The 70604-nt window shown below is 45.6% G+C and overlaps 3 protein-coding genes across 4 annotated transcripts; 1 reads left to right on the top strand and 2 right to left on the bottom strand.

The window, feature by feature from the left end:
* The first annotated feature begins 11671 nt into the window (after nucleotides 1–11671).
* EPS8L3 (EPS8 signaling adaptor L3) lies at nucleotides 11672–34566 on the top strand. Of its 2 annotated transcripts, none has more exons than XM_081194181.1 (20): nucleotides 11672–11822; nucleotides 13914–13971; nucleotides 14993–15057; nucleotides 16185–16249; nucleotides 17498–17656; nucleotides 18017–18166; nucleotides 19043–19119; nucleotides 19565–19752; nucleotides 20569–20657; nucleotides 21661–21778; nucleotides 24545–24609; nucleotides 26056–26130; nucleotides 26617–26765; nucleotides 27194–27302; nucleotides 27530–27564; nucleotides 28096–28189; nucleotides 30037–30159; nucleotides 31142–31227; nucleotides 32800–32932; nucleotides 34073–34566. In XM_081194181.1, the coding sequence occupies exons 2-19, from the start codon at nucleotides 13931–13933 to the stop codon at nucleotides 32930–32932; spliced, it is 1821 nt and encodes a 606-aa protein (XP_081050307.1). In that variant the 5' UTR covers nucleotides 11672–11822; nucleotides 13914–13930; the 3' UTR covers nucleotides 34073–34566. The 2 variants fall into 2 exon arrangements, with proteins under 2 accessions (XP_081050307.1, XP_081050306.1); XM_081194180.1 differs by having other exon boundaries at nucleotides 20566–20657.
* Nucleotides 34567–34956: 390 nt separating this feature from the next.
* Nucleotides 34957–63646, bottom strand: LOC308587759 (uncharacterized protein). The gene is made up of 17 exons (XM_081195524.1): nucleotides 63395–63646; nucleotides 60954–61029; nucleotides 59938–60002; nucleotides 58388–58469; nucleotides 58154–58254; nucleotides 57745–57840; nucleotides 57508–57653; nucleotides 57105–57242; nucleotides 55723–55732; nucleotides 43553–43609; nucleotides 42328–42403; nucleotides 40113–40177; nucleotides 39782–39863; nucleotides 39581–39681; nucleotides 37967–38062; nucleotides 37779–37889; nucleotides 34957–35241 (listed from the first exon to the last, which is right to left on the bottom strand). Exons 1-17 carry the CDS (start codon nucleotides 63428–63430, stop codon nucleotides 35146–35148), a joined length of 1434 nt encoding a protein of 477 aa, XP_081051650.1. The 5' UTR covers nucleotides 63431–63646; the 3' UTR covers nucleotides 34957–35145.
* LOC308586985 (glutathione S-transferase Mu 1-like) lies at nucleotides 44769–53270 on the bottom strand. The gene is made up of 8 exons (XM_081194226.1): nucleotides 53114–53270; nucleotides 51247–51322; nucleotides 48738–48802; nucleotides 48019–48100; nucleotides 47786–47886; nucleotides 47406–47501; nucleotides 47204–47314; nucleotides 44769–45796 (listed from the first exon to the last, which is right to left on the bottom strand). The coding sequence occupies exons 1-8, from the start codon at nucleotides 53147–53149 to the stop codon at nucleotides 45704–45706; spliced, it is 660 nt and encodes a 219-aa protein (XP_081050352.1). The 5' UTR covers nucleotides 53150–53270; the 3' UTR covers nucleotides 44769–45703.
* Nucleotides 63647–70604: the final 6958 nt, after the last annotated feature.

Genomic DNA, 70604 nt, shown 5'->3' with positions numbered 1-70604 from the left:
TAAATGTACCTTTTGGGGTAGAGGGGCTTGTGGTAGGCGCTGTGGTGTAAACCACTTAGCCTTTGGCTTACCACTTGGAAGGTTGGCGATTCAAATCCCCACGACGGAGTGAGCTCCCGTTGCTCAGTCCCAGCTCCTGCCAACCTAGCAGTTCAAAAGCACGCCAAAAAGTGCAAGTAGATAAGTTGATACCGCTCCGGCGGGAAGGTAAATGGCATTTCCCTTCACTGCTCTGGTTTCGCCAGAAGCAGCTTAGTCATGCTGGCCACATGACCCGGAAAACTGTCTGCAGACAAACGCCGGCTCCCTCAGCCTGTAAAGTGAGGAGTGCCACAACCCCAGAGTCGTTCACGACTAGACTTAACTGTCAGGGGACCTTTACCTTTTTACCTTTGGAGATACTGATCTTCCTGGGGATCAGATATGGTGTCATTCAGCCTTCACCAGTCTGGGGCAATCCAGATGTTGCTGGACTACATTATTTCTGACCGTTGGCTGCAGTGCCTGGGGCTGATGGGAATTGGGTATTCAACAACGTCTGGGTGGCACCAGCTTAATGAAGGGCTAGCAGATCTGCTGCCTTTATGCTCTGCTTGTGTACTTGTAAATAAAGCAAATAATATGAGAGTTGGTTGGTGCATAATGGCCAAGAAACAGTCCTGTGAATCAGGAGATCCTCGGTTTAAACCTCACCTCTGGTCTGAATTCACTTGGCAGGCTTAGGCAAGCTACACCCTCTCAGCCTCTGATTCCCCCAGCACCACCACCACTACTACCAACAAGGAATAATAACAGTACAGATTTACTTTACAAGGCTGACACTGTTCTAAGGAGAAGTACACTGAACACTTGAAAACACTATGCAGATGCTTATCATGATGAGGATGATGTCAACATCATTACAAAAATGCCATAAAGTCTCCAGTGTCCTCTCATCCAGAGAAAGCCAGACATGTGTCCGGGAAACTTCTCCTAGTTTGAGGAATTGGAGGGGGGCATACAACCATATAAAGGCATCATAGCACTGACTGTTTCAGAATCAAGTTTAGTCACTTTTCCTAATAATCCCTAACATGCAATTTGCCTTCATTATTGCTGCTGAGCCCTGGACCTTGTGAAGGTGTCGGTCATCTATCTTCCTCCCTGCTGCTCCAGTAACCAGCTTCCTCTGTCATCCAGGAATCATCACTAAACAAACATACACTCTTTATCAAGAATGGCAAGCAGTTAGAAGTACGCAAGCCTTGCAACACTTCTCACCACTGATATTTGGCACCAATATCCTCAAAGCATGGCAGCGGCCCATTCGGAAAGCAAGTTAGGAAAGCAGAGCCCTCTGCTGGGTGGCTGTGAAAGGAAATACACTTTGACAGCTTATTTTGGTTCCACGCCCAGCTTCCTTTCCTGTTCTCAGTTTAATTAAAAGACCTACTTTCTGTTTCATTCTGTATCACTCTACAAAATAACAGGTATTTACATGTGTATGCCTGCTTGCCGGTTTAATCAAAAAGCACTGGCTCCCAGCCTTGACGGGATAGTTTAGGGAGTAAATAGGGCCTTGCAGAATAGACACCAGCAGTGACAGTGAAATACCTGGTCAGGGTGGCCATCCGGTGATCAGGATTTGCAACTCTTAGTATTTCAATTTGCCAGAGAGAGAGAGAGAGAGAGAGAGAGAGAGAGAGAGAGAGAGAGAGAGAGAGAGAGAGAGAATGGCTTTCTTTCATGTCAATGTTTTTATTAGAAACACACAGAATCGCATATATGTGGCTTTTTATTTGTATCAGTCTACTGTTGTTTTAGTGGGACGCGGGTGGCACTGTGGGTAAAACCTCAGCGCCTAGGACTTGCCGATCGCATGGTCAGTGGTTCGAATCCCCGTGGCGAGGTGCGCTCCCGTTGCTCGGTCCCAGCGCCTGCCAACCTAGCAGTTCGAAAGCACCCCCGGGTGCAAGTAGATAAATAGGGACCGCTTACTAGCGGGAAGGTAAACGGCGTTTCCATGTGCGGCTCTGGCTCGCCAGAGCAGCTTCGTCATGCTGGCCACGTGACCCGGAAGTGTCTGCGGACAGCGCTGGCTCCCGGCCTCTAGAGTGAGATGAGCGCACAACCCTAGAGTCTGTCAAGACTGGCCCATACAGGCAGGGGTACCTTTACCTTTACCATTACTGTTGTTTTAACTGTGTTTTAAATTATTTCTGTAATGTTTTAGTGATAATTTTATTGTTTTTTGTAAACTGCTTTGAGTTTTTTCTACAATGAAGAGGCATATAAATTTTATGAAACAATAATAATGATACATAAAGGTAAAGGGTAAAGGTACCCCTGACAGGTCCAGTTGCGGATGACTCTGTGGTTGCGGCACTCATCTCGCTCTATAGGCTGGCGTTTGTCCGCAGACATGTGGCTAGCATGACTAAGCCGCTTCTGGCAAACCAGAGCAGCACACAGAAAGGCCATTTACCTTCCCGCCAGAGCGGTACCTATTTATCTACTTGCACTTTGACATGCTTTCGAACTGCTAGGTTGGCAGGAGCAGGGACTGAACAATGGGAGCTCACCCCGTCACGGGGATTCAAACCGCCAACCTTCTGATTAGCAAGCCCTAGGCTCTGTGGTTTAGACCACAGTGCCCCCTGCATCCAATAATGATACATATTTATAATTACATGTTATTACAACATTTCCCCATTACTATCCCTATAAAAAGTCATAATAACAAGAAGGGAAAAATATATAAGTATATGACTTTATATTCACACATTCATTTGATTATAAATGAACCAACTAAGGCTTTAAATAGTTCCAAAATTTATTTCTGTTTCATGTAAGAAAAACTGGATTTTTTATAAGAAATTGCAACTTCTTGAAGAACATTTATGGGCAACATCAGGGAGGATCTTGCTCAGTTTATTTTATTCCATTACCCAAATGAAAAGCTGACCTGGGATGACTCTGCAAATTGGTGCTCATCACTTCATTACAATAAGTGATTGCTTTTCTGCATGAAATAGCCATTATGGATCATCAGTTGACCTTGGTTTTAGCAGTAGTTTTCAAAAGAGGTGGTTTACATGTTCAGCTGTGAATCACTAAGAGATAAACCACCACACAATTATCACACAATTGTCATGCACGTGTGAGTCAGTTCTTCATGTAAACGGGAGCAGCTTGTGGGAGGAATTTATGTCTCAGTCATCTCAGGATCACTGGCTTTGTAGGAGGACGCAAACTAGCTGAGGGTGGTCCAATGGGGCACTGTCCCACCAACCTCAGTCTGTCCTCACCAAGCCCCTACCTGTCTCCTTTCTTACATACTTACTTCCAGGAGGGGCATTACCTGTCAGCTTCTTCCTCCTTAGTCTAAATGTTGTCCTCTATAGAACTCAGCAGAGAGGAAGGTGGGGACTATGCTAGATGTTCCTGCACCCCAGTCTCTGAGCTGCAAGAGATTCCAGGAGTTTGAGCACTTACCCGGGATCCAGCTTCCTTGGAGTGAAGGTCAGTGGAGACTGTGGTGTCTCTAGGACACATGCTTTTATTTACAGAGATATGCAGCCTGAGCACAGAATGGAAGGACTCATAGCAGTTACACTTCAATAGATCTTGCCTCCCCATTAGAACGTCCCCAAAGGCCATAGCTCTGGGTTCAGCACAGCTGAGAGAGTCAAGTTTCTTTCTCCAGCTTCCAGCCAAGTCAAAAGAACACTCAGACAGTCACCCCTGAACTATTGTTCTTCTTTCTAGGTTGACATGGCACCCAGCCAGGCAAGGAAAGGCCCACCCCTCCTCCGCCTGGAAAGCTTGGTTGCTGCTAGAGCAACATGGCACACTTTTTAACATGCTGATGGGGTTTTAAAATAGGTCATTGTCTACTAGAATCTAAACCTCACAGATACAGAATCACAGAGCTGGAAGGTCTCCCCCCCCCCCAAATATATATATATTATACAGTCATACCTTGGGTTGCGTTTTTTTGGGTTATGGACACGTCAAATGTATCGGAATGGGTTACTTCCAGGTTTTGGAGGTTGTGCATGTGCAGAAGCACCAAATTGCAACCCGTGCGTGCGCAGAAACATCGCTGCAGGTTGCGAACGTGCATCCCGTACGAATCACGTTCACAACCTGAGCGTCCACTGTATAGTGCTAAAATTAATTGGCTCTGCCTCTGAATGGCTCTTATAAATTGCATGTCCACCTACCTTATGGGCTATGGAATTCATTGGTTGGCGTGGCACTCCTTTCCTCCCTATCTGTCTCTGGCTTTTTCCTAGGCAAAATGATTATTTCCAGCCTGTTGCTGGTTGCACTTGGGCTGCCAGTGAAATCACGGCCCTGTCTAGGTGAGCACAAACATATGTTGCTGCTTCCTTCCTATTCATGGAAGTACTGTGAATTCTTCCTGGGATTATTGCATTGTGTGTGGGAGTTGGTGTGGACTAGGGAGGGGACCGCTACTGCAGCACTTGTGCCTTGTGCGATGCTGATTGATGGCTTCCATGCACAGCCAATGTGGTAACATTACTGGAGCACAATGCTGTGATTAGTGGATGGTGGCAGAGTTGTCATGGGTGCTGGAAAACGTCTGCTGTCTTGTTTTCTGCTTTGCACGTGTGTTTTGCTAGGCACATGGATTTGTCACAGCAACCTTGGTCCTGGTGTGATGGTTGCTAGAGTAACAGTAGGCTCATTCTACCTGCCAGACAATTAATTTGCTACGTTAAATTCATTCCTGTCAGAGTGATCCTGTAAAAGTGCCTCCAAGATGTTCATTCAGTCAATTTAGTGTTTGTAAAACTACAGAGCACAAAAGACTCCCAAATCTGCCTCACTACAATAAGGATGTCTGGCACTGTAGGTAGACCAGGCACACACACCAACAAAGAAGAGATGTTATTATCATAACTAAATTACCAATCTCTTACGAATCATTGAAATCCCAAAGGAACCTCTGTGGGTATTTCTCAACCCAATAAACTGTTTTATTTAATTTGTGAAATGAGTTGACCACAGGGAGGAGAGGATGCCTATAGTAAATCACTGGCATGGACATTTCATACATAGCACAGATTAGTGGGATTCTTAGCATGGGATAAATTTTAAATTGATGCGTTACAGGAAAGTGGTATGTCAAAATAGAATTTGGAAATAACTGAATGTAACTATTCAGGAGTTTAGTTCCAAAATGAGATGATAAACATTTTGACATTTTTAGGAAATGGAAACCCAGACCAGTGTGCATCTGTATGGCAAAATGTTACAAAGAATAGTTACTACTTCTTTTTCTTTGGGCTTTTCTCCAAAATGGAGGCAAGTGCGTACAAGCGCTGTGCTGTGTCCATATCTAGCTTCATTAAAGCACCAAGTAGGAATGTAGAAATGAGTCTCCATAGTTACTGAGCAGGCATTCTTCCCTTCTTTGGGTGCCATAGCAACACGGCATTTGGCTGGCTGGCTGGGGGAGTCAAGGGCCCTCTCCTGCAGACTAACTCATGATTACTTGCAGGCAAGATCAAAAGAAGCAAACAATAGAGATCAAGCCTGGGCTCAATCATAGAATTATTGCTAAAGCACCATCTAGTCCAAACCTGTAAACAAAGTGAGGCACATTCCACCCTACCGCAGGTCAAGCTCCGCAGTCACGACCCACAATATAATTTGTGCAACGGGAGCAACTAAGATTGAAATCCCTATTGTGGAGTGTATGGCAAGAGAGAACTCACGTCAGTAAGTGAAGCAGTAGAAAGGGAACATGGAAACCTACGCAGCAGGTCAGTCTGACCCAGTGGCGTAGTGTGGGTTGTCAGCACCCGGGGCAAGGCAAGTAATTTGTGCCCCCTAACCCGTGGATTTGCGCCCCCTAACCCTAACCCCCAGATGTTGGGCCCGGTGCAGCCGGCCCCCCCTGCACCCCCCACGCTACGCCACTGGTCTGACCTATAAGAATCTTTGCCCACCCACCCCCATCCTCACATATTGTGGCAAACCAGATCCTGAGTCTCAGGGAAATCCAGCCCCCAAACTTTCTACAGCAATGTGCTACCGCTGGCTGGAGCTGTCTCTGATGCCTCATGTAAGGATCGCTAACACTGGGCACCAGTGTGGCCATCAGTGCCTCCTATGGCACACACATAAGTTCTCAGGAAAACTCTCCTCAAAAGTCCACAATACACAAGAGACTGTTTACTCTTCCTGCTCAGTTCCTGTTTGCACTGTCTCGGCTTCCCTTACATTGAAGGTGCTCCCTTAAACATGCCCACTTTGGACTGGTTGTAAAGATTGGACATTCATCCTCCCTTCTGTTCTGAACAGAGGTGAGGTGCAAAGGTTTTATCTCTGAGTGAGTACAGCAGGTCCTCCTTTTGCAGGTCCTCTTTCCCCCTCAATTGATGGGGGGGCACACCTGCATCCCATTGTGGTCCTGTTTGTAGGTTTGTCAGCCATTTTGTCTTCTCTCCTGCCTCGTGGAACCTTTTTATGAGCTAGCACTCACATCACTTCATCAGCAATTCCAGGTGTGCCCACTGGTCCCGAAAATTGCATCAGAGGAAGTAGAGAGAACGAAAGTGGGTGGATGAGGCCCCATTCTATCCTGAGCACAGCCCACAAACAGAGATAGCAAAACACAGAATGACAAGGCAAGTCTTATTCAGATGGACACTTTGCCACACATATGCCCCTTGATGTGCAATGAAGTGCTCGGTTCCACTTAGCAGGATGAGGCCTGCTTACCAAACGGCTACATGTCCACGGTCATCTCTTCCCACCCTCTGGCTTAAATGCAGTGACATTCCTTGTCCACACGACTGCTCCACAGAGACAATTCCAAAAGATTGCAGCTCTGATCAAAATCTCGATCCGCTTATCTTTTTTTTTTTTAATGATATTTATTGAGACACAGGAATTTTTTAAAAAGATACACAAAAAAAGACAAAGTTACAAAAAAGAGAAAAAAGAAAAATAGAAACACAAAAGGAAAAAAAATAAAACCATTTTTTTCCAAATTCTCCAAATTTCATTACCTTCTTTCCCTGACCTCCTCCCCCTCCCATCTCTTGTTTCTTGATTAGTAATTGTCCCAGCAAATCCTTTCCATAGTTCATAATATTTTATCATTATGTTTTCTTACTCTAATCTCATTTTATCTTTTAAAAACAAACTTAAAGTTTAAAACTCAAATCTTTTGTTTTTAAGAATTTCTCAAAATCAACCCTTTTACCAGATTCTTTAAATATTTTAGCCAGAGCCAATTAATTTCATTTCAGCATTTTCTCAACATTCATAAAACTTTTCTAATAATAGTTATAATATTATTAAAAAGTTCAATTCAATCTTCTTCCAGCGTCCCCTCCCCCTGGTCCCGGGGTTGTCAGTCTTTTTCCCCCATTAGTCTAGCGCATTAACCTGGTGCCCTTATATCCGAGGCCCTCAAATCTCTTCCATGTCCCTTTCGCAGCTCTTCTTCATTTGTTCCTTTCAGTCGCAGGAACTCCAGCCTTGTAGTATTTTTGACCCTTTTCGACAAATCAGCCCCTTTCACATAGTCCAGACTAAGCTCCATGTAATGTTTTACAGCATGTTTCAGATTCCCTCCAAACTTAAAAAGCCCAACCGCTCCAAATCTCTGATGGCCCATTTCCAGGCTCTGAAAGTCCAAACATCCCAACATAGGGGGTTCAGTCCAACCCCCCATTTCTAGTCCAATCAAGACTTTATCTTTCAAATCCAAAAGTTCATTTTCCTGCTGGGCCAAAAGTCCCTCCATCTCTGGCTCCCAAGATTCAACGAAGTCCTCTTCTTTTCGTTGTTCTGTCTTGGGACAGTCCTGTTTTAATTCCTGAATGGGCTCCTTATGATTTTCCACTGCCTGATCAAGAGTACTGGCAGCTTTTGTCATAAAGTCCATCTTCTGACTTAATTGGTCCAATAGGGCACTTATATTGCAGAGAGCACCCAACAGTGCTTCTGAAGTCATTGTCTTGCAAGGTCACAGAACTCTTCCCACGATCGAAATCAGTAAACAATTGCAGTTCCCAGGTGACAGTTTCATGGCTCCCCTCTAGGGGGAGAAACTTCCGATTGCTCTTTACCTCGAGTACCTAAGGAACAAAGTATCTTCCTCAAAATGTTCTGTCCATTTTCTCTTTTTTTTTGAAAGCGAAAAGAAACAATGGAGTCACAATGTTTCCCTCCTTTTAACTATCTGTCAAAGTATTTATTTCTGGTCAATGAGCTTCAAACGTCAAATCTGACCCCCCCCCCCCGCTCCAGGGGCAGGACGGTGGAAATTTACTTTACTTTCACTTTATTTCCGCAGGTTTTAACAAGTCAATAAAAAGACCCCCTTCTTCTCCTGCTTCCGAAGGGGGGTTCCACTGTTTTAAATGGTGAAAGACGATCTTTTAAGAGAGATTTTTAAGGCTCTAGTTTGCATTGTCTTTGCTTTGTTATAACACAAGGGAACGGAAAGGCGACTTCCTGTTTAGCTCTTTCCGTTTCAGTACCAAATTGGGGTAGATTTTAAAGTCCAGGTTCCTTTAACTTCGCCAATGCTTGTTTAAAATCCAGATATTTAACGTTCCAGTACTCACGGTTGGGTTATTTTAGTGCCAAATTGTCCCAGGAAGAAGGCAGCGCTCTCCGGTGACAGCTATGCGGCTCCGCTCCGCAGAAAAAGCAATCGACTCACAGCACAGCGCCACTTCCCCCTCTTCACTTCAGAGCCCGTTTCTGGGTTCCTTAGTGGGTTGGGGGGGCGCTAAAGGTGCCCGCCGAGTCCCACGGTCACAGGCTTCATCCGCCTGTGATTTCCAGAAGGGTCCCCGCTACGCCGCAGCGGTAAAGACCCGTTTCATGCGGAGCTTGTCCCTCCTGTTCAGAGGGAGTCCGCCATCATCGGAGGCGCCACCCCGGAAGTCCCTCGATCCGCTTATCATATGAGGGATGGATTCAATTTCTTGTCTCAATACTCAGTGGGTTCAGGGAGCTGCCCTCACTAGCCTATCAAATTTTATCCTCCCGTGTCTCATAAGCCAGGCTTGCTTCAATTACAAGTCAGACATTTGGTGTCTCATGCTGTTGAGCACTCATCCAGAAGAAATTCAGCAGACATCTGTGCTGCTAAGTTTCAGGTGTCTCTTGAAAACTGTGTGTGTGCAGGCTGATTAATTTTTTGGTTAGCTGGTCACCTTAATAAGTATCTGTATTTTAAAATAAATTTTATTTTTTTTAAAAAAAAAGTTTTATGTTTTAGCAGTGTACACCACCTTGGTGTTTTATGATATGGCAATATAGAAATACTTCTATATGTATATATAAAATAAACTGTTCTGTTTCACCATGGCAGGTTACGTAGACGATTTTGGCATTTGGTCACACTGCTACTTTATTTCAAGGCATATCCCTTTGCAAGAATCCACCAGCAGATGTCACTGCAGAGATGAACAGCAGACTAACATGGATGGGTGTTAACAAATGCCCCCTCTGCACAACACACTTAAAGCAGTATTATGCCACTTTAAGCACTCATGGCTTTCCCTGCCTCCAAAGAATCTTGTGAAATGTACTTTGTTAGGGATGCTGACAGTTGTTAACAAACCCTTATTTATGTGAAGAAACCCTCACAGAACTACAATTCTGATAGTGGTTTAACCATCAATCCCTCTTCCCAGGGAGAATTAAGTCAGTCTTCCCTATTATGGTGAGATATCTTGTGTTTCTGTTTCTAGTTCAAGTTCAAGTAATTATTTCTACATTTGTGTACATATTAGAATACACATTTTTTTTAAGATGAATTTTCTTTTTCAGGTCAGGTCTGCAGCGCAAGATTTGTGTATTCCAGTTAAATCTACCCTCAAAAAAATGACAGATTATGGTGCCTTTGATAACTGAAGTATCCAAGTCTCTTTTCGGGCCAGAGTGGATGGTTTGCATAGGCTAAGGCTAGAGTCACAGGTGAATGAATTAATATGAAGATCATATTACCAAGTCTGACTTGGCTCTGGTTCCTGAACTGTGCTTTCTCCCTGCTTTATATCTGAGCATCACAACTATTGCAGCTGCATCCAACTTACTTCCAATTTTGCAAGGAGGACACATTGCCATTTAATTGAGCTGTGCTGTCATGCAAACCTAATGTCATACAGTGAGGTTTGGCACTAAACCAGAAGTATAGAAATCAGGAGTGAGAACAAAAGAGGGGTGCTTTGTTTCTTCTCTCCTGTGGGCTACATGCCCTACTCATCCTGCAAATGCCTTGGCCTGCTATTTGGAGTGGCAAGGATTGGCTGGGGGGTGGGGCGCCTCTGGCTTATTGAGTCAGTAGTCCAAAGACCAGAAGAATCTTCTATTGGCAACCACCTCATTCACTTGGCCCTTTGGTTAGCATGAATGGCTGATATTTACTAGATGTCACATTCTTGACCACCAAATCTCCAGGGGGAAAGTTGACAGAAACCAGACAGCAAGGCAGAAAGCCTCAGGGCTATTTGCTATGCACATTTTTCAACTTGATGGGAAATTGCACATTGGAGGTGGGTACACAGAAATACAAAAAGTTCTAGCAAAAGTATAGAAGAGATTCACCCAGAGGTAACAGAAAAGAAGTAAGAATTATATCAGAAGACATAGGCCATAGGCAGAAGTGATGCAAGGTTAAATTGTCTTTAATTCTTGGGAGTGGAGGTTAGTTGTGGATAAGCACAATTCATAGTTGCAGAGTGATGTTTCTTTAAAACCTTACAAAGGATTCAAAGAATATATAATCTGCGTAGCTCATTGGGATTATTCCTTTTCATAGCAAACTCTTCAAAATGAATGGATTTTGTCCCTAGGGATGATACGCATTTCCTCAGAAAGGAATATTCTGACAAATTCTTTCAAATTTTCTTGTTTGAGAATCTCCTGAACTGCTGGGGAATATTATTCCTCTCATGGAGAATATTCAGCAAAATCACCTCCTCAGTTTCACCATCCCTGAGACCAGTTACGGGTCTTATTTTCCATAGGATTTAACATTATTTTAGTGTTGTTGAAGGGAGCAATGCCATTGACCCTGGCTCCTCCCTGCCCTCCTCTTTTAGCCCATTGCTTCCTTCATCCACCCAAAGGAACTAACAACAGAGTTTCAATGAACATTATGCAAGCTGATTTTTTTTTCCCAGAAAAGGAGTTTTTGAGAAATGTTTGCAGTTTTTTGGTTTTTGAGCTCCCCATAAACTTTTGGAGGCTTTCGGTCCTCCCCTGGGGAATGTTTTGCAAATGGCCCACTATTTCAAAACAAATAGGATGTGGTTGTGGCCCTCCCTGGGAGAGGGAAGGAGCCCTAGTCCCATAAGACTGTCTTAACCAACCTGGCATCCTCCAGATGTTTTTGACTACAAACTCACACCAGTGTGCTCTCTCCTAAGTAAGGACTGTTCTGGCACAAGCAGAGTTGGTTGTGGTTTGAGGGGGGTCTATGAACAGGAGGTATGATACTGAAATGGCCGCAGTGTAGGTGATGTACACGGCAGTGGCAGCAGCATCAACAGTACTGAATGGGATGGATTGCTTCTTTCTGTACACGAGAGACCAAAGAGCACAAGGTGTAGCCTCTGCATCACAAGCAGTCAAGCCCTGACGGATATGAATTGCTCTACGCCTTTCAGACCTTAACTCTGTTTGTTTGTTTCTTTCACAGAGGGGGCAAAGTCTAAACTCGAAGCTATGTATCCAGCCCAGTTGACTCCTTCCCTGCTCTGCTTTCAGGTGCTGTGCGCAGCAGAGGGGGGCCTTGCGCTTGTTCTACGGTAGGAGCTATCGCTGCAGCAACTGAGAAGGTGAGTTGCTTCACCATTTCCTAGCCGCTCGCTGATGGTACTCAGATTTCCCTGTCCTTCTGCTTTCTCATACTTCCAGGTACAGCTAATCCCATTTCCAGGGAGTGTTTGTCACGGTGTCTAAAGGGAAGGGAGAAATAGAGTGACTTTCCATAGAGTTGAAGGGACGTTCTGAAGCTGAAATTTGCACGAAAGTGGGGTTTAAAATAATCTATACATGTATCAAAAAGAACTGATTGTGCTTTTGCCTTTCATACAAAGGGAATGGCCACATCCAGCTCAACCCCACATATGGGAGAGACTGTAGCATAGTGGTAGAGTGTGTGCTCAGCATGCAAAAAGTCTGAGGTTTAGTCCCTGTTCTCTCCAGTTAGAAGGATCAGCTTGAAGGGAGCAAGGGGAAATGTTCAGATCTTCAAGAACTGCTGCCAGTTACTGGAGACAAATGAACAAACAAACTGGCTTGGTAGGAGGAAGCTTCCTGTTGTCCTCGTACAAAGCTTTCTGGCTGGAAATACCCTAAATATAATTGATTCCTGGTGTCCTGGCATCCCAGCAATTTGGAATATGGAGATGGAACAAACTGCTTGGCTCTTAAGAGCACCCATGGCTACTAAAGGCCGCTCAGCCATAAAATATTATTGATCATTAGGCAAATTTCAGGAGAGATAACTATGGCCTAGTTCCCATGGCACAGTAAGCTAAACTATGGCTTAGCATGAATGTGTAAGTAGGTGTGCAAGCTCTGGGAGAGGGGATTGGTTGCTTTGCTCTTCATTGGCCTTTTGCCTGCTGTGCTGAGCTAAGCCATAGTTTGGCTGAGGGTGTCATTTGAATCCGGGCTTACCACTTAGTTCTCCCAGGCAAACCATGAGCTGTAAACTATTAGCCTGGACGTGGACAACACACTAAGCCTGAACAATGGCTTAGCTCAGTGTGGTGCAGCAAAACAACTGGGTTGAAGCAAAATAGGCTCTCAAGGAAACTGAAATACTTCCACATTTGATGTGGTGTGGCATGTGAAGCAAGCCAGCCTTAGTTACACCACGCAGAAAATAAGGAGGATTTGTGGCACTAAGTTTCCATGGATTAAAGCCCATTTTGTCGGCTGCATGAAGTTTTATCCCAGCTGGTTTATGTGTATGTGTGCAAATGTATATATGTAATCACACAGAGAAAAGTCAAGTGTGGGGGCATAAGCAGAAAGTCCAAAGGGCTGTGTAATGCTCGATTTACAATGAGTGACATTTCCATGCAAAGCTCAACTGTGCAAGGTAAACATAATTAATGGACTTGGTGACTAATAAGGGTGGGCACATCTTTCAGTTTCTTCCCAGTTTCTTATTTTTCCAGTCTTAAGTTCAGTTCTTCACATTTTAACATCAGCATGTGAATTTATTCATTTTTTTAAAAAAAAGTTTTTCATGAAAATTCACCAGCATCTTAGTGTGAATTTCTCCTAATGTACACATTTTTGCAAAAAAAATATCCCTACAATTATGCATTTATGTATATTAGTTCACTAATAAGTGAATGTGTATGCACACTTTACTCTGGTATATGCCTTTTTATACACATTCTTTGGCTGCATTGCAAAATTCAGAAAAGTGTGAATTTCACAGGGTGGCTGTGTTTCAGTCCTTGTATTATTTCAGAAAGTGCAAATTAAGGAATATTTAAGTGTGAATTGAATAAAAATTCTCCACCATCCCTAGAGCCTAAGGATGATGTGGCATATAAATATGCAGTATAAAAAGGAAGCAGTACTGAGGGCCATCTGATGGTGTTCAGGTTGTTGTTTTTCTGTGTTGTTTTCCTTCCATTCATTTTTCTTTCCCTTTTTTTCCTCTTTCTTCTTCTATTTTGGATTTTTGCTAGTTTTATTTCTTTTTCTCTTTAGCTGTATTTCAGCCTCTGAATAGATTTGAGTGGGCAGCTAGATGTACAGGAGTTCACAATTTGATCCAAAGTCTTTAATAGAGAGAAGCTTACCACACCCCACTACTTCTTTCATGCACACCTGAAATATTGATTAGATAGACATGAGTGTTGGGCATCTGTCTGGAGATATAACTGATGTATAATCCACAGGATCAAAAGTCAGGAAGATGGCAGCTCTCTTTCACCATAGGAATGACATTTCTTACAAGTAAGTTTATGCGTATCTTTCATACCATTTGATACCACTGGAGGACTCTGCTTGCCACAACCAACTGTCCTTCACGTTATATTCATTCTTGCACATGGACAAGAATCTTTCTTCATCAAGAAGAATTTGATTCTGAAAACTTTAGACCTTTTATGTTCCGTCTTTGGAAGATGCCAAGTTCTAATTAGGATTCTGTGGTTTGCAAATACAAAATACTACATAGTTCCCATGGCAGTTTTAAAATATGCATATTTTCAGCCTTGTTGCAAGTTAAGGTTTGTTTGCTTTTTTGTTTATTACTTGTATATCCCACCTTTCTTCCAAGTAACTTGAGGTTTAGCCTTACAACATCTTTGTGAGATGGGTTAGGTTGAGAGATGGCGACTGTCCCAAGGCAATCCAATGAGCTTCATGGCTGGGCGGGGATTTGAGCTTTGTTAACTAAGGTGCTGCTATCAGGATCCCCTGAAGGCTCATTGAGATGGATGCTGCAGCATCCCTACTTGCGGGGAGATGCCATCAGTACCCAGTTTTGACTCCATGTAGTAGTGATGAAGGGATGCGGGTGGCGCTGTGGGTTAAACCACAGAGCCTAGGACTTGCTGATCAGAAGGTCGGCGGTTCAAATCCCCGTGATGGGGTGAGCTCCCGTTGCTCAGTCCCTGCTCCTGCCAACCTAGCAGTTCAAAAGCACGTCAAAGTACAAGTAGATAAATAGGTACCGCTCCAGCAAGAAGGTAAACGGTGTTTCCATGTGCTGCTCTGGTTTGCCAGAAGCGGCTTAGTCATGCTGGCCACATGACCCGGAAGCTGTCTGCGGACAAATGCCGGTTCCCTCGGCCAATAAAGCGAGATGAGCACCGCAACCCCAGAGTCGGTCAAGACTGGACCTAATGGTCAGGGGTCCTTTTACCTTTACCTAGTAGTGATGTAGGGTGAGGGAATTTAAGCTGGATATATTTAGACATTTTAAAACCTAGGGAACATTTCAACCCCTTGTGTCTATTTGCTTCCTCCACAGTGAAACTGAGAGCAGCTTCAACAAAGCCAACAGCATGACCAGGCCAAGTGGCAAGTCCATTTACCGTAAGAACAGCCTGTTCTTTTCTCCTGCGTTTAACATCTCCAGTCTTAATAAGTCTGAATCCCCATCCGAGAGCTCTCAGGGTTTCTTTGTTCATTTTTATTATTTGCTGCAAAGTCTCATATTGGAAGGTGGGGGAGAGAGATAACCAAATTGTAGATGCCACCTGCGTCCTCTCCTATTTCTGTCACAGCAGTATTAGAACACTTTGTACCTCAGGGAATGGCCTTAGAGTAATATAGTTGCCACTTTCCTTTATGATTTCACTTCCCCTCCTCAGACAGCAGTGAGATCAGCCATCCCTCACACACAAGCTAGTTAGAAGGGTGGAGAGCTCCCCCCCCATCTTCCTGCTTGTCAATAAAAAAATAAGAAATGCTCCCTAGTTGCACAGTTAATCATTTGACATTGGAGCAATATTAATAGAAGCCACACATCCATTCTAATCACCCAGCAATGAAGCCATAGGGCTCTAGTAGACAACATGGTGAAGCAGAGATGATTACCTGACCTCCTAAGCAGGTAAGTCACGTCACTGCTGTTTACCAGGAGGGATGAGGTAGTGGGGAGTGTGATGTAAAGCAAGCCCTAGGAAGTAAGGTCTCATAACATCTTCCTGCTTAAGGCAAAGGTGAAGATGGGGCCTCCATGGCTCTATGTGCAGAAGTCAACTGGACTGGCAGTTGGATTTTCTTTTGGTATTGGCAGTAGGATTGTGTCTGCCACTGCACCTCAGGCCAATGTGGTGGCAGGTGGTGTGGCACACACAATTCTGCCCTCCAACTAATGGGTACAGCTAGGGATCTGGATGCTGCGTCCCCACAGCACCTGCTGCCTAAGGCAGTTGCCACACTCTGCCTAATAATAGGGACGGCCCTTCTCCAACTTATGCTGTTGCTTGCAACTCATTGGCCACACGAGAAACTCCTGCCAAGCTGTCTTCCTTATGACTTGTTGGAGCCAAAGTTATTGGACCATTCTGAATTCCCTGATATTTGTACAAGAGGTTGTACAAACCTCATACAAAGATTTGGATTCATATATTTAAGTGAGGATTCCCTTAGATCTGGGGATACTGAAGCTGATTTCTTCATACTGTGTCTCCTCTCTCTCCCTCTTGCTCTCATAGACCAGCGGAAGGAATATACTGAAAGTATGATAAAGCACCAACATGAATTCCAGCACCGGGTGGAGGTAGGAAAAGCTTGGGGAAGCAGAGACATTTTATTCTGTCCAGTCATGGGGGAAGAATGAACTGGTCCCATGCAGTGGTGCCAGTTCCTACACTTGGTGGTGCAACACAATTCCTATCATTTTGCTAACCTGCTGGTGGCCTCATACTCTCTCCTACAGGGGATCCCATGTGGGTCGCCCATTCCCTGACTTTCATCTCCTACATGTGTTCAAAGGAACATGTTTGGTGAAGGGAGCAGAATCGCAGCATCAGGCACCATACCCAACCTACACACATTCATTTGAATGTGTTCAAAGAACACCTACATGAATAAGGCTTTCTCCACAGAAATGGGGAACCCGCTCCACTGTATGTGCAGAGGCTCTCATCATTCATTCAGATGAATGTGGATCAGGCAGGGACAGAACACGCCAACCGTGATCCCACTTGCTCCCTCACTCAAGGCTGAGCCATGGGCAGAGGAGCCAAGAGCTGTGGGGGAAGCAAGTAGCCAGCAGTGCATCAGAGCTCAGGAAATCCTTATTGTTCAAGGAAAGCTTTTATACTCCTTCCTGCCCAGGAAGATTCAATGGGAAGCTTGAGTGGGTGGAGCCAGTCCAGGACCAGAAGGCTTCCCACCAAGAAGATTGCCACCAGCAGGTCCATAAATCACCACAGGGCAATCCAATAAAATCATCACACAAATGATCCATGAGTTCCTGACTACTGTGCATAGAGATTTGTATACCAGAAGGAGCTCAGGCCCTAGTTTCTCAGATCTGAAGTTACCCTGAGGTCCAGCACTAGAAGTCTATACTTGCTACACAATTTAAAAATACTTAGCTGATAAATCATCTGCTTTTTGATCATCCAGTTAATCAATTAATTAAATTTAAATATATTTGTATACCACTGAAACCTCAGTGTAGGATTTTCTGAGATAGTAGGAGGAATGAGCATCTTTAATATTTTCTTTCATTCCTTTTCACAGTAACATACTAGGACCAAATTATCACTAGAAATAAACACACTACTCAGTTAATTATAATTTGCCCCTGTAGATAAGCATTTCCTCCATCAATGGTTCAACTAAAGCATTCAGCTTACAGCCCTTATAATTTCACTGAAAGGCTAAAGCCTTAATGCACCACAGCATAGAAGACCATTCTATGCAATACTTCCTGGTCGCTTCCATGGAAACTGTTTATGTGGGGGTGGAGTGTCCTGATTACCTGCTGCAACAATTAAACTATGGCTTCTATTCCCAGCACCTTCTTACCTGCAATGTTGATGGCAAGGAAATTAGCAATGTAGAGAACTGTATTAACCGACTCAAGATGATGGATGCCCAAGGTCAGGTGTGGGGACAAGACATGCTTTTGCAGGTGAAGGATAACAGATTGTTGCTGACTGACATTGAGGCAGAGGTAAGCAGAGCTGCTTTATCTTATTGTGCACACCATGTAATGTCAGCAGGGGACAAGTTGTGATAAGTAACTGAGTCCACATCTTGATTGGAAGGGACCAGACCTCTAAATACTTATTTTTACATTTATTGATAAAACATTTCTATACTGCCTTTCACACCAGCTAAAGATATACCTATGATATTACCATCCAAAATGATTAAAAGTCAAGCTGGTCTCAGCAGATCATCCTCACTCTGTCACAGGTTGGCTTGTAGAGCTCCCCACCCCATCCTTCAGACCTGGAAGATTGTGATAGGATTGATTGCCAGGGAATCCCCAACGGCCTGCTCTGCTGCTGACTTCTTTCTTTGTTTACAGGAAGAGCTGGATAGTTACCCCCTGGAATATATCCAGGAATGTGCCTGTGTCCTGGACAGCTGCATCTACAACTCCATCTTGGCCATCACTGTGAAGGAAATGAGACCATCCAGGACTAGCATCATGCTGTTTCAGTGCGAGCAGATTGGGGTGAGCAACTTCAGGGCCCAGAGGGAGGAAGAGACCTGGGCAGGGAGGGGGGTTAGAACAACCTGTATGTTCCATGAAATGAAAGATTGCATTTACTGTGTCTTTTTAGATAGTCATGGTGGGGCCATGGCGCATGGGGAACTTTTCCCCTGAACCATAATCCTGATTCACACCCACCCAGCTGCTATTTGGTAGGGGGTTTTTTTCCTCCTGTGGCAAATAGCAGCTGGGGTGGGGAGGGGTTTCTGCCAGGACCATGGGGCAAGAGCAAAAATCTCTCCTTGTGCTCCTGATTGTCACTGCCTCCCATTGTTGTGATTTAAAACACAATCATTGCAGTCACACATTAACATGTGTAGTTTGACCTTTATCCATGTGTCTGTGTGCAAGATGGATGGAAAGAAAGAAAGAAAGAAAGAAAGAAAGAAAGAAAGAAAGAAAGAAAGAAAGAAAGAAAGAGGGTGGGAGGGAGGGAGGGAGGGAGGGAGGGAGAGAGAGAGAGAGAGAGAGAGAGAGAGAGAGAGAGAGAGAGAGAGAGAGAATCTGAGAGTAAGAACTGTGTTGTAGAAGTTCCCTGTACTCACTACAACTTGGATCACTCAAGTACGTGTCCTTCATCCTGCACTACCATGAGCTAAGAGGAGTTCTATAAACTGATGACAGATTTCCTCCCAAGGGTATAGGGAACTCATTACTGCTGCTATTGCCATAGAAATTGAGAGTGATTTCTATTCCCTGTGCACCACAGTAGTAGCAGGAGTTCCAGCTCAGAGCATGCCTGAAGCTGAGATTAGAGGAAGATATTTTCAGGGGAACTTTGGTAGATGCTGGTGAATGGTTGTAAAAAGTGATAGCCTTGTTTTTACTTTCCTCCAGGCTGACCTGCTGAAAACCAAAGTGGAGAAGGCCGTTGAGGAGTTGAGAGATGAACAGCAGAATCACAACTTGCTCAGGTAGTGAGAAATTTAAAGGCCTGTGGTATGGACAGCCAAACCTTTCTTTCTCCAGAAGCCTGCTAGATTTTAACTTGTGCATAATCATTATCAATGCAAAACTCCTCAGTCCAGAGAGACTTCTCCCCCAAGTCAACGTAAGCTATATCCCAGCCATAGAGAAATGTATTATTTCTACCAGCCACCTGGAACCCAATCATACTGAGTTGTTAGGCTGTGAATCTCTGCCTCACTTGTCTGTTAAGCATGTGGCAACTCCCTCTCTCCCATGTTCACAAGCTTTTTCTCACACTTTTCGATGATTTCTTGTTATCCAAATTCTCCCAGGCAGATTCTACCAGTGCTCTTGCAGTTCCTTCAGGTTCAGGTTCAGTGCTGAATTTTCCAAGGTTTTCCTTCATTCTTGCTTTCCTAAGAATGTACTTATTCTCAATTATCTTATCAGGAGCAACCTGGAGAATATGTTGTACCAGCAGAGCCGATCATCACGTACTGACAAATCCCCACTGATCTCCCAAGAAAGAAGACCAGTAAGGCCAATGGAGCCGAACCATATGCCTTCTCCAGCACAACAGCCTTGGCAGAGGCAGCAGCAACATCCTTGGAGAGCTGGCCCAGTCCCTGTGGACTATGGTAATGATGACGTTACAGTCTCTCTTGCAACACGCAGCAGCATTTGTAGCTCCCACTCTCATAATGCACCAGGAATCGGTCAGAGGAGACATTGTATCTCCTAAGCAAGAATAAATGCCTATGGGTTGTATCCAAAGTAGCACTGCATAACGTGTCTCTTTAGTGCAAGGACTTTCACTCCTCCACCTGCACCCCCCTAAATCTGTTCTAGGGATTCACCCAACCCTCTAAAGCAGATTTTGAGGAGGGTGAAGGTGAGCACAAGCAAACGCATTTACTACATGGGCCTGTAACAGTACCATTGTACTGTATTAACTTGTGTGTGTGGTTTGGGAGCTGCACAGTCAGGGGAAAAACAATGCTGTCCAGGGCTGTAAAAACTGCGGAGAGAATAATTGGGTGCACTCTTCCCACCTTGGATCAAATCTACACTTCCAGGTGTCATAAGAAAGCTGCAGAGATAGTGCAGGATAGTGCAACATGTTAAATGGTTGCCCTGCTTCCTGATGTGGTATGTCTTGCTTCACTGCGAGAAGCAAAGTTACAGGGAACTAGGCAGAGGGCCTTCCCAATAGTGCTGCCTGCCCTGTGGAATGGCCTCCCATCAGATGTCAAGGAAATAAACACCTATCTGACTTTTAGAAAACATCTGAAGGCAGCCCTGTTTAGGGGCGTTTTTAATGACTGGTGTTTTAATGTATTTTTAATATTTTGTTGGAAGCTGCCCAGAGTGGCTGGGGAAACCCAGCCGGATGGGCAGGGTATAAATAATAAATTATTGTTATTATTATTGATCTTGGGACTCTGTTGCAGAAGCAGAACAGCCACTTCACCAGCAGCAGAAATATGAGTCAATGTATGAAGACCCTGGACCTCCAATGATGCAAGACACAGACAGAGATGCTGTAAGTACTTTCCCGGATACCACCTCCTGCTAGCCCCCAACTCAACCTCTTTCCCCGTTGTCTTTCTAGAGGGTAGGAACCTCAAGCACTGATAACAGGGGGGATTATTTGATTAAGCAGGGCAGGAAAGCTGTGTTGTCTGAGAGCTTGATTGGACAGAGGGAGAGGGGCATCTCTTGGCTGTGAGACCTGGAAGACCAGCTCCCTGCCTTGGAGGCCCTTTTCCAACTGGTCTGGGAGGGGAGGGCTCAGGCTGACTCCAGCTACAAAAGCTGAGGCTGCTAAACAGACTTTGGGACTGGGGCATTGTTTAGGGGTTTTTGTTTTTGCTATTATTGAGATGATGAGAGAGAGGGGGGGTTGTATATTTATCTTAAATCTTAATGTGGAACCTGTGGAACCTTTTCAATTTGGCTGTGTGCTTTTTGAGGTTTTATTTATTGTTCATGATTACTTTTGTTATCTTTGTAATTAATTATTTTTTTATATTGTAATCCACCTTGAGCATGGCTTTAACTATGGAAAGGCAACATACAAATAAAATAATGAATGAATGGTGTGATATGAATGCCTATTGGATAGAGACATGAGTTGGGCTACTTTGAAGAACACTGTGCAGTCAAGAAGCACTTCTGCTGAGCAGATATTGACAGATAGCTCAAAAACTGGTTTGTCGTATAGAAGGGAGTCAGGAAGATGGGCAGTTAGGAGCCAACCTTACAAACATTAACGGATTCCTATAACCCTTGGTCCAGGAGTAATTTGTGATAGCCAAATGTATCGTATGACTAATTTACCTGCTCTTTTGTCTGAGACTTTTCTCCCAGACTTGAGCTGAAGACCAAACAAAGCAAAAATGACAGATAATCAGCCAGTATAAAACAAAGTCTCCAATGCTGGCTGTGAGAATTTGAACTTCTGGTGGTTCCTTGAGAAACAGCTTTTGATGCAGTGTCTGATTTAATTTTTTATTTATTTATTTTTGTTCCTTTGCTGGCCGCAGGAGATCCTGAACCATGTCTTGGATGACATTGAAACGTTTGTAGGGAAAGTACAGGAGACCAGTAGATCCCAGAATGACAAGAAGAAGAAGAAGTCAAAAAAGAATAAAGGCAAAGAGGGTAAATAAGAATGGCAAAGAGGTCGCCATGAGGTTCTGACCCCAAGCATTTTTCTGCCTTAAGCATATCAATAAATGACAATGCCTGCCTTGGCGTGCATCAACCTTGGGTCCCTCAGATGTTGTTGAACTACAATTCCCATCAACTGTCATGGGTGACAGAAGTTGTAGTCCAAGAACATCCAGGAGCCCAAGGTTGAAGAACAGTACCCTGCCCTAACACCAGGCCAAGGTACGTACTGCTGAAGTGATGTCAAGATCCTGTGGTACGTGAGACAGATAATCTCATGGGTTTTCTCCCCCTCTTTGGCAGTAACAGTACAATAACAAGACATAGACAATGTACTTGATTTAACACTTGATTGGAAGCCACCCAGAGTAGCTGGGGAAACTCAGCCAGATGGGCGGGGTATAAATAATAATAATAATAATAATAATAATAATAATAATAATAATAATAATTATTATTATTATTATTATTATTATTATTATTATTACATAGAAAAATCAACAGGACCACAGTCAATAGTAGCCACTGTGGCATCACTCAAAAAAAAAAAAAGCTCAAAGCCCCTCTCCACTGTTCAGAATGGTGTGGGCATCGAATCCTGGCATTCAATGAAACATGAGCATATTTAAGGGAGGAGGGACTTTTGTAGGAGAGGCCAGCCGGCGCAAACAGGAACTGAGCAGAAAAAGCAAGCAGCATCTTATGCGTTGCGGATTGTTGACAGAATATTTATTGTGGGTTTTTGCAGTCACTGAAGATATTACCAGGTACACTGGCACCTCTAGGTGCTGGATTGGAGGGTCACAGGTTCATGAAGTTCACAGAAGCCGTTCTTGATGATGTCCACCAGGGATGGGTTGTGCACTTTGGATCAGGGTGTTTGCTAGGACAGGGGAAATTTCCAAGCAGCTGCTGTAGCTGGCCAAGGCCTGTGGAGGATTAGCCTTGGCAGCTGTGTTGAGCCATAAGCCAGTTGCTTGGTTACGTTCTGTCTTATCTACACTTTCAACTTAATGAAGAGCCTGTGAGCTAGTGAGTGGGTGGCTTCTTTGTATCCGACGCACTCAGGATGGTGAGATAGAGATTGGATTCCAAGTAATTCATTCATGGGGACACTTCATGTCCTTGCAGAAATATGAACATTCTAAGCAGATTTGATTGCTTATTTGCTATCTCCTTATCTGACCTTAGAGCTCCTTTGACAGCTGAAGGTTGAACCATGACTCACTGTTTTCCTACTTCAGATATAACATTGGTCTTTAATATTCTATTTTATTTTATTTTGGTCCCTTTTTGTTGGGAAATAACTGGGGAACGTCAGTTAATCCTGAAGTCCCATGTGTGTAGGGAACTGCAAAAGAAAAATGGATGACTCACTGAATTAAAGGGGGGGGGGCTTGACTCACTCTTTAGCCAAAACAGCCCTCAGCAGAGTTTAAAACAGCATTTTCAAAGCAGGGGAAACATACTGTAGGTTGTTAGATCTTTAAATGTCCAAGTATTAAGCATTTTCCACTGCCTCTACTCCTCTCAGAGTGAAGAGATCACAAGCTTTAGTAAGTTTAAATGTTTTACTTATAGTAATCACAGGTCTCTCTCATCCATTGTTCAATGCTACAGCAGAAACAACACTGGCAAGGTATATTTGTTTGCAAAATACAGAAGTGAGTCTCAAACATGCAGTCTGAGTCTGGAGCCCCAGCCTCAGAAATGTGCTTTGCTTGCATAGTTCAGAGAGAGGGGAACAGGAAACAAACCATACTTCCTCCCTCCCCTTGCCTAGAAATTTACAGCTCTGTGTTCTTTAACCCCTTTCTTACTGACAATTATGCACAGTTACGATTAGCTGCGTAAAATCTCCCACACTTCCCCCATGCCTCTCCTAAAATTAGCTCTTTTTCGGGAGCTATTTTTAAAACAGGCCCAAACTCACAGCTACCAGATGTACCTACCAAACATACATAATTCCATAAGCCAACTTGACAATAAAATATCTGTCCTTGGTGAATTCGTATTGAGAGCTTCTGGCAGCAATGGAAACTGTTGCAATAAATGTGGCACTGGTTGGATTTTCAGTGTAAAACAAGCCTGTGCAAAGATGTGGGGTGAGTGGGCGAGTGTCAGACGAAAGGAATAAAAGGGTTTGTCTTTTATTAGGCAAACTATCTGCACTGTGCTTGAAAACCTCAATGACTAGGACGGGGCTAGGGATCCTGTGGCCCTCCAGATGCTGCAAGACCACAGTTCCCATAGTCACACACCATTTGCCACCTTATCTGAGGGGAGATAGGAGCCAAACAACATCTGGAGAAACACAGGTTCCCCAACTATGGATTGGAAGGACAGTAAGGCAGCGATCTTTACTTATGCTATGCTGGCCACCATAGCTGTCAACTTTTCCCTTTTCTTGCAAGGAATCCTATTCGGAATAAGGGAAGTTCCCTTAAAAAGAGGGAAACGTGGACAGCTATGCTGACCACACCCACGGCTAGCAAAGCCAGTCTCTTGGATTTAAACTGACTTTGTCCCATTGAGGCTATCTGGCTCAAACCAGCTTCTGTTCATGTTACCCTCCAATTGTTTTGGCGTATCTGGATTGTAAATAGGTGTTGAAAGCTGTGTGCATGTGTTCATGCTATGAACCAGCCCATAAATTAAGAGCCTAGATAAACAGTGGCTTCTACATGAGTAACCTGCCTGTAACACCTGTTTGTTTCTGGTTGAGCTGACTGACTGATTCTTTCTCTGGATCTGCAGCAATGCCTCCGGAGCCTGAGTTCAAGGACTGTTTCCAGAAGATCAAATACAGCTTCATTTTGCTGGTAGGTCAGTGTACAGCCTGCACAAACTTGGCAAGGAAATTCTCCAGCATGAGCAGGGCTGGCCGCATATCTGAAGAGAGAGGCATCTCCCCCGCCTGAAGGCCTGGCCTCCCAAATGCGGAGCAACTAGGGCAGATGCACAAAGAGCCCTATTGTGTCCTGCTGCAGTCATTCATTGTAAATGGAGAGGCTCACGGTGGATTTGTTTTGTAGATCTCTTGACCCACCAGAGCAGGATAAGGAATGTATGGATAGGAGAAGGTGGGGAATAGGGATGTGAACCAGTGCGGAGATGGATGAAGGATCAAATAGTATCCATTGATTATATTTTGAACCTGCTTTCCAGATGGGAAAAAAACCCTTTCCCCAAAGCAATTAAAATTCAATACACAATGCTGCTGGCAGGCATTCTCCATAAAACACACGGGTCCTCCCTGTGAGCCACAGTCTAAGGGACAAACCAGATGACATGCCATTTTTGCAATTAGCAAGTGCAATTAGGAACAGTGTTTTTCCAAAGGAAGGGCAAGCCTGATCCTAACAATGTTTTTCTTCATTTTCTCTCTTAGCTGCCCAAGCTTCAGTTCCTAACAGGAGGCTGGCTGGGCACTAACTCTTTTTCTCTACTAACTTTTCACATCCAACTTGCCCCTTTTCCCAGGGGGGAAGGAGAAGAGATGTGAGGGAAGAGGGAATGACAGATAACAGAACACCATGTGTAGTTTCAGTCTTAAAGGCAAGACATAGAGGGAAAGGGAAGTGGAGAGAAAAGATAGAGAAGGGAGAGGATATTTGACAGTGCCAGAAAAAAGGGGATGACTTGCTTACGGGCAGCAGGCCCAAGTCATTTTGCCGCCTGAGGCAAAGGACAAGGTGGCACCTCCCCCATTCCATATATAGAAGCCAGCCAGATTGGCAGCAGTTGAACCTTACTTCCACACTGGCAATTGGACAGCATCCTCCACCGCACCTGAGGGAAGCAGGTTAGCTTAGGTAGCACATGACAACGCTCAGAGCTGTGTTGACTCCTGCCACCCTATTTGCAGCTGCTACCTGAGGCAGCCACCTCATTCTGTCCCATAGTAGACAAGCTTTGGTAGCAGGCATCAACATCCAGTTGAAGGAGGCCAGGCTGATCTCCCCTTGCTGGTGGTAGCACTGGGCAGAAATGGTGCCGCTACCCAGTGTTTCATGGTCCTCGTGCCATTGATTGGGAAGGGGAAGAGTGCCACTCCCTGGTCTCTGCCACCACAGAGCAACTGAAAGTTGAAACAGTGTTTTTGCTGAAGGGTGGGGAAGCAAGCTTTCTGCAGCTACAGGCATTAAAATTATTGGTCCTAACTTAGTCATGTGCATTTTGATAGGTCTGCTCTGAGAAAAAGTTAGTTAAATGCCACCCAGAGAAATATATTAACAGTGTAAATATTAGCTTGTCTTTTCCCCCAGGCAAAACTTGAACATACAATGCAGCAACCAAGCGCTCCTGAGATGGTTCAGCTCATCTTTTCCACTTTGAAAATTGTGAGTATTCTAGCCAGGAACAGACTCCTGGAGGCCTCTGGTGGTAATCTACTCTCCCCCATTATTATTAAAGATATTATTTGCCATATCAGTGTGTGCCACTGAAACTCTGGTATGGATTTTCCTGTGCCATAATAATTAGATTTCATAGTGTTTGGATTAAGGAGTCCATGCATTTTACTCCTAACCTACTCCTGATTTGTTGGTGACCTTGATGCCCCCCAAGCATTATTATATATATCTCACTTTCTGCATGAAAAGGGACAATCACCAAATGATACCTGTGAAGAAAATTCCTAAAACCTTGAGATCCCTAGAAGGAGGCAATAAAGAGCCTTTGGTCTTCTCTGTGTGTCAGTCTTTGGGCACAACAAAGGGTTCTTATGAGCTTATGTTCAGAAGAATCCTTCCTGGAGACCTGACCACACTGGGCAGGGACAAAGAGACTGTCAGGCTCCATGAATCTCATATGCTGTTGCTTTGCAGGTTTTGTCCAATTGTCCTTGGACCAACTTGGCCTCTACGGTGTCCTCACCTGTGCTGATTCCTGCAGCAATTGACTTGCTAAGGCACTCGTTGGATTCCAAAGACCAGCTTATTTGGAAGAATTTGGGAGATGCTTGGAATCTAAGCAGGTACTGATAAAGCCCACAAAGGAGATAGCATGTGCAAACCAGCATACCATTTGAACTTAATGATAGGCATTAATGAGTACATGCCAGTGACATATCTCACTGTAGCAGGAACCTTGCCAGATGCATCTGCCAGGCCACTGCTGGAAACAGACAACTGGTCTTTTGGCCCAATCTAGCAAGACTCTATGTTCTTCATTTGCAGCTGCACTATGTCTTTTGTTGACCCTAGCTCTGAGTCACACCTTGAAAGTATGTAAAAATACAAGTAACTCTGCCACGCAAGTGAATTTCCAGCAGGAAGTCTGAAGAAAAGGTCATGGACTTAATATCCTGCACTGCGAGAAACATCATTGGCTCCACATCTGTAACAGGATGCACCTTCTCATTTTGGAAGTCCCTTCACTACAAGTTCTCTTCTTCCCCCATAGGGCAGAACATCCAGAGGGACCATCCATCCCCAGCTACCAGCCCACGTTCTTGAGTGGATGGGTGCCGCCAATGCCCACTCGGAGGCAGAGCTCTGTTGATTTTGATAAGGTGAATCTCTCTTTTAAAAGCACATGAAAAGCAGAAGTAGACCTTGCAACCTGTAGTACAGAAACACAAGGGGGAACTGTGTGTTTCCCTGGTAACTAGCAATGACAAAGGATAACATCATTCTGCTGCTGTCTCTGCACATGAATTTAATGAGCAAGAGCAGTGGCTTTGACTCAGAATAAGCATTTTAAATATCCAATACATTTCTTGTGTTTTCCTCCACACAGGTCCGCACAGAAAGCCGGAGTAGCTTCTCAAGCAGGTATGTTCTCTTACTGGCTCTAGCATGTGACGTTGTTGTTGTTGTTTAGTTGTGTCCGACTCTTCGTGACCCCATGGACCAGAGCATGCCAGGCACTCCTGTCTTCCACTGTCTCCCGCAGTTTGGTCAAACTCATCTTAGTAGCTTCGAGAACACTGTCCAACCATCTAGTCCTCTGTCGTCCCCTTCTCCTAGTGCCCTTAATCTTGCCCAACACCAGGGTCTTTTCCAGGGAGTCTTCTCTTTTCATGAGGTGGCCAAAGTACTAGGAGATAAAGTTTAGGGTTGTGGACATGTGCAAATCCCATTGAACCCAACAGCAAAACAGCACATAGAAAAAAACTGTGTTTGTCTCAGGAGTCTATATCCTCACAATTCTGAGTCCCCTTGATTATCCCTACACAGAAATTAATCAGAAAATGATTCTATCAGCCATGTATATGCCTGTATGTGAATATGTACACGTTATTCTAGTCCTAAAGCAGGCATCTCATTTTCCATTCTCCTGCTCTCATCTCCTGCTCTCATCAGGGCATCTGATGCTCCCCAGCTTATGCAAGCCATATGTGACTTCCATGCAAGAAACCCCAGGGAGCTCACATTGATGAAAGGAGATCTCCTAGAGGTAAGACAGAAGTTCCTTGCCCTTCAGCAAACTAACCTCCTGGTAAAAACAGCACTTTCAGTAATAATAATTTATTATTTATACCCCACCTATCTGGATGGGTTTTCCCAGCCACTCTGGGAGGCTTCCAACAAAATATTAAAATACAATAGTCTATTAAACATTAAAAGCTTCCCTAAACAGGGCTGCCTTCAGATGTCTTCTATAAGTCTGGTAGTTGTTTTTCTCTTTGAAATCTGGTGGGAGGGTGTTCCACATGGTGGGCGCCACTACCGAGAAGGCCCTCTGTCTGGTTCTCTGTAACTTGGCTTCTCGCAGCGAGGGAACTGCCAGAAGGCCCTCGGCGCTGGACCTCAGTGTCCGGGCAGAATGATGGGGGTGGAGATGCTCCTTCAGGTATACTGGAATGAGGCCATTTAGGGCTTTAAAGGTCAGCACCAACACTTTGAATTGTGCTTGGAAACGTACTGGGAGCCAATGTAGAGCTTTCAAGACCAGTGTTATGTGGTCTCGGCGGCCGCTCCCAATCACCAGTCTAGCTGCCACATTCTGGATTAGTTGTAGTTTCCGGGTCACCTTCAAAGGTAGCCCCACATAGAGCACATTGCAGTAGTCCAAGTGGGAGATAACAAGAGCATGCACCACTATGGCGAAACAGTCTGTGGGCAGGTATGGTCTCAGCCTGTGTACCAGATGGAGCTGATAAACAGCGGCCCTGGACACAGAATTGACCTGAACCTCCATGGACAGTTATTCCTTCTGCATAAGCTCAGCAAGCCTCCTGCCCTGTTGCTTAATTACACCCAAGTGCACTCCAAATGATTGCAGCCCAATCATGACTCAGGCAGGTCAGGAAGGGGGGGAAACCAGATCAATGGGAATAGGGTAATAATTCCCATTATCAAGCAGTGGTTTCAGCAATGTTGCATGAGCTTATTAGAAAGAAAAGACACACTAAGGGTTAAAGACTTTGAACATTAATCTTTGTCAAGAAATCGCTCTTGCTGTAGATGGACTCTGGAGCTGGAAGCTAATCAGTAGACAATAGAACCTCTCTCACCCAAAGAGAAGTCTCTCCAACCTTTTCTTAATATCTCTGATGATTCACTGTTCCAGCTAGCTCATTCCATTTCTGCCTCACTGATAACTTTTGCTTAATGCAACCTTTGCCAATGCCATGCTCTCCAGATATTTTGGACTCCAACTCCCAAGAGCTCCAGCCAGTGTGACCTTGGAGATGGGAGCTGTAGTCCAAAGTAACTGCAGTGCTTATCAAGTTCCATCAGTGCAACAGACTTTCTCCCTCCTCTAGTGAGGGAGAAGATTACATTGCACAAGCAGGAATCATTGTACTGATGGGACATGGTACTTAGTGCTTTGTTGGATTCCACCCTTGGAGATCACCAGCTTGCTAAAGCCTGGTTTACTATCCTGCATTATAGAACTTGAAAGTTAAGTGGGTAGCCCTTGACTTGTATTAACATTACTGATATCTCCCTTCTCATGGTTACATTCCACCCTCACTAGAACTCAAAGGCAGGACAGTGGTACCTCGGTTTAAGAACAGCCCTGTTTACGAACTATTCGGTTTACGAACTCTGCAAAACCAGAAGTAGTGTCTCGGTTTGTGAACTTTACCTCGGTCTAACAACAGAATCCGAACAGTGGAAGGGCACAGGCGGCAGGAGGCCTCATTAGGGAAAGTGTGCCTCAGTTTAAGAACAGTTTTGGTTTAAGAACGGACTTCCGGAACAGATTAAGATTGTAAACCGAGGTACCACTTCACAGGTATTTCATTTTAATCAGTTGCAGTGTTTTGGAGTAATCACACATTCTGCTTTGTTTAGGTTTTGGATCAACGGAAAAAATGGTGGCTTGCTAGAAATGCTGCAGGAGAGACAGGCTATATCCCTAACAATATCCTGGAGCCTATAGAACAGAAGACACCTAATGGGAACAACGCAGAGCAAGTAGGTACTATTCTTTATTGTACTGGATGGCATTGCAGTGGCGCAGAGATAGGGAGTTATGAGTTTGTAAAATACATCTGCTCTGCACAGTCTTTGAGCATATCTATGTCTGCCCTTCAAAAAAAAGCAACGCATAGAAAGTTCTCCAGAGTAAATTTAGGTAGCTCTGCAAACACTGCTGAGAGCCAGCTGTGCATGGGACTCCCTCTGCTTCATTTCTCTCCTCACCCCCACCCCCGGGTTCAATATTGGGACATAGGCTTTTTCTCTCCCCCCCCCCTTTTCACAGAAGCGGATGAAATTTGCAAGCATACCAATCCTCTATGGTGGCTAAAGCTTACCAATTTACAGACTAATAAATTCACAAGTGTTTGTACTGAAAAGCTCTGAAATGTGATTTACTGTTGTTGTTGTTTTTAAGGAACCATGTACAGCTTTCTTTTTTTAAAAAAAGGAAGTCTTCACAAAATTTGATGAAATTTGCAGACAAGCTTGCCTCTTCTGAATCCTGCCAGATTTCAAAAGGGCAGCTGCAGTGGTTTTCCAACAAAAGCAGCTATTAGAAGCAGGGGTGGGGTAACTCCAGCCCAACAGGCCTCCCCAATTGGGCCCCTGATGCCATTTCAGGCAAGCCATATCCACCTGCTCCACAGCCAACATCTGTGGATCAGGTAAAAGCAGAGCTTGGCCAAAGAGGGCCAAGCACCCAACAACCACCTGCAGCCCTATGCTCAGTGCTGGGAAAGTGCTGGGTGGTGATGGATTTCAGTCAGGACCATGACAGAGAAAAAGCATTTAATCTGCCCTCCCAGCTTTTTATTTTTTTAAAAGCAACTATGCAAAATCATATCTAGTTTGGTTCTGAGAGTTAAAAGAAAGAAAAATTAAGTACCCAAAATTGCAGCCCCTCAGCTGTTCAGGATGTAAGCCTTTAGTTGGAGGCAATCATTGTTCTCTATTAAATATCTTTCTCTGCATTAAGGTTTCAAGAGACTTCCCTGATCTCCGGCCCAGTTCTTCACCAGCAGAAGTCACAGTTTGGCTCAGGATGAAAGGTTTTTCCAAGATGTAGGTGCTGCATTAATAACTGACCCAAGAAAGCTTATCCCTAACAAATAACTTGGCCCCACACCCTTTCCTAGGTGCTGTGTTTCTGATACATAGCTTAGCAGACTGCCTGCAAAGATAATAAACTTTCAATTTAGACTTAAAAGGCATCAACAAAGCCCGATAGCACAGCAGCACTATTATCGTAGTCTGGGGCCAGTTTCAGAAATTGTCTGGTTATTTCTCCATTGAAAAACAATGGAATAGTAGGGGGTGCCACTCTTGTATACTTTATCACGAGGATGGTGTGTGCTGAGCATTTTAAAAAATCCAAACTCTGTATAAAGATGACTCGAATGGAAAGCTCAGAAATAATGAAATGTGATTTGATTATCTTGCACAGTATGTTCTACAACAAAAGAACATGGAGGTTTTTGCAAAGTTCAGGGAGAACAGGAGAAGGGAAGGTTGTGAATATAAGAGATGGTCCATAGGGCTAAAAAGCCATCCTCAAGAGATTTGTGCTGTGGAGTGAAATTCTTCCCAGCTGTAAGCCCTGTTCTGCCTCCTTCTAGCTTCAGAGATTTCACCGAAAGACTACTATAGATAAAAATGTGTTTTAAATGAAGAGGATCTCAGTGCTGAGTTCTGTATGAAATATCCAGTTCTAGGTTTGCTGTGCCATACAGAACCAAAAGGACCTAGAGGCTCAAGCGATGGGATTGGATGTAAAAGACCCAGGTGCAAATTCTCAGTCACCCATTTAAGGAAGTTGCTGTCTCTCAGCCTTACCTATCTCACAGAATTGTTTTTTTCACACAGAATGATAAACTCAGTAAGAGCTGTTCGACAGTGGAATTTGCTGCCAAGGAGTGTGGTGGAGTCTCCTTCTTTGGAGGTCTTTAAGCAGAGGCTTGACAACCATATGTCAGGAGTGCTCTGATGGTGTTTCCTGCTTGGCAGGGGGTTGGACTCGATGGCCCTTGTGGTCTCATCCAACTCTATGATTCTAAGCTAGATATGTGAAAATAAAGTGGGCTAAAAACTGCTTGGTCAGCTAGCACTGTATTTGTGGCAAAGTCTACCTTCTGCCTGGCCTCTTGGGCTTGCTGATTGAAAGGTCAGCAGTTTGAATCCCCGCAACAGAGTAAGCTCCCGTTGCTTTGTCGTAGCTCCTGCCAACCTAGCAGTTCAAAAGCACACCAGTGCAAGTAGATAAATAGGTACAGCTGTGGCAGGAAGGTAAACAGTGTTTCTGTGTACTCTGGTTTCTGTCACGGTGTTCGTTTGTACCAGAAGCAGTATAGTCATGCTGGCCACATGACCCAGAAAACTGTCTGGCTCCCTCGGCCTGAAAAGTGAGATGAGCACCACAACCCCATAGTCACCTTTGACTGACTGGACTTAATAGTCCAGGGGTCCTTTACCTTTTACCTTTTACTGTGCTCTTCTCTTTGGGAATGTCTCAAGCCTGTACCATCTTTTGCCACCTTGCTTTGATGCTATCTCTCTCTCTCTCTCTCTCTCTCTCTCACACACACACACACACACACACACACGTACACTTTCCCTTCTTCCTTCATCTTTCAACAGTACGGTGAGGGCCCTAGGAGTCCTTGATGGAAACCAGATTCTGTCACTGAGCAGAGAGGAGCTGAAAGCAGTTTGCCCGGAAGAAGGTGGAAGAGTGTTTCTCATGCTTTCAACCATTAAATCAGCACTGTAGGTAAGACGCCCTCCAACAGAACACTCATCTGTCTTGTGGCAAGAGGTATGCTATAGGGTGGCCTCTTCCCAGGCCACACACCCCTCAGGCTGCTTTGCACCCTCCTTGAGTGTTTTTGTCTGGCTGGAATAGTCCTTGGTTTGTGGTGATGCCTCTCACTTGCCTGGACAGAGGATAGAGAGAGATGTGTGGGTGCATGTGAAAACCTCTCAACCTTTATGGTCAGAGTCTGTTTTCACTGTTAAGAGTCATGCCTGTTTCTATACCCACTTTTGCCTCTGGCCAGCTCACCATTGGTATGTAGTCACCAGACAGTTTCTCATGACGGAATCTGGCCTTCGGGCTGAAAGCCAGTCCCCTTTCCCCTCCTGTAGGCAATATTTGACTGGATACAATGCCACAATGCCATTATGCTCTTGCACAGGCTACGTAGTTTCCCATTGCCTCAGTTTCTCCCTGGTGGAGATGAATGTAGGCATAGGGCCCAACTCCTAAGGGCTGAGGTCCCTTTGCCCCCACAATAAAATATTTGAGGGGGCTGTCCCCCCAAAGCTGATGGGCATTGCCATTCAACTGGTGTGTGAGCAGTGTGTCTCTTGATCAATTACGCAGCGCCTCCCAATATTTTATTCAAGTTGGCACCTGAATATAGGAACACCATGGGTGCTTAATTCAGGGAGATATACACAAATAGAACACAGGGGTTTTCTACTTGTGTATGTTCCTATACAGCGAGTTCCTTAATTCAGGGGGATAGCATATGCATAGCTTGTTGCATTCCTCCGCACCAGCTTCTCTCTCTTCAAGCCCCACAGAAAGTTGACGAAGAGACCAGTGACCCACTCTTATGCACTAAATGTGTCAGTTTTAGGATTGTCTCACTTTTAAGACTGGGGGTGGGAAACCTTTTTGGCTCCAGGGACCAAATCATCATCAAGCCCCATCATCTAGTACAGAGTTTATGGAGAAGCGCTTGGGGAAAAGTCACTTATCAAGCTCAACAATTATGAAGCTGCTAGAAGGATAAAGTAAGCAATTCTGAAATATAACCTCAAGCTTCTTAGAGGTTTGTAAATGTGGTAAATGTAATGATTAGAGTTTATCCAGCATCAACTCCTCTCTCCTTGTTTCTCTTGACAGGATGATCCACCAGAGCAGCCATCTTTAACCACTACATAATTATCATAATAGGAACATGTTATTGATTTTCCATTTGCTTTTCAAGAAGGTGAACGGTTTTCCTCTGCAGCTGTGTGCATACAAAAAGTTGTAAATAGTTGGGCTGTAATGCCATAAAATAATAGGTATTGTCAATGCAGTTTCTGTGCGAATCTCTCAATATATGCAAGATAAGTAGGACAAATTAGCACAGCAGTACATTAGTGCAGCAAGTTTAGGAAGGCTGTGTTATGACCAACTAAACATTCTTGATTTAGTCTCCCAGAAAAAGAATCAAACTTTTCTTAAGTTAGAGCTATGTCCGAATGTCCCAGTACCATTTTTGATGGGAAAACGTGAACTTTCAAGATGAGTGGAGGAGCTCACTGCCAGAACTGAATGTTTTCCAACTAGTTCCTAAATGTTTCCATTTGTGTCAAACTACCCAATAAATTTTAATCTTTAATATGTCACAACTGCTTGTTTTTTTGCTGTATAGCAAGTAATGTAACTACTGGCCCAGAACCTTTTCATAAATATTTGTGAAAATTGTGTATTTCCTATTAGGCATGTGCTCTTATCTCACCGTCGGTTAGATTTAGCAACAAAATAACTCTACAGGCTACATTTGCACTTGCAGCAAAATCTCAACCCAAACAGCCTCACTCTAGGGAGGGAATCCTTCTCTAGAAAAGAAAGCATTCAGAATAGGAATATAAAGAATGCCACTAGACCTCAAATTAGCAGGAGGCCAACAGAAATGTCAACCCTCTTCTTCCACAGATGGGCAAGACATGTTCATACAACCACTCGGAACAGCAAGATAAAAGCAACACATTAATGGCCAATAAAGGTATGATGGCACATTCAACAAAACAACAATATCATTCTTTATTGGCTACTACAGCTTTAAAAATACAGAATAGTTTCCAACCATTCTATAGAAGGAGTACTACATTCGGGGGGGGGCAGCCTTTAGTCAATCCAATCAGCTCTACTCGAGGCAAAAAGAAGTCTTCTTGTCTAGCAGCAGCAAGGAAATTTTTATTCTTCATCTACTCTTTCTTGTTACACCATTTAGCCATCTTGTTATTAATGGGAGTCTTCATAAAGCGGCTGGATTTCATGTAGGCAGCAATCTTCTCTAGGGCCTGGAGGTGCAGAAAAAAAGGTTTTAAGAAAGGATGTGGGTGAAAGAATCCACCTCAGTAAGACAAAAGTTGAAGAAGCCTTAGGAAAACTGACACTGCTCTCACCTGGCACTGGTTTTGCTCATGCCAAAATGGCAAGTCTGCATTTTTATTTTTTTAAAAAAATGTTCCTTTGTTCAACTTTTTTTTTAATGGTAGGTGATAAATGAAGGCCACAGGTTGTATCCTATGATAGTTCTAACTCAGAGACAACCCACTGAATTTAATAAGCCAAAGTCAGTCATGAGTACTAACTTGAGTGGGTCTAGTCTGGGTAGGAATAGCATTGGCTACCACACAATTCTTCATGGTTGGTTGGCTTACCTTAGTGCCCATATTTAAAGTGTGTACACCCTGTGTGGTAATGTGTGTTTAATGCTGGATGTAGGCATCTTTGGGGGGCACTGTCATTTTGGACTCACAGCTGTCCAGGGCAGCTGTCTACCAGCTCCATTTGGTACACTGGCTGAGATCCTATCTGCCCATGGACTGTCTCATCATAGTGGTGCATGCGTTGGTTATCTCCTGCTTGGACTACTGCAATGCACTCTATGTGGGGCTACCTTTGAAGGTGACCCAGAAATTACAACTAATCCAGAATGTGGCAGCTAGACTGGTGACTGGGAGCGGCCACCAAGACTACGTAATACCGGTCCTGAAAGGCCTACATTGGCTCCCAGTACGTTTCTGAGCACAATTCAAAGTGTTGGTGCTGACCTTTAAAGCCCCAAACAGCCTCGTTCCAGTATACCTGAAGGAGTCCCACTCCTTCAGGTATCATCATTCAGCCTGGACACTGAGATCCAGCTCTGATGGCCTTCTGGCAGTTACCTCCCTGCAAGCAGCGGAGTTACTGGGAACCAGGCATGGGCCTTTTCGGTAGTGGTGCTCTCCCAGTGGAACACCCTCCCTTCAGATGTCAAGGAAATAAACAACTATCTGACTTTTCGAAGACATCAGAAGGCAGCCTTGTTTAGGAAAGTTTTTAATGTTTTAGTATGTTCTGATATGTGCTGTGAGCCACCCGGAGTGGCTGGGGAAACCCAGCCAGATGGGCGGGGTATAATTAACAACAATAATAATAATGATTACACACAATATAATCCCCATGTTGTCCCTGTGCTACATTGTTTGACAATCTAATGCACATTCTGCTGGGATGGTTATAACCAGCTTTGTGCCGAAAATGCACTTCTCAAGCACATTCTACTTGTGTACATGTGTACACAGAGAGCTCTTTCTCAGGTCATCTCCTGCTGGGGCTGGCCTACTGATACTGTAGGTGCATGCCATTCTCCTTCAATGTGTTTATCTCATCTCTAAAGGAGATTGGCAAAATAGGAAGCGGAATATATTTGTCTCTTCTAGTTGAGGGGAGAAGAATAGAGAAATACATTGCACAGTAGTTTGAAGACAGTGTCGCGAATTCCTCGTGGCGCTTTTAGCAGCAGAATGCTCAGAGTCCCAGGTTCTTTAGTGCAGTATTGTTTAATGTGAGCTAAATATATATACAAATGCTTACAGAAGCAGTTCATACATAGTACCTGCACCTTGAGGCAAACGAAGACTCTACACCACTCCACCACAGCACCACTGTTGAACAGGATTTTCTTTTAAACAAGTGACAGCCAATCACATTACTGCCGAGTCATTCTGACCCAGCACTTCACAGAGTATTGCATCAACCTGTTGCAAACTGAAGCCTGCAGACTTACTCAGCATCCTGTGAATCCCAACAGACAGGTCCAACCGTGTGTACAGACAACACCGATAGCAGCTGCCCCTTGACACAATGCTATGGTGCAAAGGTGTGTACAACCGCAAACTGCTATGTACAAAAACACTGAGAAATGACCCCCTGTGCATTTCAAAAGCTACATGTGTAAAACAGCAGCAGCCAAAGTGTTCACCTACTGAGCTCAACATGACCCAGCTGTGTTGCTGTGCCAGTGCTAAGGAACTCCACTCACAAACAGTTTGACCAGGAAGCATCTGAATCTCTGGGCTAAGCCATCTGGTACAAAATAAGACACTCCAGGAGGCTTCTGGAGCAATCCATCACTTCATGAAGGAAGGAGCTCCCACTGTATCTGCAACATCACACGGGATGGGCAAGAACACAAACAAAACCTCCCCCTCTCTCATAGCCCACAAAGATGTCATTCAAGACCCTTCAGCAGAGCCAATTAATTGCTAGCACCCACTGCCTTGCTACCAGTCACATATAGGAACATATGAAATGATGGATGAATCGGACATTGCCACCATATCCCTCTGAAGCAAAGCACGTTTCAGAACCCTGGCCTTTATGTGCAAAAAAGGAAACAGACAAATGTTTCTTGCAAATTCCTGCTTGTGCCAACTTGGACAGTTGCTCTAGCCAGTTTGGAACTTTGTAGTCAATCAGTTTGTGGCTTCTTGCCAGAAGCTAATGAGCCAAGTCACAAGATGCAGGCAAAGACCTGCAAGCAAGCACGTTTTGGGAAGACAACACTAACCTCAAAACGGGAGACAAAATCCTGAAGGTTCTTGAACTGATCAAGGCACTTGGGTTCAAACATGCGGTTTTGGTCGAGGACATCATACATGAGGAAGTCAACAAAGGTGATCTGGAAAGAGACTTAAAGGTGAGACACCAAAGGGAGCAAGCCTGCCTTCAGATGCCTCTAGGTGGACATGCACATACCTTGTCCCCAGCAAACCACTTTCTGTCCCCTAGGAACTTTGAGAACAGTTTCAGCTTTCCTGGCAGTTGCTCCAAGTACCCAGGTTTTAGTTTCTCCTGCAAAACAAGCAAAGGGGAGGGGGAAGATTGGATCTGTGTTCTCAGCTAAAGTTCAGCATAACTCCCCTCCAGCTAACAACCTATGAATTTGATGTTGTTAGTGCAAGAATTATCAGAGAACAAGGGAGGCTGGCATCTTGCCTTCAAGGAGTAATATGTCAGGAAAACAAGAAGTTATTAGGCATGACCTAGAAGAGCCGCCTTATGGAGATTTTTTTCACTTTCCTCAAGCCAAACTCTTATCAATCGCCATAACACCAACAGGAGAAATTTAAACATTTACGCAGCAAACACTGTTGCTTTGTGTACCTTGGTGTTTCCTGCAGAAAACGGTTGTGAAGTGTGAATCCCACACAAATGCACGCACCTCCACACACGTCCCATCTCTAGCAAGGTTTCTAGAAATATGTTCTAGACCAGTGTTTCCCAAACTTGGGTCTCCAACTGTTGAAGACTACAATTGCCATCATCCCTGACCACTGGGGTCCTGTTAGCTAGACAACATGGGAGTTGTAGTCCAAAAACAGTTCGAGATCTTGGAAGTGACATACTTCTGTCACTTTCATGCATTTGGTGAAAGAAACATTGCTCACTCTATACAGTGTGACTCACTCTCCTTTTGCGGACAGCCTATAACAGGGGCCAATCACCTTTTTGGAACAGTGGGCACATTTTGAATTTTGAGAGAGTGTTGGGGACACCAGTCACAAAATGGCTGCAATGGGGGCATGGCATAACACAAAATTAGAGGCAGCCACCCGCAACAAGCTTAAGCTTTCAATGGAAATCAGCTATCTCCTGCCAGTCCCAATTGTGGGATCACACAATATTGATTTTACACACTGAGGCTGTCTAATAACAACAAGGAGCACTACCCAGCACCAGAAAAATATACAAGGTCATCACACCACACTCACTCTCAGGACCGCAATACCTGAAGGACCGCCTCTCCCCAACCCAGAACCTGATCATCTGAGGCCCTTCTTCTTGTGCCTCCTTGAGAGGTCCAGAGGGTAACAACGCAAGAATGGGCCTTTTCTGCAGTGGCTTCCCGTTTGTGGAATGCTCTCCCCAGGGAGGCTTGCCTGGCACCTTCATTATATATTTTTAGGCACCAGGTGAAAATGTTCCTCTTCAACCAGGCTAAGATTCTACAGCTTTTTAAATGTGTATGTGGGAGGGGAGTTATTGTTTTGTTTTTGTGCTTTTATCCTGCATTTTTATCTTGTGCATCTCCCTAAGATCTTCAGATGAAGAGTGGTATATTAATTTAATCAATAATAATAATTTCACAGAAATTGCTTAGAAAGTACCTGCACATTTTGCCCCATCTAGGAGAGCTAGAGACTTACATTCCCCCCCCCCTAGAAAGCTCAGAGTCTGGGGCAGCACCAGTGAGAGCTTTTGCAAGCACTAGGCCTAGGGCATCTGCAGGCACTGAGTTGACAACCCCTGTCCTATATAAATCCCCACAATGCAACAGCAGCTGTGAACAACAGAGGCAGGTGAACTCACAAAATCAGGGTTGTACACGACCATCACGAGGCTCATGCGGAAATCCATCACCTGATTCTCCAGCATGTCCACCCTGACAATCTCCTCCTCTGTTTCTCCACCTGGAGAAAACACACAACAATGAGAAATCCCAGACAGACAGAAAGAAGCCAATGCCAATCAGCCAGCCCAGGTCCCCCCAAAGAACTCAATTTTACTCACATAGCTTATGTTTACGTGCAATGTACCGGAGAATGGCATTACTCTGCGTAAGCTTGGTCTTGCCATCAATTAGGTAAGGAAGCTGGAAAGTAAGCAAAGAATGATCAGCTTAAAGACAATTCAGCTTGAAACTTTGTGCTTCCACCATGAATGGCCCCCATTCACTCTACTCACACTCATTCCTCAACCACTGCTTCCCAACCCAAGGCCCTACAGAGGAGAACCACAAGGAAGAAAGGCACATTCCTCCACCAAATCTCCAGAACTTCTGGATAACCCAGGCACATTCCTCTTCCCACCTGTCATATGATAGAATAAGACAGTGACCTACATTAGGGAAGTCCAGGCCCAGTTTCTCCTTCTCATTGAACCATTGGCTCTTGTCATAGTCGGGGGCTGGAAGAGAGAGAGAGGATTTTCACTTCCTGCACATAACATTTGCTCAGTCACTCTCCTTTGCACAGGCAAGGCAATCAACGTTTAAGAAATGCCATGCACGCATGCGCACGCACACACCATAAATTTGTAGCTAAGGTTGCAATCCCAAGGAAAGTGGTTAGGACAAAGTCCAGTGACAATTCAGCAAGATTTAATTCTGAGTTAGCTTGGTGAGAGCATTCTGAGGGATATTTTTCTACAGAGGCTGATAGATCTGGGCCTTGCTGAGTTATAGCAAGCCCCGTTCAAGTCAAGGGCACAAGTTCAGGCAAGCATTCTCAATTGCTTTCCCACACTGTACTTGTCCATCTCACTAGGATCCATTCAGAGGAGTATCTCTGAAAGTTACATGGAGCAGTTCTCTGGCTTGGTTTTATATTTTCATTCTAGATCCTAAGAAACCGGGGGGGACATTCTGAAGATTTCAAGAAATTGCTTTGCAAAATGAAGATGCAGTTAAGAGGAAAACAGCAAGTTCTGAGCTATGCGGATTATAAGACAAAGCCTCCATTGTGCTCAAGGCTTTTCTGCACAACCAGGGTTTATAAGCACAATCAGTTCTTGCTGTTGCACGTTTTCAAATGCAGACATCTGCCTCAAGATGGTGCTTCTGCACTCCCTCCTCCTCCTTGAACATTCCCAATTAACACAAGGAATGTGACCTAAGTCATTCCAGGTTTTAAACACTAATTTGAGCACTTTGAACTGGACCTGGAAACAAACTGGCTGCTGCTGCTGGCTTAAAAAGGGGTTATACGAGTTCTAAATAGAACTCAAATAAGTCAGTTACCTGGCTGGCACATTTTGAACCAGCTGTTAACTGTTAACTGTGTTACAACAGAGGGCAAACTCTAAACTTGGAGGCAGTGGCATCTGGCCACATCCTCAGCTTCTTTGTCGGAAATCAAGCAGATTCAAGAAGTGACTCTGGAAAGGGCCGCTGCCTTTTTCCCCCATTGTCCACTTCCCACCAGCTGTGCATAACCAAAATATCCCCCATCACCATCCACTAAGACAAGCAGGAAATGTGGACCAAGTGAGTGGTGCATAGACTGCACTCTAGTGCATGAGCGCATCTTAATTCTGAAACAAACACAAAGAGGGCATGTACCCCGAAGATTTGGGGTACCGAAATCATTTCTAAATATGTCCTTGGTGGTTGCATACTCCCATACTGTGCAAAGCTACTGTTGGAATATTCATCCATGCTTGACTTAAGGGAAGCTTGCAGAGAAAAAGCCACTTAAGAGGTACTGTCCCTGCAGTTATGCTCTCCCTATGCTCTCTGTCACTCTCTCGTGTGCAAACACACACAAATGCAGGGGGTTAAGCTAAAGACACCAGAGTGAGCTAGCAATATAGCACTCAAGATAAAATCTACTTTCACAGTCACCCTGAAAAGCTCATTGTGACAGTTTGGTAACAGCAGCCTCTAATACACCTTTGCATTCATGGTATGTGCCTCCATTCTATGCACCAAGATGATTCAAATGTTGTGGCAATAAGTAGGAATTTGAATCATTTAGTTTCCTGTTGCTTATTAGGGCAAGTATAGACCGCAGAAACCAAACTTAGATATCCACACTTGGGTGTGGGAGAGCCAAGATTTAGTTAGATTCATTCTGCCCCTTTTTAAATCTTGAACAGAGTCACCACACACACAGTTCTATGAATATTCCTCCAAACAACATCTGGTAGCCATTTAGAATTATATGGTGGTGTGTAATGAGACATATATAAACGTTATGTAACAATTACATAACAATAAGCAAACTGATATATTAAATATTATCTTTCCCTTCAACAGTTGCATGAGTGTTACAAGCCCTTCATCAACACACACACAGAGCCTTCCAGCAACTTGACAAACCTTCAGATTGTAGTACGCAAGTTTAATGTAGTTGCAAAAATGCGACTTTCGGCATTTCAAATAACTGGCTGACATGAGCACAAGCGAAACACTTTCCCTACCAACTCTTGTTCAGAATGCCCAAAGGCAAACTGCCTCTGCCCCACCAGGAAACTATTAATAAAGCAGCAACTTTTTTAAAGTGTTTAGTACTCTGATTAAGAGGAGGTCGGCCCATTCTGAGTTTACCAATACGCACCTTCTCCACAGCTGTAAAACTTATCTTCAAAGGGGGTGTCTGTGTACGCTAGTAGCAAGCGGATGCTGTGGGCAAGCTGGAAAAAAGGAAAGAACAATAAAAAGATATTGCAGCAGCAGTCAGCATCTAAGATGGAGGAGGAGAGGGCGGAGGGTGAAGAAAGAGCTGTGCGTGAAGGAGGGGGGCTTTCCTCATCCCCTGGGCCCCCTGGAAAACTCAACAAACCTGCTATACCTGGAAATGGGAAGAGGGAATGCAGCTGAAGGGGACACAGCTGTGGGCATCCCAGCAAGTACCATCTGCCTTAGGCCTAACCATAAAACGCAAGTCTAGAGGGAGACTTGAAGTCCGCTGCTTCCAGGAACTCTTCTCCTGGTGAGGCATTTGGGGGTGAACTGAGAGTTTGACCCGGAGTAAGAACCGAGAGGCTGTGTCAGAAGGGAAATGAATGTAATTTGTACTAGTGGACCCCTAGATGCCTGTGGGAAACCTGCAAGCGGGATGTGAGCCCCGGGCCCCTCTCCACCCCAGCCCACCCGTGATTTTCTGCAACTGTTATTCAGCAGCATTCCTCCCTCGTAGCTAATCGCTATCAATGCCCCCCCCCCACCTTTCCACGTGCACAGGGCTGTAGAGTCCTAACAGCCCAACACGCAGGCAAGGTAGGCGTGGACGAAGCAGAGCTCGGCAGGTGGGAACCGCTCATCCAACGAGCCTCCGCCGCGGGCGCAAAAAACGAGGCGAGGCGAAGGCCCGTGGTGGGGGGGGGGGTGCACCTCAAACAGTCTCGCAGGGCCGGCCGGCCTTTTGCAGGGGGCAGCAGACACGTGGAGCAGCCAAACAAAAGGCCTCCGCCGAGCTCCGTCTGCCTTTCCCCAGCCGCTGCCCTGGGAGATCAGCTGGGGGCCTCCAGGGCAGCGCCTCGACGGCAGCTCAGCTTCCCAAGGCCTGGGGGCGGGACGGTCGCTCGAGCTCCTCTGGGGAACTTCTCCCTCCTCGCCTTAGAAGCCACGGTACCAAGAGCGCACCCGAAGGCCCCCCGCGGTTGAGAGGGCGTAAGCAGCGGCTGCTCCGGCGCCCCTGGACGGCGCCGATTTACGCAGGGGCGACCCACGGGCGCGGCTCCCCCCGGCGGGAGCAACGAGAGCCTGGAAAGGCTCTGCAAAGCAGACTCAGCAGGCGGAGGGGGGAGACCTCTTCCTCACTTTCTGCACAAGGAACTCACCCCTCGGATGTCCCAGTAGCCCAAAATCATCGTCATGTTGCCTGTCGAGTTCTCTTTCTCTCAGCCTCACTGCCAGCAGCCACCTTGGAGGAGGGACTCAAGAAACAGCCGCCGAGGCGCGTCGAGTTCAGCTCTTTAAAGGGCCAGAGCCGATTAATCTTATTTTTAATTAGGTGGGCGGGGCGTGGAAGCAACGTTTGGGGAACGGCTTTTTATTACAGAGTTTATGAAAACTCCAAATACACATAATCCTAAAACTGGCTTGATTGCACATTAAACCTGCCCCGGAGAACAGAACTTTCCCATTGGGGTCAGTCCCAATTAGCACCGAAAAAGGACTGGGGTGCGAAAGTGTTTTGCTCTCTTTTAACCCGATGTTATTGTGGCGTCGTGTTTTTTACGTCCTACACCACCTTCTTATACTTTTCATGTTAAGTTTCGTGAAACTTTATTTAATAAAGTTGCAATGTGATCTTTCTGTTGCGAGGAAAGGGCGTTTAAAAACAAAACAAAAGACGGTCAAGTGAGAAGCATTCGTGAAGCTTTTGGAAATTTCTTAACCACTCAGCCCTGTCCATGTCTGCTGAGAAGTAAATCCCACTGAGTTCAATCCCCAGTAACAACTTCGGCTGCAGCCTAATGCCCACTTACTTATGACTTAATTGGGCATAAGACTACAGTCCAAGTTGATACAGGCATCTCCTGGGAGAGAGAAGCTGGAGAGCAGCCAGACGCTGCAGGCTGGAGTCAGGTTTTGGAGAGAGGACTTTGAACATTCTTACAAGTCTGAAAAAGTGCCTCAGGGAATTAACCCCTCAAGCGGCTTTTTTCTCTGCAATACAATATTACACACAGGGCCTTCTCGGTAGTGGCGCCCACCTTGTGGAGCGCCCTTTCATCAGATGTCAAAGAAATAAGCAACAATCTGACTTTTAGAAGTCATCTGAAAGCAGCCGTGTTTAGGGAAGTTTTTAGTGTTTGATCTTTTATCGTGTTTTTAATATTCTGTTGGGAGCTGCCCAGAGTGGCTGGGGAAACCCAGCCAGATGTGCAGGGTATAAATTATTTGATTATTAATTGAAAGCTACTGTCTATTCCAACAATTCACACACACACACACACACACACACACACTGCAGTGTCTCATCTCTTCTACCACACACCTTTATTGAAAAGTTAACTGTTGAAAGATTACAGAAAGAACTAAAAAAAAACCTACTTAGGCAGGCTTTTTTATTATTATTATTCAAATAAATTTTATTAGTATTTTCCACACAACAACAACAACACGAAAGATATCAAAAAATAACAATACACAACACACAAAAATCAACATTCGAAAACTAAAAAACAACAAAAAACCAAAAAACCCAAATCCAGATCTTACAAGTTAATATTATAAACACCAAAACAACAACATCAAGACATTGACTTCCACCAATCCCACAGCACCTCCTTTATCTCTCATTTTGTCTTCCTGTTTTCTTTATCATCTCTACCCTAACATCTAGATATAAATCCTTCTTTCATATCCTTTCACTTCACAAGGTTACTCCAGACTCAGCCAGATTTATGCCCTCGAACCTTGACTTTTGAGGTATTCATTTAGGCACTCCCAATCTTTTTTTTTTTACTTCACTTTTTGGTTTTTGTCTCATTATGCCTGTCAATTTGGCTAATTCTAAGTATTCTGAGATACTTAGGCATGCTTTTATGGATCATGTAGAAAGGTCTTAATTGGGAGGAAAGGCAGGCTAGCAATTCCCAATCATACAAACGAAACCTGTGGCTTTATACCACCATGTGTCCTGCCAGTATATCTGGCTGACAGGCATTGGCACAAGGGCATCAGTTGCACTGGGCAATGTTGCAAGGGACGACAATTCCTCCTCCTCCTCCTCCTCCTCCCCCCTCTCCCACAGTCAGGTTGTTTTGTGCCCTGTGAGCTCTTGGAATAAGAAGCCAGGACAATTGTTTCAGTATCCTTTTCCTTTTTTATCACAATGACAACATTAATTAAGAGTCACAATGACAACATTAACACAACATAACATACATGTTTAAAGGCACGAAGGGATAGTGAATCATTCAGAGGCCGTCCCTGATGCCAACACTCATCTACAGGAGCTTTAATGTCCACATTCTCCTCTTCTATTTCTTATCGCCCCACTTGGCATTTTTCAAGAAGATGGGAGTCTTCAGGTAACGGCCAGATTTCATGTAGGCAGAAATCTTCTCCAAAGCCTGCAAGAGAGAGTCATTAAACAGCAACAGCATCACACATAGCAAGAATCTAAACCCAACTCTGGAGGAAACCTGAAAACAGTTGTCTAGGACCCAAAATGCTTTCCACTCAGGACATGCTTGCACTCTTCTTATGTGTTTCTGCCTGACTATAATGTGTCCCTGAACTCTGAGAATGCCTCTCATTTCCTTAGATGGAGGATAGAGTTGAGTGTCAGAGCGCATGTAGAAATGAGCCTATGGTAAAAAAATAAAACTTACAGCAATTGCTCAGCTGCTTTTGCCTCTGGCCCTGCCCACCACTGACAGTGGCCTCCAGAAGCTTCCTCAGAACAGAATGTGGGCCTTGGCTGAAAAAGGATCCCTACGCCTGGTATACAGCAACAGCAGAAAACTTGAAAAATATGACAGAGTTTCTCTGTGGATTCTGCCACACACACAGCCCAGCAAATACTTTCTCATTATCTGGAGAAGCAGATTTTTGTTGTTGTGCAATTTTGCCAGTCTCTCATAGCATGTATGTCATCTACACAACGTGTGTGTGTAGATGTGTGAAGGGGGTGAGGCAGGGGAAGCACCTTTCTGCAGGAAAACCCTGCAGAAACACCCCCTAGTGTTAGAATATACACAGTGTCTCTACCCCCCCTTTAAAAAGAGTATTTAATATCCATAAGGGAGGGGGTGCACATGTGTAAATCTGTGGAGGCTGGTACCAAGTGGAACTGCTCAGAAAGGATGAAAGGAGACCAACATTAGGTAGATCTAGAGCCAATGGCAAGCAGAGCCATAGAAGTCATAGAATCATAAACTTGGAATGGATCCTGAGGGATCCCGGTCAACCGGTTCTGGTTTTGTAGCCATTATTCTCCCTGCTGAATTCCACAAAGGCAGCACTGAGACTAAGGCCATATTCACACTGTACATTCAAAGTGCTATGATGCCCCTTTAAAGAGTCATGGCATCCCCCAAAGAAATCTGGGAGCGGTAGTCCATTAAGTGCGCTGAGAGTTTCTGCTCACAGAGATACGGTTCAGGAATCCCAGAGTTACCTGGGAAGGGGAATTGATTGCTAAACCAATGTGGACAGTTGCTCTTAGAGCCAGGGAGTAACTTGCAGGAAGCACCCTTAACAAAAAAACAGCCACAGGATTCTTTGGAAGAAGCCATGACTCTTTAAAGTGCTATCATAGCACTTTAAACACATAGAGTGAGTGTGGTCTGAGGAGGAAGAGGAGACTGACATTCAGTGTAACCCTGTGGACTGGTTGTGAATAAGGATGTATAAAGAAAGGGACAGATTAAGGGAAACTGCCAATATTCAGTTGGTTGGTGGATCACATTTCTTCTGCTATGGATAAAAGAACAATTCCTACTTGAGATCCATGCATACAACACAGTAAATCTCACCTCAAAGCGGTCAAGGAAATCCTTCAGATTTGGGAACTCATCAAAGTACTTTGGCTCAAACATCCAGAGCCGTTCCAATACATCATATGCAAGGAAATCTACATAGGTGATCTAGGAAATCAAAAGAGGAAGACATTTTAAATGGATCCATAAAACTAGAGAGACATCTTTGTTTCTATGGAATTAGGCATAGCCCTTGTACCTTCTTTCCTGTAAACCACTTCCTGTCCCCCAAAAACTCGGAGAGCAGCTTCAGTTCCCCGGGTAACTGCTCCAGGTACTCAGGCTTCACTTTTTCCTGCAACCAGAAGTTCTTGAATTATTACATACACAGATTCATTTCCAGCTCAACTCTTGTGAAACCTTGAACTACTGACTCCCCAGTTATAGGACTCTCTTTCTCTCTCTAACTCTAAAGATCTTTTGTTCCTCTGATAGCCCTCAAAGAGCAGAAAGAAAGTATTTGTTAAGTCTTACATAAGTGCTATTTTTCAACCCACTCACTCCATATTGATCCCCAAATCATTCTCGTCATTGGCTGGATTGCCAACTTGGAAGGAGGATTCAAACCACCAGACTCACAAAATCTGGACTGTAGCAAAGTCTTGCAAAGGTCATTCTGACATCCATGAGCTGGTTTTCAAGCATCTCCATCCTGATGATTTCTTCTTCACTCTCACCCCCTGTAGAAACACAACATACACAGAAGGTAAGAGTGCACCTCTGACCAACTATTTGACAAGAATATTATCAATCAGTTAATCAGTTAATCTTAAGCTGGCATCCAAAGAAACACTAGTGCCAAAAAAACTCACATATCTTGTGCTTGCGTGCAATGTATCTTATGATGGCGTTGCTCTGTGTGATCTTCGTCTCACCATCGATTAGGTAAGGGAGCTAAGGAAAGGATAGGAAAGGTTAATGGTGCCAGTGCAGAAGACCCAGAACATTTCATCGCCCCGTCATCCTTGCTGGACAACTTCCCATTTACATAGGATGAACAATGCCAGCAGAAAGGATGTCTAAACTGAAATGGCTTCAGGAGAAAACGTTGGGTGTTTTTGCATCACAGCTCTAGTATAATTATTTAGGGCTACTCAAGGATTGACGTGGCAATTTTGCACAGAATTTACCACCACCAGTTGGGAAACACTGCACTTGAGAGTTGTGTGTGAGAGTTTAGTTGCAGAATATACAGGGCCTGGCTTCTCCCCCCCAGGCACACTTGAAATGCCCTCTGGCCTCTGGCTTCCTGGCAGCTTTTGCTCCAGCAAGAAGCCAGGAACGCACTGAAGATCTCAACCTCCAGCCAATCCACTGCTTTAGATTCTGCCCACACACCGTCTTCATTTTCCACTGAGCTGTGACCTGTACTTGAAGCAGCAGTGCAGCAGAGCCAGATGAGAAAGAGCCCAGGACTCTGGCCTGATTGCTCTCACTCATCTCAAAGAGGGAGCAGCAGGAGAATGACCCCACCATCCTCATCAATGCACAACGACATGTTGCTGGGTTTTTTTCCACAGTTGCTACATACATTTGGGAAGTCCAAGCCCAGCGTCTCCTTCACATTAGTCCACTGACTTGTGTCAAAACCAGGAGCTGTAAATACAGGTATGAAAAGTAAGTCCATGGTAAGTCTGCTCTCACTTCTATACCAGTCAGGCTTATTTTCCCCTTCATTTCCAGCTTCTCTTATGTTTTTGGCTCCATTCCTAAGGGGGTTATCAGGCATGAATCCTAGCAATCTCATGCTGGGAGCCATAGTCCAACACAACCAGAGTGCCAGATTGGGGAAGGTCATTCTAGCTGTAGAAACATATTGGCCACTGTCCAAAGTACAACCCATACTTTTAAAGAGGCAATTGCATCTAGAAGTAGACACAACAAGAGATTGTCTGTTCCATTTCACCTCCCATCACTAAACATTTTACATGGCCTACATGAAGCACACACACAAACCCTAAAATCACTGAAGTCCACCAAGATATTTGGCATGTATGAAAGCCAGAAGGCATACTCAGAAACACTAAGCCACTGTTAAGTGATCTTCAGTGTGCATATTTACATGAGAACGTAACCACCTTTTTGGCCAGATGAAGGTCTGACCAGATTGAGCAGGAGGCTTACACTAAGTGGCCACCAGAACTTGCAGGCTGCTGTCTAACCTTTGGTCCACCACTGAAGATCAGAGGCAGCAGCTGGGCTGGGATTTAATCCTACTCTTTCTTGAAAGTCACATAAAAAGCACAAGTTACCGTACTTCTTTTAAAAAGCTCCATCTATTTCCAAATGTTCTTGGATATATTTTTTCCCCTGCTTTCCACAATTCCCACAGCTAGATAATTCAAAGACACTAAGCAAAAAACCAAAGCAACTGACAATAATCCTAACTGCTGAAGGGATTCATTGTTGGTCAAGAGATAAGCACATGGTTTCTGTACTATGAGCAAGGTCAGTGATAAGTAGCAAAGGTTCAAAGAGGTTCTCTGTATCAAGGCGGCAGTAGGTGGAACAGGATATGAGGGCACTTTCAGCCCTTCCTCACAATCCTCTGTTTTGGAGGGGGCGGGGGAGCCACAATGGCAACTATTTCCCCTCTTGTCACTGCTTCAGGTGGAAAGTGTGTTTTAGAAGAAACATCATAGCTGAGCAATCTGATGTAAGAAGTTATGAGGCCAGCTTCAGAACTCCAGATTTCACGCAAGAAGCACATCAGAATGTTCAGCCATATCAAAAACTTGTTTTGGCGACTTCTTTTTAAAAAGCCAATTACCATAGCTCTTCCACATACATCTGTGGTGGTTAACATCTGCCCCACAATCCAGATTAGGCCCAGCAAAGGTCCCAAATTGGCCCATGAAGCCATTTCTTCCAATCACACTTGCCCTACTCTTGGCATTCTATGTGACGCTAGATGTTGGGCAGGTAAGTATGTGGCTGTAAAGAAACAATTAGGACTTTGAAGTGTGCTCCTCAGCTGATTGGCACTGACACCAAGCCCTGCTGGGATTAGGCACCTGCCAGGATGGGGTCATGATTGTGGAAGTGGCCTTTGAGAGAATGTCTGAACCTGACCCACAGGCTGGATTCAGCTCCCCACCCCTAAAACACATACAGTGGAACCTCTAGCTAAGTACCACTCTGGGCACATAACTTTTGGGTTACGAACTTGGCAAACCCAGAAGTGTATACTTTCGGGTTTCGCTGCGTGCGCAGAAGCGGCGCCTCTGCCTATGGACTTTTTGGGTTGCAGACGGACCCCCGGAACGAATTTAATTCGTATCCGGAGGGTCCACTGTATTTAAGTGTCAGGTTAGCACTTCTCTCACACAAAGACATGAAACACTGGCAGTTTTACTAGTTGAGGTTTATTAGCAATAACAGGCTTCCAGCAATCCTTCCCAAGGCCAGATATAAGCCAGGCCTGCCCCCGCTTCCTGCTGGCCTTGCTTTGTTCTAATCGCTTGCTCCGCCTTCTACTTCTTGGAAATTCAGGTGCAGCCAATTCTCCTCTGGAGCTGAATCCAATTGCCTCCTACCACCTGCGTCCTGCTCCTTCATCTCTGTGCTGCTGGGAAACCTTACAGGCAGCCTTCCAGAGAAGGCTTATCTCACTTTTGTTGTGTGAAAGAATCAAGTTTCTAATTTCCTCTGCCTCTTCCTCCCCCTCTGCAGATTCCTCTTTGCCGATCATGTCTCTGACATCAAGCAATCAACGGGGAAAAGGAACATTTTAAGTAACAGCTCACCCATGCCTTTAAGACAGGCAATTCCCATGTTTAAAAAACCTTAGAAGCAACAGTGAACATATATGTCAATTAACAGCTACAAAGCTTAAACAGATCTAATGTTTAATCAATGGGACTGCAAAACTGCCTTACCAAGACAGGAAACCAAATGTCATTTTGCTTCCAGCAGTGACTAGCCAAATGGCTCTGAGAAGGTCACACGCGGGGCAGGAAGAAGGTAGCTATAGCTTCCTGCTTGTTTGTTTCTAGACTTTGATAATGCAGCTAGAAACTCCTCTGGAGTCAGCTCCTTACCATCTCCAAACGCATACTGCTTGTCCTCATATGGGGTACCTGTGTATTCCAGAAGGAGTCGGATCGCACCAGCAAGCTGCAGGAAGAATAGTGGAAGAATAATCACCATTGGTAGAAAAGCCAGCAAACTACATCTGCTCCAGACTAGCAATGGCCCAAGGCAAAGGATATTGGCATGCTTCTGAAATTTCACAGATGAAGATAGCAGATGCTTGCAACTGAAGGTTCCTGTCCAATAGCACCCTGGCATTACTGAACCCCCTGTTTCATGTCAGTGGATGTGATCAGACATGACAGGAAACCACTGTTTTTGGTGACAGAAAGGAGCCTACTGTCAAGGTTTGGGGGCTGGGTATACTTTTTCAAGCATAGGAACAAGATCAAAAGCTTTCTTTTCTTGTTTTGATTAACTGCAGCTGGTCACCCAAGGTTTAAAAACTGTGGCCTTGAGCTGGTTATTTGTCTCCTGGCGCAGTCATGGCCGGATTTAGATTTGATGAGGCCCTAAGCTACTGAAGGTATTGGGGCCCTTTATATGTCCAGCTGTCCTTTGCCAACAACAAATTGTTGCTGTTTTTTGTGTTGAAGATATGCTATATGGTAATTTATGGACCTAATAGGTATCTAAAGCCATTTGCACAGGTTGCCATGCAACCAGTCCATGCAGAATGTGTTGTTGTTGTTTAATCATTTAGTCGCGTCCGACTCTTCGTGACCCCATGGACCAGAGCACGCCAGGCACTCCTGTCTTCCACTGCCTCCCGCAGTTTGGTCAAACTCATGTTAGTAGCATGCAGAATGTAGGCATCCTATATACAGAAATGAACAAACCAGTGATATTTTAGGGAGCAGGCTAGCAGGCAGAGCCCATTACCTACATCACAGGAGCCTACACAACATAAAACACTGTTACTGTATGTAGGCTTTATTTTATTTGTTTTTTTATCTTATATTTTGGAAATGTACATCCTGATTTTGTCCCCTTTACATTTTTGGGGGGCCCCCATTTTGGAAATGGACATCCAGTTTTTTGGGGGGAGGGGCAAGAGAGTGGGGTCCTAAGCTATAGCTTGTTTAGCTTATATGTAAATCCGGCACTGAGTGAGGTGTAAGGCGAATAAAGGAAGGGGGCTCTGTGCTCTACAAATGGGTAGAGCCCCTCCGTCATCTCCCATATCAGTGGTACCACGGGTTAAGTACTTGATTCATTCTGGAGGTCCGTTCTTAACCTGAAACTGTTCTTAACCTGAAGCACCACTTTAGCTAATGTGGCCTCCTGCTGCCGCTACACCGCCAGAGCCCGATTTCTGGCGCAACTTTCTGAAGCAAAGTTCTTAACCTGAAGCACTATTTCTAGGTTAGCGGAGTGTGTAACCTGAAGCGTATGTAACCTGAAGCGTATGTAACCTGAGGTACCACTGTAGTTAGAAGCAGACACCTGGAGCAGCCCTGCGTGCTCCGTCTGCCTTTTCCCCAGCCGCTGCCCCGAGGGATCCGCTGGGGATCTCCAGCAAAGCGCCTCGACGGCAGCGCGCTTCCTCGGCGCGACCAGCCGGGACCCGGGCTCCTTCCAGGAAAGGTCCCCGAGGGACTTCTTCCTCCTCGCCTTAGAAACCACTCGTCCTCGAGGGCACACAATGGCCCAGGTTTCTCCAACCAGGGCTTAAACATCGGCTGGCTCTGGGCCCGCGGCCCCTGGACGGCGCCGATTTGCGCAGGGGGCACCCGCAGGCGCGACTCCCCCGGTGGGAACAGCGAGCGCCTCGGAAGGCTCTGCAAAGCGAGGCAGGAACCCGACTCAGCAGGCGGACGGGACGGGGCGGGGCGCCTCTTCGGCTCTCCCTCCCTTTCCGCGCAAGGAACTCACCCCTCGGATGTCCCAGTAGCCCAAAATCATCGTCATGCTGCCGCTGTCCTCTCCTCTCTCGTCGAGCTCCCTTTCTCGCAGCCTCACTGCCAGCAGCCACCTCGGAGGAGGGAGGGAGGGAGCAGCGGCGGCGTCGAGTCCAGCCTTTTAAAGGGCCGGAGCCCTTTATTTAGTGTTATTTTTAATGAGGTGGCAGACATGGAAGCAATGTTTTGGGGATGGCTTTTATTACAGTTTATAAAACCTGCAAATACGCATAATCCTAAAAGTGGCTTTATTATTGCACATAAGCCCGCAAACTCATATTAAACCTGCTCCAGAGAACAGCTCTTCCCATTGCAGGTCCCCCCACCCCCACCTTCAAAATTTGCTCTCAACTCAGACTGGGAAGAGTGTTTTGATTTTAAACCCATGATATTGTACTGTGATATTTTTATGTCATTCACCACCATGTTATTTTTTTTAATGAAAGTGTGGCCTGTAAATATTTAATAAAGTTCCAATATGACATGTTGGGAGGCGGGGGTGATATTTATTGATTGATTGATTGATTGATTGATTGATTGATTGATTGTCAAATGAGATGCGTGGGTTAGACTTTGGGAAGTTTATTAACTGCTCAAACCTGTACGTGTCTCATCACCGGGGGCACTGTTACACAGTGGTTTCGCTCAGTGGCGTAGCGTGGGGGGTGCAGGGGGGGCCGGCCGCACCGGGCGCAACATCTGGGGGTCAGGGTTAGGGGGTGCAAATCCACGGGTTAAGGGGCGCAAATCCACGGGTTAGGGGACGCAAATTACTTGCCTTGCCCCGGGTGCTGACAACCCACACTACGCCACTGGTTTCGCTCCTTCCTCCTGGGCCGTGTTCAGAAAGTGGTGGTGGGGGATGAGTGTTCAGACCCCTGGGCTCTCACTTGTGGGGTGCCGTCCTCTCCCCCATGCTTTTTAACATCTATATGAAGCCTCTGGGAGAGATCATCCCAGCTTTGGACTGGGTGTCCATCAATATGCAGATGATACTCAGCTCTACCTCTCTTTCAAATCAGAACCAGTGAAGGCGGTGAAGGCCCTGTGTGAGTGCCTGGAGGCGGTTGGAGGGTGGATGGCGGCTAATGGATTGAGTCTGAATCCTGACAAGACAGAAGTACTGTTTTGGGGGGACAGGGGGCGGGCTGGTGTGGAGGACTCCCTGGTTCTGAATGGGGTAAATGTGCCCCTGAAGGACCAGGTGCGCAGCCTGGGAGTCATTTTGGACTCACAGCTGTCCATGGAGGCGCAGGTCAATTCTGTATCCAGGGCAGCTGTCTACCAACTCCACCTGGTACGCAGGCTGAGACCCTACCTGCCCGCGGACTGTCTCGCCAGAGTGGTGCATGCTCTAGTTATCTCACGCTTGGACTACTGCAACACGCTCTACGTGGGGCTACCTTTGAAGGTGACTCAGAAACTACAACTAATCCAGAATGCGGCAGCTAGACTGGTGACTGGGGGCGTCCGCCGAGACCACATAACACCAGTCTTGAAAGATCTACATTGGCTCCCAGTATGTTTCCGAGCACAATTCCAAGTGTTGGTGTTGACCTTTAAAGCCCTAAACGGCCTCGGCCCAGTATACCTGAAGGAGCGTCTCCACCCCCATCGTTCTGCCCGGACACTGAGGTCCAGCGCCGAGGGCCTTCTGGCGGTTCCCTCATTGTGAGAAGCAAAGCTACAGGGAACCAGGCAGAGGGCCTTCTCGGTAGTGGTGCCCGCCCTGTGGAACGCCGTCCCATCAGATGTCAAAGCGATAAACAACTACCTGACATTCAGAAGACATCTTAAGGCTCAGGGAAGTTTTTAATGTGTGACATTTTAGTGTATTTTTGATCTCTGTGGAAGCTGCCCAGAGTGGCTGGGGAAACCCAGCCAGATGGGCGGGGTACAAATAATAAATTAGTAGTAGTAGTAGTAGTAGTAGTAGTAGTAGTAGTAGTAAACCCAACAGAGTTAAAAGGGACTTTCTCAATAGTAAGCGGGCTCAAGACTACAGTCCAGGTTGGTACAGACAGCTCCCAGAAGGGTTCAGCTGGAGAGCAGCCAGATACTATAGGCTGAAGCCAGTTATTAGAAGAGAGGACTTCAGACAGAGTCTTACTAATAATTATTAAAAAGTGGCAAAGCGAATTATCCCCTAAGGGGCTTTTTCTCCTCAATACAGTCATACCTCGGGTTGAATGTGCTTCAGGTTGAGCGATTTCGGGTTGCGCTCCGTGGCAACCCAGAAGTAACAGAGCATGTTACTTCTGGGTTTTGCCGCTCGCGCATGCAGAGACGCTCAAAATGACGTCACGTGCATGCGTGGAAGCGGCAAAATGTGATCCGTGCATGCACAGATGCACCGTTGCATCTTATGTTCTATTCAGGATGCGAACGGGGCTCCGGAACGGATCCTGTTCGCATCCCGAGGTACCACTGTACTGTATTAAAGGCTGTTGCCTATTCCAACAATGCGTACACACACTGTTTTGCCCCATGTCTTCTACTGCATATCTTTAATGAAAATTTGACTGGTGAAATATTAAGGAAATTACTAATTTTTTTTAAAAAAACATACTACAGATGGCTCACATGGAAAAGCCTTAAGTGGAAGGATTGGCATGCTAGCACTTACAAATTGGGCAAACAAAACCTCCTGCATTAGACCACAATGCTTCCTGCCAGTGTATTTGGTTGGCAGGTATTTATTGGCACAGCGCACTGGGCAATGTTGTAGAGGCCAACCTTCTCCTCCTCCTCCTCCTCCTCCTCCCCACCCCCATTCAGGTTGTTTTGTGCCCTGTGAGCTCTTGGAATAAGCTCTTTTGATAAAGAAGTAGCCACCAGTTTGATTTGCTGGCAGCATTTTAAACCCAACTTTGAAGCATGGGAATTGAAAAGTACATAACACAAATGGAGGAAAAAATTGTGGCTGCAGGGCAGAAAAATTAAGAAGCCAGCACAATCTGTTCAGTATCCAATAGGTTTTATTAATGACAGTCTGGATTAAGGGTCACAGCATAACATACATGTTTAAAAGCATGAAGGGATGGTGATTCACTCAGGGGCCATCACTGATGCTAACACCCATCTGCAGAGGCTTTAAGGTTCACAGTCTCCTCTACACTTTTTCATAGCTCCACTTGGCGAGTCTCCAAAAGATGGGAGCCTTCATGAAACGGTCAGATTTCATGTAGGCAGAAATTTTCTCCAAAGCCTGCAAGGGAATAGTCATTAAACAGCAACACATAGCAAGAGTCTAAACCTGACTCTCGAGAAAAACTGAAAATAGCTGTTTAGGATCCACAATGCTTCAGAAATGTTTTCGCCTGGCTGAAATGTGTGCTTGAACTCTGACAATGCCTCTTGCTTGCCTGTAGGGGTGTACCTAGGGGTTGACCAGGCTGCCCCCACCCCCTGGCAACCAACGCAGCTAATTAATTCTGGTTTTGTCCCCATGCTACTCCCTGCTTGAATTCCACAAAGGCAGCACTGAGACTAAGGCCACATGCACAATGTACAATGTACAGTGGTGCCCCGCAAGACGAATGCCTCGCAAGACGAAAAACTCGCTAGACGAAAGGGTTTTGCGGTTTTTGAGCTGCTTCGCAAGACGATTTTCCCTATGGGCTTGCTTCACAAGACGAAAACGTCTTGCAAGTTTGTTTCCTTTTTCTTAACACCGTTAATACAGTTGCGACTTGACTTCGAGGAGCAACTCATAGAATGCGGTGTGGTAGCCTTTTTTGAGGTTTTTGGTGATTTTTGAAGCTTTTCCAAAACTTTTCCGACACCGTGCTTCGCAAGACGAAAAATTCACTAGATGAAAAAACTCGCGGAACGAATTAATTTCGTCTTGCGAGGCACCACTTTACATTTAAAGTGCTATGATACCCTTTTAAAGAGTCATGGAATTCCCCCCAAAGAATTCTGGGAGCTGTAGTCCCTTAAGTGTGCTGAGAGTTTCTAATCACAGAGCTGTATTACAGAGTTCACAGAGTTGCCTGGGAAGAAGGAATGATTGCCACGCCACTCGGGGTTGTTGCTGTGGGAGACAAAGAGCAACTCGAGGAATTGCATTTCCTTTGCTATCAATATAAGAACAATTCCTACTGCAGATCAGTGCATGTTGTTTGTGTTGTTTGGTCGTTTAGTCGTGTCCGACTCTTTGTGACCTCATGGACCAGAGCATGCCAGGCACTTTGCCGTGGCAAAGGGGCTTGAATAACTCAGAGAAGCTATGAGCTATGCCGTGTAGGGCCATACAAGATGGACAGGTCATAGTGGAGAGTTTTGACCAAACGTGATCCACCTGGAGCAGGAACCAGCAAGCCACTCCAGTATCCCTGCCAAGAAAACTCCATGGACAAAGACAACAGGCAGATCAGTGCATACATCACAGTAAATCTCACCTCAAAGCGGCTAAGGAAATCCTTCAGATTTGGGAACTGATCAAAGTACTTTGGCTCAAACATCCAGTGCTGATCCAATATGTCATATGCAAGAAAGTCTACATAGGTGATCTAGAAAATTACAAGTGGAATACATTGTAAATTGAGCCCTAGAACTAGAGAGACATCTTTGTTTCTATAGAATTATACATAGCACATGTACCTTCTTTCCTGCAAACCACTTCTTGTCCCCCAAAAACTGGGAGAGCAGCTTCAGTTTTCCAGGTATCTGCTCCAGATACTCAGGCTTCAGTTTCTCCTGCAACCAGAAGTTATTGAATTATTAGGTACACAGATTGATTTCCAGCTCAACTCTTGCGAAACCTTGGACTACTGACTCCCCAGTTATAGACTTCCTTTCTCTCTCATGCCTGCTTATTGGTTGTAACTTTACAGACTTTTGTTCCCCTCCCAGTCCCACAAGAGCAGAAATAATTATTTGTTCAGCCTTACGTAAGTGCTCTCTTTTGACCCACTCACACACCATACTGATCCCCAAATGATTCTCAACATCTGCTAGATTCCTGATCAGTTCCAGTTTGGGAAGGGGGGATGCAAACCACAAAACTCACAAAATCTGGACTGTAGCAAACTTTGGCAAAGGCCATTCTCAGATCCATAATGTGGTTTTCAAGCATATCTATTCTGACCCTTTCTTCTTCACTCTCACCACCTGTAGAAATGCAACATACACAGAAGGTAAGAGAGTACCCACTAACCAACTATTTGGCTAGAATATTATCAGTCACTTAATTAATTGATTTTAAGCTGGCATCCAAAGAAACACTAGTGCCAAAAAGACTCACACATCTTGTGCTTTCGTGCAATGTATCTCATGATGGCGTTGCTTTGTGTGATCTTTGTCTCACCATCGATTAGATAAGGGAGCTAAGGAAAGGATAGGAAAGGTTAATGGTGCCAGTGCAGATGAAGCTACCTATAAAACTTCATTACCTTCTCATCCTTGATGGACAACTTCCCATTTACTTAGGAGAAACAGCATCAACCGAAAGGCTTTCTAAGCTGAAATGGCTTCAAGAGAAGCCATTTCGCACTGCTGGGTGATAGTTTTCATATCCTAGGTGTAGTATAATTACTTAGGGCTGTCCAAGGATGGATGTGGTAATTTTGCACAGGATATCCCAGTGGTAAAAAACCAAAATTAAAACCAAAAAAACCAAAATTAAAATCATAAGGGATGTCTTTTTCCTTTCTGGTCTAGCCTTTTCTTTTAACACTGCGCCTTCTTTCTTTTGACACTCAGCAGCTTCCAGTCTTTCTCAAGTCCCCCAAGCCCCACAGAATCTTTGAGGAAAGTCTTGCACATTAAATGTATGGCGTTTAAGGTGTGTGCTTCTTGTTTCATTGAATGGAGACTAGAGACAGGGCTGGAAAAAGGTCTTTAGAGGCCCTAAGCGCTTAAAAGATTTTGATGCCTCCATGTATATCTAATTCAAAATATAACAATAATAAACCATAAAATAAAATTATATTTTTCAAAATAAAACAAAACCAACAGTAAGATGGAAAATAATGTTTATTTTTTACACTTCCACTTTATTTATATCTGAAAATTTTTCTCCTACTTTTTCTAACTGCAAAGTCTTTAATCAGATCCTCATAACTAATCTTGCAGAACACATCTGCTTCTGTACTTGGTAGAGATAAGGCATCTAGCCTGTCTTCTTGCATAGTTGTTCTGCTGGGATTTTTGATAATCTTCAACTGAGAAAACGAACACTCAACTGAGCAATTTCTGACCACTAATGTTGAAAATCTGGCAATGGAAAATTTCTGTGGTGCCCTACTTGATGCCCTAAGCACATGCATTTTGCTTAATGGTTAATCCTGCCCTGGACACAGAGATGGTTGAGAGAATATGTGCAGAAACTAGCCTAAGGCATAACGGTAAAATTTGCATTGCTCCACCCACTTTTGCCCAGCACTGGCATGTGGCCCTTGGAAAGTTGCTCAGATCAGAACACAGCCCTCATAAACTAGAGAACTGTGTGTGAGAATTTGGTTGCAGAATTTACAGGGCCTGGCTTCTCCTCCAAGCACACTTGAAAGGCCTTCTGGCCTCTGGCTTCCTTTGCTCCAGCAAGAAGCCAGGAATGCACTGCAGATCTCAACCTCCAGCCAGTCCACTGCTTTAGATTCTGCTCACACACCGTCATCATTTTCCACTGAGCTACGACCTGTACTTGAAGCAGCAGAGCCAGATGAGAAAGAGCCCAGGACTCTGGCCTGATTGCTCTCACTCATCTCAAAGAGGGAGCAGCAGGAGAATGACCCCACCATCCTCATCAATGCACAACGACATGTTGCTGGGTTTTTTTCCACAGTTGCTACATACATTTGGGAAGTCCAAGCCCAGTGTCTCCTTCGCATTAAGCCACTGACTTGCGTCAAAATCAGGAGCTGTAAATACAGGTATGAAAAGTAAGTTTTCTCCTTCATAGCCAGATTCTCTTGTGTTTTGGCTCCATTCCTAAGGGGGTTATCAGGCATGAATCCTAGTAATCTCATGCTGGGAGCCATAGTCCAAAACAGCCAGTGCCAAGTTGGGGAAGGTCATTCTAGCTGCAGAAACACAGGGCTGAATTGGCCACTGTCCAATATACAACCCATACAATTAATTGCATACAACAGCAAGAGATCATCTGTTGCATTCCAACTCGCATCACTAAAACATTTCACGTGGTCTGCATTAAACACACATACAACCCTTGAATCCTTGAGGTTCACCAGGACGTTTTGCATGTATAAAAGCCAGAAGGCATACTCAGAAACCCTTAAGTCAGGCTTCCTCAACCTCAGCTCTCCATATGTTTTCTGGCCTACAACTCCCATGATCCCTAGCTAGCAGGACCAGTGGTCAGGGATGATGGAGGGCCAAGGTTGAGGAAGCCTGCCTTAAGTGATCTTGAGAGTGCAAGGTTACTTGAGTACATAAAGGTCTTTCTGGCTCAGATCAAGGTCCTCCTAGCCCAGCTATCTTTGCAGGAATCCCACTACACTAAGTGGCCTCCAGAACTCGCAAGCTGCTGTCTACCTTCTGAAGGTCAGAGTCATCAGCTGCACCAGGATTTAATCTTACTCTTTTGTGAAAGTCAAATAAAAGGTGCAAGTTGCTAAATATATATATATATATATAGCCATCTATTTGCAAGTGTTCTTGGATGTTGTTTTCTCTGCTCTCCACCATTCCCACAGCTTAGATAATTCAAAGACACAAACAAATAAAATAAAATAAAATAAAATAAAATAAAATAAAATAAAATAAAATAAAATAAAATAAAATAAGGCAACTGGCAATAATCCTAACTGCTGATGGGATTCACTATTGGCTGCAAAGGGACAGCTCCTTACCATCTCCAGGTGCATATTGTTTGTCCTCAAATGCGGTCCCTGTGTATTCCAGAAGGAGTCGGATTGCATGGGCAAGCTGCAGGAAGGAAGAGACAAATATTTAGTGGCAGAATAATCACCAGTGGTGGGAAAAGCAGACAATTACCTCTGCTCCAGACTAGCAATGGCCCAAGGCAAAGGATACTGACATGTCTGCTGATATTTCACGGATGAAGATAGCACACGCTAACAAGGTTACTATTCAATAGCCTCCTCGCATTACTGAAAACCCTGTTGCATGTCAGTGGCTCTGAGCAGACATCACATAAAACCATTGTTTATTGTGACAGGAAGGAGCCTACTCTCTTGGCTTGGGTGCTCCCCACTCCTTTTCAAGCATAGGCACAAGCTCAAAAGCTTTCATTTCTCATTTTTTTCTTAATTTTAAATATTTCTTAGCCACCTTTCATCAAGAAGATTCCAGCATAGTGTATAAAAGTGTGAATAAATCTGTTCCTGCAACATATGAATAGAATACAAAACAAAGAAAGAAAGAAAACAAGAGGGAAATGTAGAAGCAGAGAACGAAGGCAGCTCCAACAAAAATATTGCCCCAAATGCCTGGGCATTACAGTGACTGCTCCAGAAAAAGAGAAAAATACAGCATATTTTAATGACAGGAGAAATGGGGGTCAAGTGGCGGGGGGGGGAGCTCCTTATGGGAGTCACCTGCCTTCCCCCCACTGCCACCCTGCTGCCAGCTACGCTGGGCAAAAAGGAAGAGCTGAATGTGGCACTGAAAAATATTGCCATGTCATTGCCATGCAGAAAGCATTCCACATTCAGGGCACCATTACAGAAAAGGAGCTCTGTTCCAGAAGGTCCTTGGGGTAGCTGGGATAGCTCGGTCAGGAGAGCACGAGCCTCTTAATATCAAGGTTGGGGTTCGAGCCCCATGCTCGGCAAAAGATTCTTGCTTTGCAGGGGGTTGGACTAGATGGCCCCTCGTGGTCCCCTCCAACTCTACAATTCTATCTTTCTAGGATGTTAAGTGCCTTTCCGGGAGCTCTCCGCGCAGGGACAAGCTGGTACCTTGAACAAAGATCTGGGGCCAGGGAGCAGGATGGGGCTGGGATGTGCTTTTTTGCACCTGCACAGAGCGCAGGAAGAAGAGGAAAGGAAAAAAGACGTGGCCAGCCTGCCTCCTTAGGACTCCAGAGACGCAGGTCTGCCGGAGGGAGGCGGCTGAATTTTTGGCAAGATGGAACTGGCTCCTTCTCCTCCTGCAGCACCATCACTGCTTTTCACTCTCGCTGATGACACCGTCACCCAACTGTTATCCAACCCTTTTTGGCACCGGATTGAAGAGGTAAGAGGGGAGGGAAGCGGCTCCGCGCCGGGATTGGCTGCTCAGCTTGCCCGTCGGGGCGTATCTCCGAGCTTCCCCGTGAAAATCAAGGGGGAAATCGCAGCCACAGGAAACGCGCTGACGATGCAATCCCGTCGCCCCCGCGCCAAAGCCGGAATTTCAGGGAACTCGAGGTCTGGCGCTGAGTCACGCCATCTCCGCGTGGGGCCTGATGCTGTCCACACGGGCTGGCAGCGACTCTCCGGGCTTTCAGACCGGGACTCTCCCACAGGTGTCTGGAGACGGCGGCGATTGATTTTCAGCGTGCTAAATAGATGCTGGAGCTCCGGACGTTTGATTGATTGATTGTATTTCTATGATGCTTTTCAGCCAAATGAATCCCAAAGCAGCTTACATACAATAAATAACAATAACTCAGTGCCGGATTTACCTATAAGCTAAACAAGCTATAGCTTAGGGCCCCACTCTCTTGCCCCCCCCAAAAAAACTGGATGTCCATTTCCAAAATATAAGATAAAAAACAAATAAAATAAAACCTACATACAGCAACAGTGTTTTGTGTTGTGTAAGCTCCTATTTGTTATGTGCAAATGGCTTTAGATACCTATTTAGGTCCATAAATACCATACCTATTAGGTCCATAAATTACAAAATAGCATATATTCAACCCAAAAAACAGCGACAATTTGTTGTTGGCAAAGGACAGCTGGACATATAAAGGGCCCCATTACCTTCAGTAGCTTAGGGGCTCATCAAACCTAAATCCGGCCCTGATAGTAGAATATCCTTGTCTTTCCCCGAGTTGGGTGGCTTAGTAAGCGGGGAGAGGTTTGCAGCCTGAGCCTCTCGCCGGACTCCGGCAGCCCGTTTCCCTGTCTGTGATTTTTTGACTCCCAGGCAGAAGTCAACGGGCGAAGTTTTCTACTGCCGCTGCAGATGCGTCTTCGGAAAGCTGCACCTGTTGCACGTCTGCCTGCGAGGCACTCATAGAATAGACGTCCGCCCATCAGAAGCAGAGCGTGAGTTTTGGTACCAAGACCGGAGCTCTGCTGGCCAAAAGACTGCCCCCCGCCAACCAAGGACCCCGACGTACCCCACGGATATCCCAGTAGCCCAGCGTCACCCCCATCTTCGTCCGGCGTCCCTGGCTGCTGTTGCTCGGCTCAGGCAGAAGCAGGACCCCCGCTTTGGTGGAAAGGCTGAGCGCCGCTTTCAAACTTGCCCGGCGAGTTTCCGGGAGGAATGTGGATGGGCGACTCCCATTGCGAGCTCCGTATTACCGATGCGGGCTCCGCCCCCAATCGCGCTCGTTTCCAGAGGTTTGCCTCGCCTCCCGGCCTTGGAGCCTTTCCTCCAACCTCGCCAGTCACTTCTGTTGTCCTCGCAGGGGCGTGGGACTGCCAGCTCCTCCTCCTCCTCCAGCCCCAAACCCACTGAAAGCAAACGCTCCTCTTTAGATGGTTCTCCTGCAGCTTTGCAGATGCTGAGGATAATTTGCACAGCACAGATCTCTTTGCAAAGAAGACTTTTAGAAAGGTCAGAGACAGGGGCTGTGAAGATCTCCGAAAGAAACAGAGCAAACTAGGTGAATTGAGAGTGATGCACAGGAGAGGAAAAAATATAACCCCATGTGTTTTGGGAGTGTTAAACTGTAGGACTGACCTTTCTAATCTCTGGATCCAGCAAGAGATGAAATCTAATCTTCTAATACCTGTAATAGCCAGGCTAGGCTCCTGGACAGGTGTCAGAAGAGCAAAGGAAGGGGCTCTGTGGGAGACGGAAAATGGGTGGAGCCCCTCCCTCAACTCCCTTTTTAAAAAAAAGTTTTTATTTATACTTTTCAAGTTTATATGTTTCATTAGTTTCACAATCAATTTAAAATTTCAAAATTTTACTCTCCTCCTTCTTGTTTTAATAAATTTCTGTGAGTTGTCCACCCTTCTTTCATATTCTTTTTCTTTACTGCTATAGCTTCCAGCACAGGGACACGGGTGGCGCTGTGGGTTAAACCACAGAGCCTAGGACTTGCTGATCAGAAGGTCGGTGGTTCGAATCCCCGCAAAGTGCAAGTAGATAAATAGGTACCGCTCTGGCGGGAAGGTAAACGGCGTTTCCGTGCGCTGCTCTGGTTTGCCAGAAGCGGCTTAGTCATGCTGGCCACATGACCCGGAAGCTGTACGCCGGCTCCCCTGGCCAATAAAGTGAGATGAGCGCCACAACCCCAGAGTCGGTCACAACTGGACCTAATGGTCAGGGGTCCCTTTACCTTTATAGCTTCCAGCAGTGAGAGCCATAATGGTGTTCTTACCTCTAATAAATTCTTGTATTTATCCCAGGCATAGGCAAACTCAGCCCTCCAGATGTTTTGGGATTACAACTCCCATCATCCCTGACCACTGGTACTGTTAGCTAGGGATGGTGGGAGTTGTAGTCCCAAAACATCTGGAGGCTTGAATTTGCCTATGCCTAATTTATCCCATACTCCATCCCCTCCCTCAACTCTTGGATAGCTAGAAAGACAGAGGCAGATTTGAGAGGGCAGTGATGTGGCCCAGATGTCAAAGCAACAAGCTGGGAGAAGGCAGAGCAATACTTGATTTCTGTTTGTGAATCCATGGCTGTGGCTATGGGAGAAGCAAGTCCCTCTTGGGGTGTTAATGCTGTGAACTCCTCCATTGTAGGCTCAGGTTGTACAGGGTGAGTCCTTTAAAAGAGGCCCCATAGATACAGAGTACACATGCTCCATGGGGCCTCTTTTAAAAGACTCACCCTGTATATATGTGTAAGGCAAAGGTAAAGGACCCCTGGATGGTTAAGTCCAGTCGAAGACGACTATAGAGTGCGGCGCTCATCTCGCTTTCAGGGCAAGGGAGCCAGCATTTGTCCACAGCCAGCTTTCCAGGTCATGTGGCCAGCAGGACTAAACCGCTTCTGGCACAACGAAACACGTGACAGAAACCAGAGCACACGGAAACGCTGTTTACCTTCCTGCCACAGCAGTACCTATTTATCTACTTGCACTGAATCATAGAATCATAGAATCATAGAGTTGGAAGAGACCACAAGGGCCATCGAGTCCAACCCCCTGCCAAGCACTGGTGTGCTTTTGAAGTGCTAGGCTGGCAGGAGCTGGGACAGAACTACAGGAGCGTACCCCATCGCAGGGATTCAAACTGCCGACCTTCTGATCGGCAAGCCCAAGAGGCTCAGTGGTTTAGACCACAGCGCCACCCGCTGTGTAAATAAACTATATATCATAAAGACACCATGGTCTCATTCCTGAAGGAAGCATGCACCCTGAGTATCCCTGGAATCTTGCACCATTCAGGAATTGGAGGGGCTTGCAACAATAATAATAATAATAATAATAATAATAATAATAATAATAATAATAATAATTTATTATTTGTACCCCGCCCATCTGGCTGGGCCTCCCCAGCCACTCTGGGCGGCTTCCACAGAAACCAAAAAACACTAAAATATCATACACTAAAAGCTTCCCTGAATAGGGCCGCCTTAAGATGTTTTCTGAATGTCAGGTAGTTGTCCATCACCTTGACATCCGATGGGAGGGCATTCCACAGGGCGGGCGCCACCACCGAAAAGGCCCTCTGCCTGGTTCCCTGTAGCTTCGCTTCTCGCAATGAGGGAACCGCCAGAAGGCCCTCGGCGCTGGACCTCAGTGTCCGGGCAGAACGATGGGGGTGGAGACGCTCCTTCAGGTATACTGGGCCGAAGCCGTTTAGGGCTTTAAAGGTCAACACCAACACTTTGAATTGTGCTCGGAAACGTACTGGGAGCCAATGTAGGTCTTTCAAGACCGGTGTTATGTGGTCTCGGCGGCCGCCCCCAGTCACCAGTCTAGCTGCCGCATTCTGGATTAGCTGTAGTTTCCGAGTCACCTTCAAAGGTAGCCCCACGTAGAGCGCATTGCAGTAGTCCAAGCGGGAGATAACTAGAGCATGCACCACTCTGGCCAGACAGTCAGCGGGCAGGTAGGGTCTCAGCCTGCGTACCAGGTGGAGTTGGTAGACAGCTGCCCTGGATACAGAAGTGACCTGTGCCTCCATGGACAGCTGTGAGTCCAAAATGACTCCCAGGCTACGCACCTGGTCCTTCAGGGGCACAGTTACCCCATTCAGGACCAGGGAGTCCTCCACACCTGCCCGCCTCCTGTCCCCCAAAAACAGTACTTCTGTCTTGTCAGGATTCAACTTCAATCCATTAGCCGCCATCCATCCTCCAACCGCCTCCAGGCACTCACACAGGACCTTCACCGCCTTCACTGGTTCTGATTTGAAAGAAAGGTAGAGCTGGGTATCATCCGCATACTGATGAACACCCAGCCCAAACCCCCTGATGATCTCTCCCAGCGGCTTCATATAGATGTTAAAAAGCATGGGGGAGAGGACGGAACCCTGAGGCACCCCACAAGTGAGGGCCCAAGGGTCTGAACACTCATCCCCCACCACCACTTTCTGAACACGGCCCAGGAGAAAGGAGCGAAACCACTGTATAACAGTGCCCCCAGCTCCCAACCCCTCTAGACGGTCCAGAAGGATGTTATGGTCGATTGTATCAAAGGCCGCTGAGAGATCCAGCAGAACTAGGAAACAACTCTCACCTTTGTCCCTAGCTCGCCGGAGATCATCAACCAGTGCGACCAAGGCAGTTTCAGTCCCATGATGAGGCCTGAACCCTGATTGGAAGGGATCCAAATGGTCCGCATCCTCCAGGCGTGCCTGGAGTTGTTCAGCAACCACACGCTCAATCACCTTGCCCAAGAATGGAAGATTTGAGACTGGGCGATAGTTGGCCATACTGGCCGGGTCTAAAGATGGTTTTTTAAGAAGCGGTTTAATGACCGCCTCTTTCAGCGGATCTGGGAATGTTCCCTCACAGAGGGAAGCATTCACCACCCCGCAGAGCCCATCGCCCAGCCCTTCCCGGCTAGCTTTTATAAGCCAGGATGGGCAAGGATCAAGGAGACAGGTGGTTGGTTTCACTCGTCCAAGCAGCCTGTCCACATCCTCGGGGGTAACGGATTGAAATTGATTCCATGCAACTTGACCAGACAGGGCTCTAGCACTCTCCCGCCCCAGCCCTGCTCCCACGGTGGTGTCTAGCTCCTTCCGAATATGAGTGATTTTATCTGCAAAAAACTTTGCAAAATCGTTGCAGGAGATCTTGGGGTCTTTACAAGGCCCCGATGGTAAAGGTGGTTCCGTTAAATTGCGGACCACCTGAAAGAGTCTCCTGCTACTATTTTCTGCAGATGCAATAGAGGCGGTGAAGAAAGTCTTCTTCGCCGTCGCTATCGCCACTTGGTAGGCTCGACGTTGAGCTCTAACCTGTGTCCGGTCAGATTCGGAGTGAGTTTTCTGCCACCGACGCTCTAGCCGTCTCAACGATTGTTTCATCGCCCTCAGCTCCGAAGAAAACCACGGGGCTGTCCGGGCTCCATGCAATCGGAGAGGGCGCTTCGGAGCCAGACAGTCGATAGCCCTGGTTAACTCCGCATTCCAGCGGGCCACCAGGGAATCAGCTGAAAGGCCATCAACATGGGATAAAGCATCCCCTACCACTCTCTGGAAACCATTTGGATCCATTAAGTGGCGGGGGCGGACCATCCGAATTGGTCCCACCTCCCTGCAGAGGGGAAGGGTCGCGGAGAAGTCCAGTTGCACCAGGAAGTGATCTGACCATGGCACTTCTTTGGTTTCATTTTTACTTAGTGTCAGATCACCCACGTCGCTAGAGGTGAATACCAGGTCTAAGGCATGTCCATGACTATGAGTTGGGCCCAACTTATTCAGGGACAGCCCCATGGAGGCCATGCTTTCCACGAAGTCCCGAGCGGCCCCTTGTAAGGTCGTGTCGGCGTGGATGTTAAAATCCCCTAGGACGACCAGGCTAGGTGTCTCCAGTAGAACATCCGCCACGACCTGAAGCAGCTCGGGCAGGGAATCCTTGGTGCAGCGGGGAGGTCGGTACACCAAAAGGAATCCTGTACTGCCCCTATTGCCCAACTTCCAGAACATGCACTCAGAGAACTGGGTCTTCCCAATAGGACGCCTGGTGCAGACTAATGACTTCCTAAAAATCACTGCAACCCCCCCTCCCCGCCCACATGACCTGGGTTGCTGTGCGTAAGAGAAACCTGGTGGGCAAGCGGCAGCAAGGACGGGCCCATCTGTCTCATTCAACCAGGTCTCTGTCACACAAGCCAGGTCAAATCCTCCATCCACAATCAGGTCGTGGATGGCAGTGGTTTTATTCACCATTGACCTGGCATTACACAGCAACACCTTCAGGTTATGTGGGTTTCCCCTGTTGATTCCAGTATCCATCTGGTCAAGGCCAGACCCGGAGGCAGGGATAGTCTTCAAACAACGACTAAACCTGCCTCCTCGGTAATGACATGGTCTGGTCTTAGCGTAACTCCGCCTCCTGCCCATGATCACCGAGATCGGATGTCCCAGTGCTTCCCCCCCTGTGGAACTTGTCCCAGCCATCGTGTTGGCTGGGGCCTCACTCCCAGGCAGCCCTGATCCCGCCCCTTAAAAACAAAACACAAACTATACAGAACCAATAAAACAACAGAAAACAAAAACAGAACAATTACACTAAAATTAATCCCCAACCAAATATCCATTACACCCACCCACCCCCAGCAAGAGAAAAAAGGAAAAAAAGAAATACAAATTTAAATTGCCACCGACTGCTTGAGGACATTTTAAAACACATTGGAACAGGGAAGCAATTGCAGAGCACTTCCCAGCTTCCCCAAAAGTTTGTTCCAAATAAGGGCCTGGGCCACGCCCCCAGGGCCAGTTGGAGAAGGCCCTGGAAGGGAGCAGGCCCTGCAGTCCTCACCCAGCCGATGGTCCGAGGCTTCCCTGCAGCAGGAGTCCCTTTATAGCTGGGAGAAAGGGCCTGGGCCACGCTCCCTGGGCCAGTTGGGAAAGGCCCTGGAAGGGAGCAGGCCCTGCAGTCCTCACCTCATATTACCATGCTGGGCTCCTTTAGGGGAAAGGATGGGATATGATTTTAAATTTATTATTAATAATACATACATTTATTTATGGCGTTTGTATACTACATTTTACTCCAAGGAGCTGAGGGTGGGTTACATTTAATCCCTACCACAACCCTGTGTTACCACAGGTTAGGTTAAGAGGCAGTGATGGACTTTACAGGGTCTAAACCGGTGGTGACAAAAGGTTGGTGGCAGCTAGCTGCCTGAAAATATTGTTCCAGTGTGCAGCAGCCATGAAAATGGCAGATTTCATACTAGGGACCATTAGGAAAGGGATTGCAAACAATCACCACCGCCCGCCAGTATCATAATGCCGCAACAAAAATTGATGGTGTGACGCCCACTTGGAATACTGTGTATGGTTCTGGTCACCTCTCCTCAAAATGGATAGTGAAGAGCAGAGGAAAGTTCAGAAAAGGGAACCAAAACTATCAAGGGACAGGAGCAAGTCCCCCTCTGTCAGTAAAAGATACCACATTGGAGGCTTTTTAGTTTAAGGGAAAATATAAGCAAGCGAGGCATGATAGAGATTTAGTCAATTATGTATTGTGTGGGGAAAGGTAGATCTCTCACATAATACTGGAACGAAGGGTTATCCAGTGAAGGGTACTGGAGGCTTTGGGAAGGACAAAAAAAAAGACTACGTCACCTCATGCATAGTAAAACCAATGGCCGCCATCTTGGGTGGCTTTAAAAGAGGATTAGACAAGGACATGGAGGAGAAGGCTACCTACTGATGGCTACTAGCCATGACAGTGACATTCTACCTCCACTGTCAGAGGCAGTGTATGCCCCCTGAGTTGCTGGAAATCACAAGTGGGAAGAGTGCCTTTGCTTCTAGTCCTGCTTGTGGGACTCCTCACACGCATCTGGTTGGCCACGGTGAGAACAGGATGCTGCACTAGAGGGGCTTTTGGTCTGATCCAGTGGAAGTCCTCTTATATAGTATCTTTTCAAAATAATTAGCTGAATCATTCAAGCTATAGACTCTATAAAGAATCTATAGAGCGAGAATTTAGAGTAGACCATTGCTCACCTTTGTTTCAACAATTCCTGCCCCTGGCCTGAACCTTGCAACTATGTGATCCTAGACAGGGAAGAAAGGAAGTGGTTTCATCACCCAACAGAAACCAGTTGTCTTTGCCTCAGGCTGAGGTGGAAGAGCAAGATGTGGCAACCTCCTTATATTTTAACCTACTATAAATAGGGGCCTTGGGTTCAGCTTCAAAAACTGGGGTGTAATTCCCCCAAAGACTGGACTTTG

The sequence above is a fragment of the Podarcis bocagei genome (assembly GCF_964188305.1).
Source record: "Podarcis bocagei genome assembly, chromosome: 5".
NCBI classification, from domain to species: domain Eukaryota; kingdom Metazoa; phylum Chordata; class Lepidosauria; order Squamata; family Lacertidae; genus Podarcis; species Podarcis bocagei.
This window is presented reverse-complemented; position numbering and strand designations above follow the sequence as displayed.

Coding starts and splice junctions, on each gene's coding strand:
- EPS8L3 (XM_081194180.1), top strand. CDS start 13,931: ATGGCAGCTCTCTTTCACCATAGGAATGACATTTCTTACAA. Junction 17,657..18,016: donor TGACTGACATTGAGGCAGAG/GTAAGCAGAGCT, acceptor CTTTGTTTACAG/GAAGAGCTGGATAGTTACCC. Junction 30,160..31,141: donor ATGGGAACAACGCAGAGCAA/GTAGGTACTATT, acceptor CTCTGCATTAAG/GTTTCAAGAGACTTCCCTGA.
- LOC308586985 (XM_081194226.1), bottom strand. CDS start 53,149: ATGACGATGATTTTGGGCTACTGGGACATCCGAGGG. Junction 51,323..53,113: donor GCTACTGGGACATCCGAGGG/GTGAGTTCCTTG, acceptor TTCTTCCTGCAG/CTTGCTGGTGCGATCCGACT. Junction 47,887..48,018: donor TGCACGCAAGCACAAGATAT/GTGAGTTTTTTT, acceptor GTGTTTCTACAG/GGGGTGAGAGTGAAGAAGAA.
- LOC308587759 (XM_081195524.1), bottom strand. CDS start 63,430: ATGGGGGTGACGCTGGGCTACTGGGATATCCGTGGG. Junction 58,255..58,387: donor TGCACGAAAGCACAAGATGT/GTGAGTCTTTTT, acceptor GCATTTCTACAG/GTGGTGAGAGTGAAGAAGAA. Junction 39,682..39,781: donor TGCACGTAAACATAAGCTAT/GTGAGTAAAATT, acceptor TGTTTTCTCCAG/GTGGAGAAACAGAGGAGGAG.